The following is a 72,089-nucleotide window of genomic DNA, read 5'->3' as shown; positions in this document are numbered from 1 at the left end:
CTTAAATCTGTAATTTATAAATACTCAGAATCATAAAAATGTACTCGATGCGGGACGGTCTGTCATGGAGCGGTTCTAGAACATAACTAATTCCCACCATTACGTTCTGCGCAGTACCGATAAGTGGTCTGTGGCGCAGGTTCTTTTCTACTTTGTATACCTATACCAAGTTAAGTTTAAACACAGCTCTTCTCGTTACGTCAAAAATAGAGACTCAAGAATCAAATGTAGGAATCATTACCGTTATTTACTCCATGATATATTCGCGTTAGAATCATAAGGCTTTGATCTTATAGAAAAATAACACATTGAAGTGTTCTCCTTTGTTATCTGTCCTGATAATAAGGATGACTGTGAATAAAATTAAAAATAGTGAAATCACTGTAGATAAAGTGAAGTATTACGAGAAAATCTATCAAATAGTGTCTTTAACCCATGTTTTCCGTGTAGAAACAATTGGACTCTTGTTGCAATGGCAATTAACTTAAAATGACAATAATTGGAAGGCGAAAATCTATAAAGTCCACATATTTCATGCCTTTCCAAGAGGTCACGGAATAGATGGAATGTCTACTACATTATGTAGCTTTCAAGCATGTTCACAGTCTTCTCTCACTCCACTGAATGGACTTATGTCATTTTGAAGGGAAACCCTAAAAAAGAGTACTATTTAACATAACTTGAAACAGGGAGGAATTCTGATACTTTATATGCCTATTTTCCATTATACAGTACTTTCGCAAAGTTGATTCGAAATCCTAGAATGACATGAATTAAACATTCTTCGTTATTTTGCTACGACTTGTAGTAAAACGTCCAAAGTGTTAACTTACACTAGCACACATCAATGTGAAACCTTGAAAGTTAAGATAATTTGAAGTATTTGCCATTTCGCGAGGAGTATATGCGCACGCATCAGATATACATCTCTGATATGTACGGGTTTCCAGGTAATCAGCGAGTGATTGGCAAACAATGATCTCCATATCAAGAAATTCAGAGGTGTTATGTGCAGATTAAAAGTGTGAATCTTCTCTGGCGATTCAGTTTCATGAATTAGCTTATTCATGTACATTAGTAGTCAACTGGTCCAATCCCTTGGCCCCGTTGTCTGTACGTAGCAATGAACATCTTAGTTTAAGTTTTAAGTTTAAGTTCATTACCAGGAAAATAAAAAAAATTGTAAATATATAAAATTGCAGCACTTCTCTGAAAGAGAGAATCCCATGCTAGGGAGAGGATTCGATACATAATAAAATTACTTAGCCTACTTACTTACAAATGGCTTTTAAGGAACCCGAAGGTTCATTACCGCCCTCACAGACACCCGCCATCGGTCCCTATCCTGTGCAAGATTAATCCATTCCCTACCATCGTATCCCACCTCCCTCAAATCCATTTTAATATTATCTTCCCATCTACGTCTCCGCCTCCCAAAAGGTCTATTTCCCTCCGGTCTCCCAACTAACACTCTATATGCATTTCTGGATTCGCCCATACGTGCTACATGCCCTGCCCATCTCAAACGTCTGGATTTAATGTTCCTAATTATGTCAGGTGAAGACTACAATGCGTGCAGATCTGCGTTGTGTAACTTTCTCCATTCTCCTGTAACTTCATCCCTCTTACTTACTTACTTACTTACTGGCTTTTAAGGAACCCGGAGGTTCATTGCCGCCCTCACATAAGCCTGCCATTGGTCCCTATCCTGAGCAAAATTAATCCATTCTCTATCATCACATCCCACCTCCCTTAAATCCATTTTAATATTATCTTCCCATCTACGTCTCGGCCTCCCTAAAGGTCTTTTTCCCTCCGGGCTCCCAACTAATACTCTATATACATATCTGGATTCGCCCATACGTGCTACATGCCCTGCCCATCTCAAACGTCTGGATTTAATGTTCCTAATTATGTCGGGTGAAGAATATAATGCGTGCAGTTCTGTGTTGTGTAATTTTCTCCATTCTCCTGTAACTTCATCCCTCTTAGCCCCAAATATTTTCCTAAGCACCTTATTCTCAAACATCCTTAACCTATGTTCCTCTCTCAAAGTGAGAGTCCGAGTTTCACAACCATACAGAACAACCGGTAATATAACTGTTTTATAAATTCTAACTTTCAGATTTTTCGACAGCAGACTGGATGATAAAAGTTTCTCAACCGAGTAATAACAGGCATTTCCCATATTTATTCATCCCTCTTAGCCCCAAATATTTTCCTAAGAACCTTATTCTCAAACACCCTTAATCTCTCTTCTTCTCTCAAAGTGAGAGTCCAATTTTCACAATCATAAAAAACAACAGGTAATAATTGTTTTATAAATTTTAACTTTCAGATATTTTGACAGCAGACTGGATGACAAAAGCTTCTCAACGAATAATAACAGGCTTTTCCCATATTTATTCTGCATTTAATTTCCTCCAGAGTGTCATTTATATTTGTTACTGTTGCTCCAAGATATTTGAATTTTTTCACCTCTTCGAAGGATAAATCTCCAAAATTTATATTTATATTTCTTACAATAATCTTCATTCATTCATTCATTTATTTTATTCCATAGATCTTACATGAGCAATGAAGCTTTAAGATGTGGAACATGTCAACATTTTACAATATTACAATTACAATTTTTACAAATTTTTATAGTTTTACAATTTAGTAATTTTCTACAATTTTTACAATTTTGTACAATTTTTTTACATTTTTTTACATTTTGGCGAGATGTAGTGAGATGAGATGAGGTCCGAGGATTCGCCAAAATATTACCCGGCATTTGCATTTTCGGTGGGGGAAACCTCGGAAAAACCCAACCAGGTAATCAAATCAAAGGGGGTAATCAAATCAAAGGGGTTGATGCCAAGGACTCGCCATAGACCATCCGGCTTCAGTCCCGCCATAGACCATCCGGTTTCAGTCCCACGGCTGGGGAAAACCTCCGAAGAAACCAAAGTCCAAAGGGGGATCCAACCCAAGCCCGAACGCAGCTCCGGATCAGCAGCCCAGCGAGTCTGTCGACTGAGCTACATCGATGGCTCTACTAAAAGTATACAATACATAGCCAATCAGATTATTAAATTTACAAACGCAAACGATCATTCATAAGTTGAGCTATATTATAATACAAAACAATTTAATTAAATTTAAGGCATAAACAATTCAACCAGTTGTGATATACAGAAATTGATAATACATATCATGCAGACTACTTCAAATTACAAACACAAACAATTTATCAGTAGAGCTATATAGATTACTATTCAATTTAAAGCATATACAATTCATCGGCCAAAACTATACAAATATATACAATACAAAGTAGCATACTTGCATTAAGCTATACAAATTTGTGCAATTAATATCAAGTAGATTAATTCAATTTATAATCATAAACAATTCATCAGTTGAGCTATACATATTACCATTCAATTTACAGTAGGTCTATAAACAATTCATCAGTAGAGCTACACAGACTAGTAATCATTTTAAGAACATATACAATTCATCAGCCAAACTATACAAACATATACAATCAAATTAGTTCAATTTACAAACTTATTTTCGTTAAGCTATACAATTCATATGAAGTAGATTAATTCAATTTATAAGCTTAAACAATTCATCAGTTGACCTATACAGTATACTATTCAATTTACAGTACATACAATTCATCAGTTATGCTAAACAAAAAATACAATACATAGTAAACAGATTAAGTCAATATAAAAACATATTTTAGTTGAGCTATATAAAATTGTACATGTCATTTAAGTAGAATAATTCAATTCACAAGCATAAACAATTCATCAATTGTGTAGAAGGTATGAGTATGTAGAAATTTGGTTAATTCTTTTCTGAAACTTTTCTCGTTGTTCTTCAAATCTTTAAGATAATTAGGCAGTGCATTGAAGACTGTTATACATGAATAGCGAACTCCTTTTTTAAAACAGCTTAGACTAACAGAGGGTAGATGAAGATCTGATTTATGTCTTGTATTAAAATGATGAATGTCTTGATTAGTACTGAATTTATCTTGGTTCTTAATATACAGCATCATTAGGGAAAGAATGTATTCACAAGGTAAAGTCGAGATTTCTAAGTTTCGGAAAATATTTTTACATGAGGTCCTTTTATGCACACCAGATATAATCATATACTTGGTATTTTCTGGATTTACTTCCAAACCTATCTCTTTACTTGCTTCAAGCAAAATTTGCGTGTTTTCCCTAATCGTTTCTGGATTTTCTCCTAACATATTCACGTCATCCGTATAGAAAAGAAGCTGATGTAACCCATTCAATACCAAACTCTGTCTGTTATCCTGAACTTTCCTAATGGCATATTCTAGAGCGAAGTTAAAATGTAAAGGTGATAGTGCATCTCTTTGTTTTAGCCCACAGTGAATTGGAAAAGCATCAGATAGAGACTGACCTATACGGACTCTGCTGTAGGCTACGTTTCACTGAGACACATTTTGATTAATCGAACTAATTTCTTGGGAATGCCAAATTCAATAAGAATATAATATAATACTTTTCTCTTAACCGAGTCATATGCCTTTTTGAAATCTATGAATAACTGATGTACTGTATCCTTATACTCCCATTTTTTCTCCAATATCTGTCGAATACAAAACATTTGATCAATAGTCGATATATTAAGCCTAAAACCGCACTAAAGATTCCCAATAATTTCATCTAAGTACGTAGTTAATCTTCTCAAAATAATATTGGACAAAATTTTGTACGACGTCAACAAAAGTGATATTCCTCGAAAGTTACTACAGTTAATCTTGTCCCCCTTTTTGAAAATAGATACAATTATGGACTCTTTCCATTGTTATGGTACAATTTCCTTTTCCCAGATAGCAAGTACAAGTTTATAATAATAAATTTACATGCATACATTACAATAAAATTACATCTAAAAATTAATATTTACTCATAACAAATTACGTATACACATTTTTAAATTTGAAACTGTTGATGAGGGTATTTCTTTATTAATTTGTTGTAAATTCTTGGGCCGATATTACTACTATGATTCAAAGCAGTATTCGGTAAACACTTGGATTCAAACAAACGTATTGCGTCCATTACTTTGGTTTAGTAAATCGATGTATTTGTTTACATATGATAATATCTTGCAATTGAGTATAAGTAGTAGTAATATTTTATTTAACAACGCTTTCAGCTGTAGAGGTTATTCAGCGTCCATGGGCAACGCCGAGTATAGTAACCACTAGACAATCTAATTCGTGTAAGTTTATTCATTAATTTATTTGTCGTAAGGAATCTTTTGAAATATTTGTAATTTTTATTACTGGAATTGAAGTTAAGACTATACATCTTAATTACACAACTTTTAACACTGTATCACTCCGGAATATGTATGATACTCTACTCTACACTACGAACGCACCCACACAGGAGACATGAGGCGCCAACACCAACAACAACCAATTCTGAGGATGACCCAAAATAGGTCGAAACATTTTAACAAGGTACGTTAAAATTTAACACAAGAAAGACTTATCATACATATTCTGAAGTTAAGAATAGATAAGATGCTAATATAATTGTGATTGTGTTTTTGGTTGATTATATAATTTTATAAACACTTTCACGTTTGAGTGTTTCTGAAAAAGGCTCAAATATTAAGGATATTGCTGGAGAGTTTAAGGTAATATTTATTTATTCATTCAGTCGTTTATTATTTACTTATTTATTTCCTTACTTATTTATTTAGTATATTTATTTATTCATTTATTTGTTTACTTATTTATTTATTTACATATATATATTTATTATTGTACTTTATAGATATATAATATATTCTAGATAATAAAATTAATTTGTATTAACGTTGTATTAATTCCCTTTTTATAATGAATTAACAACTCTTAAATATCCATTCCCGTATGAACGATTTTTTACTGTCCATAATATTCCTTGAATTTCATGGTATACCTAATCATGACGCTTGCCGATTGCAGAGGACTTGCTCCGAGTGTTATATCTAAGTAGGTACACAATGACTTTCTTCTATATCTACGGAGAAGTGTACTACTACTACTACTATTACTGTTATCGCTACGACCACTACTGCTACTATTGCTTCTACTACTGCTAAAGGTCTCGCAAGTACGGATTACCGACGGAAGGAATGAGAATCAAACACTGCGATAAGGAAGAGCGGGCGAGAGGAAAGGTCACGAGATAACTTGAATGATATTCGAGAGTACAGTTGGAAGAGAAATGACATCAATAGAATCCGTCTTGCGTTGTGATAGTTACATTACGACTTTAGTTTGTTCCATTGCATGTGAATGCGTGTCTTGTATCGCACGGTATTATTATTTCATTCGTAAACATATGTTGCGCGTTTAATTAGCTTCGAATGTTTCTCTTGCTACGTTCTTTATTTCCACAGTGATGTCCTCATATGTTCATCTGCTTGGAAGAGACAGTACTTCCATCGGCTCGCATCTCTCCTCCCTTGGCGTGCCTACACACATACACGTCAAAACAGACAGCAACGCCACCATTGTTTTTCGGTAATCGTTTCTTGCGCGAGCTATACTACTTACTACTACTAATAATAATACTTTCTCCATGCGACAAGGATGTCGCATAAAAGTGTACTAAAATTATTTAAAATTTGATATTCTCGCTGCAAGCCATAAGAGAAGGCCACTTAAACTCATATTAGAAATAAACCATTTTAAATATCCCCGAGGAACTTTATGGATAGGCCTACACTTTATATATTGTTGATCACTTATAGCCCTTTCGAAAAAAATAAGAAAGCAGCGGAGTTTCTGGTCACGTGGTGAACATGGTATACAGTTTCTGCTTACGCAGTGTTGAATTCAGACCTTATCCCCGGGGAGGATTTGTACTATCCCGGGGGTGAAACCAACAGCAAAAGGAACAATAATTCTGATCTTACGTTATGGTACACGTTATGATTTTATACTATTTCTTTTAAAACTTTAACTTCTTTTGGTGATTATCTGGTGATTGTATATTTATTTTTTATTTTATTTTTACATTTATTCATATTGTAGTAACCATGTATTATATATTTCTACTCTGACGTCTATGGCTGTAAATCGCTGAATGACATTACATTCATCTATCTATCTATCTATCTATCTATCTATCTATCTATCTATCTATCTATCTATCTATCTATCTATCTATCTATCTATCTATCTATCTATCTATCTATCTATCTATCTATCTATCTATCTATCTATCTATCTATCTATCTATCTATCTACCTATCTACCTATCTACCTATCTATCTATCTATCTATCTATCTATCTATCTATCTATCTATCTATCTATCTATCTATCTATCTATCTATCTATCTATCTATCTATCTATCTATCTATCTATCTATCTATCTATCTATCTATCTATCTATCTATCTATCTATCTATCTATCTATCTATCTATCTATCTATCTATCTATCTATCTATCTATCTATCTATCTCTCTGTCTGTCTGTCTGTCTGTCTGTCTGTCTGTCTGTCTGTCTGTCTATCTATCTATCTAGAGGGAGTATATTATAGAACTAAAGCTTTCATTCCTTTGTACTTGTTTTTAAACACTATTAAATTTTAATACAGGCCTTAACTTAAAAATGTTATTACTGTTACATAAAACGTGGTGTCTATGAATAGGTAACTAAACTGCTGTGTATAATTATCACTTAAAGCCGGTGTTAGGTGTACTTTTGTGTAAATTAGCCTATATTAATAAAGAAAATTCAAATCACCAGGGGAGACATCCTGAATTCTTGGGGAGAGAGATTCCTCCCCCCCCCCGGCCCACCCCCCGGATTCAACACTGCGACAAAGGAACAAAGACACAGTCGTTATGGATTAGACAGGAATCTCCACTTCCCTGACTGAGATCGGACGTGGCCACGCTGGATTTGTAGCATGATCTGGTACAACTTGAGTCACAGCGGAAAACGCCATGTAAGACCACCATATGTTTAAAACAAACTCCTGCATAACTAGTAGGTAATGATGAACTGCCATGCCGCGAAGATATTTCAGTCAGTCAGTTCCACGAGTTTACTGTAAACAGACTAATCACGAGAAGGCAACGAACTGAAAGGCGATAAGAGTGCTTTCGCGTAATTATTGTGAAGTTATCGGTCGTACTAGTTTGCTTATCACAGGCAATGCGCAGCAAGTGTGAATTATGAATTGATATATTACTGTGAATCGGTCTGTCCGAAAGGAAGACATCTGCTTGTTCAGTGAGTAGACGTGACCAATAACTCTGATGTCTCAGTAGAAAAGCACGTAGACTAGAGCATCGGAGCCCATTCTTTTTCACATTCTGGTCGTCCTCGGTGCTCGAGTGAGCATTCTTGGAGCCATGAGCCATCGGCGTAGCTCAGACGGTAGACTTATTTGCCTGCTCATCCGGAGCTGCGCTCGGCTGTGAGTTTGATTCCCGTTTGGACTGATTACCTGGTTGGGTTTTTATCGAGGTTTTCCTAACTGTAAGGCGAATGTCAAGTAATTCATGTAGAATTCTCGGCTTCAACTCGTCATATACCATCTCGCTCTCGCCAATTCCATCAATGCTAAATAATCTAGTAGTTGATACAGCGTTGTTAAACAACCGACTGAAAAACATGCTTGATATTATATTCGAGGTTCGAAGATTAGAGTCCGCCGAATGCCAAGAAATGTTTTAAATATAGATATAACCAAGAAACCAAAGTAGCTCAAATTTTAGGTTGCAGGGCTCCAAGCAAAATTTACTAGGAAATAGTCTTTTAGGTCAAAACTATTTTTGCTACTCACCATCCATACCATTCACTCTGTTATTGAAGATAATGATTCCTGCCTCACAGACATTCTTACATCAGAAATGATATTCTTCACATTGTCACATTAGTGGAGTCCAGAAAGATTTTCGTGAATCCTATTGTGAGGTTTTAGCAACCATCTCTTAGCAGTCTGTTTGCTTTTATATCCTTGATTTAACGGTACGCTGTAATTTCAGACTTGGGCTAGGCTAGGGATGTCAAAGCGCCTGCACTGCGTGCTCATACTACAGGGACATCATTTTATTTTACTAATATTTTTAATATTAACCTGGCTATACCTTTGAATTAACGGATCGAGAACCGGAAACAACGTTTGCTACCCCCTTCCACGACTGGAGTTCGATGATACTGGCGTAAAATATAGGCACTTTACTAGGTACAGGAGGGAAGAAATGTAGTTCATCGATTTACGTAAACTAGGAAATATCGCAATTTTGAGTTTTACAATTTTCATGTAGTTCATCGATTTACGTAAACTAGGAAATATCGCAATTTTGAGTTTTACAATTTTCATTAGGTTTTTGTTTAATCAAAATACAGTACTATATTAACAATAAGTGTTTTTGCTCGCGAACTGAACTATCCATGCGAATGTATTCATTATGCAGTGTATATTATACTGTCTACAGCACATTAGCTACAATATAGAGAATGAAGTTAAATTGAAAAATAATCACAATATGGATATTTAAACACATTTTTGAAACTAGTGGCCGTTCATTTCGATACAGGCTTCAGTTCTTTTGTGCATATTATCGCACGATAGACTATTGTATCTAATTCCAATTATTACCTGTTTCGTTCTCCGTACTAGTAACTCATGTTGAAATAATTCTGTACCTACTCTATAAAAGAGTACCTTACGTACTGTAAATTCAATCTTCACTTCTGCCCGACCCGGAAAGATAAAATTATTTAGACATGCTATCTACTGTCCTTCCAGTGGTTATGTCGCAGGGTCATAGAAAGGGGGAAAATCACGTGCCAGTTAATTACTTAACAAGACCCTTTTATTTAAGTTATTTTAAACAGTTGTATAATATTAAGTAGATGTCCAATTCGTAACAGAAATTATTGTTTTCAGGAAAGATGTAAGACAGCCCAGCCACTAGTCATTTACAGAGAGGCGAGCAGAAGCAAGTGGGGGAAACCGGGATGCGACGTAGGCAAACGGACGACAGTACCTGTGCGAAAATATGGTTCAATATTGAAATCTCTTTCGTCACTGGAAAACGCGAACATATTTCAGAAACATACTATAGACTACTCAATAACTCACTGCGGTCTTGGTTCTGTGTGCAGGACAGTTGGAAAGTCATTAGTAGAAGGGGTGGGAGTGAAGTACATTAAAAAACTCAGGTACAATAAAAATTGAAGTAAAAATAAAATGATGTCCCTGTACAAGCAATACAAATCCAACAAGGTTCACGTTTTTAGCAAGATAATATACAATCATCGCTTTTTTAAGGAAATTTGGGCTGGTGCAGGCGCTTTGATATTCCTGGGCTAGGCTATTATACAGAGAGTTTCTATGCAGACCGGTTCCAGTACTTATAGTAATGTTCCGTCGGCTTAATGATAATGCGGAGCACCTGTCCTGAGGAAGCTAAGCGGTAAGGAATGAAGTGGAAATTGTCTGCGTGTTAAATAGGGCAGACACAGCAGCATGTAGCCCAAATACTGAACGTCTCACAAAGTGTTATCGAGTAGACTATAGAGACGTTATAGATAACTAGAACTGTTGAAAGACGACCTGGCCAAGATGGTCCTAGATTGATAGCACCACGAGATGATCGTTATCTTGGTTCTTTGGTTCGCCAGAACCGACATCTCCAAGCATCTCTACTTCAACAAAGTTTGTTTTGGCCTAAGGAAGGTGTGTATCGTCGCAACGATATGGAATCGTATACATGATATCGTGATTCGTGCCCGACGACCGAGGAGACACGTTCCTCTTACAGCAGCAGCTCGGAGAGAATGGCCCGGAGAACATCGAAATTGGGGCCATAACAAAGGCGTTCAGTTCTATTCACAGATGAGTCACGCTACTATTTACATCCCGATAATCAACGTATCCGCATATGGAGAGAACGAGGAACCAGAAATAACCTAGATTTTGCCATAAATATGTATGCTTAAGTAGGAGGAGGACTAAAGGTTTGGGGAGGAAATAGCATTGGAGATCGCACAGACCTCTGTTGTCCGTGACAGATCCCTGACAACTGTGAGGTATAGGGAAGCAATCCTCACACCCATAGTTGTTCCTTATGCTGGAGCAGTTGGAGAATCCTCCATTCTCGTGGATGGAGCACACAGAGGACACGTGGTGGACAATATGCTTCATGAACAAGGTATCCAGCAAATGGAATGGCCAGCTCGATCCCCGGACCCCAACTTCATTGAACATGTTTGGGATGTTCTATGTAGAAGGATTGTAAGTCGTCAGGATCCTCCACTGACCGTACAGTATACTTAGAATACTACCTCCAAGAAGAGTGGCGACAAATTCCTCAAGAAATCCACGACAGCCTCATACTGTCGATGCCCCATAGATGTGAAATCAGACTTCTTATTAATGGTTTGTTTGTGAAGATTAATTTTGTTCCTTTTAAGAGCGAAAATGTTAAGTGCTCTGATCAATGGTTTGTTTTGTTTAGTCCACCAAATAAATTGAAATATAATGTGTTTATTTATTATTTTAATTGATTAAGTGAACCACACACACTTACGAATAAGAGCCTGTAAGATACACAAATATTCCTTAATTTTTTTAGCAGTGTAATTTCTTTCAGAGGAAACAGGGAGGGAGTACACCACGTCTTACTCTCCGAAGCAAAATCTAAGTGATATCTGTGCATGTCAGTTTGCAGACCAGCAATTGAGTTTTCAAGTGTCATTAAATTTTACAACTATTTCTATTAAATTATACCAAAGTCTTATGTAATAACAAGACTACTTTATTTTACATGTATTGGAGACAAGTTTAAGGGGCGAGTCTTGAGCCACTGTGTGGTAACATCCTTGCCTCTAGGCGACAACATGTTGATTTCAATCCACTTGTTTCAAAGACTGAAAATAAATACCCATTATTTATCAACAATAGTAGGTACTCATACAGTAGACCACGTAGACAAAGCATGTCAGGCTTAAAGTAAGATAACAGACTATGTATGTATGTATGTATGTATGTATGTATGTATGTATGTATGTATGTATGTGCTTGCGTGTGTATGTATGTATGTATGTGTGTGCATGCATGCATATGTATGGATATATATATATATATATATATATATATATATATATATATATATATATATGTATATGTATTAGGGATACCATAATGAAGAAACACAAAACCTCTGTACTCGTAGAAAGTGACACAAATTATTAAACAATATGGACATCAGATAATAGTAAACTTTCGCCAGTAGTTACTTGTGGTGTTCGGTGATAAAGAGAAAGTAAACTCGTGTGCTGTTTTTTTTTTAACTTTAACTACGACTTTAATTTTAACAAATTACCACTTTACTGAAGTGATTCATTATGGCGCTCTCTGATTGATATTTCAAGGCTTGAAGATAAGAAAGCAATTTTGCAATCTTAGGATATGGTGTTTTTAGACGAAAATTTACCGTTAGGTTATCAATTTTGTACTGGCAATATGTGAAAATAGGTAAAGAAAAGGTGACAAATAGACATCGAATGAAATATGAAATATGCATTTGAAAATGAGTGTAAAAAGATATCACATGCTTTCTTCGCTATACATTTTACCCGTTTCGCAACAACTTTGTTCGTTTATCATGTGCGGGTGATATTACTCTTTACGGTTTATTTTCTTAATTATTATTCAAAAGAAATACATATGAAATAATTTTACATGAACCCAAATACAAAGATCTACATGTGTTAACTATAAATAATAACAAATTTGGGGTAGGCTAATATATCGAAGATACAGACGCAAGTTTTATGCTTGCATATGTCGCCGGTATAAGCTAATTGCTGTAAAGCTAAACGTCAGCAGTGACAACCAACATCCTTTCTTTCCGAAGTTCCGCCGATTGGTCCCAAACACTTTCGCCCCATATATTTATTACGATTAAACTTTAACCCCATTTCATTTGGTTCCAGACTCTAATTAATTCCATTCCATGTTGTCCCAGATTGTAATTGGTACCTGTCCCTGAATTTCACTTCTTCCAGCTAATTGAATAAAGTCGTTTATACCATGAATTATTAATGTAAATTCACCACGTATATTGCTGTGACACATAATTCCCGGAACAGACCGAAAGGTTCCATCACAAATGCAATGGGCTATACATAACGGTGAAGTCTATGGAGATGTGAATCGGCGTCGAATTTTAGAAGCCTCTGACTTCCGTTCCCATCTAATGTAGCCTGTATCTATCTGATATAATCTGTAGAACTTCAGATTTCATGGAAAATTCTGTGTCATGTGCTGGATAATATTTTTCACGCTCTGTCTTTTGGGAAACTTAACATGTTTCACTTGAAATTGTACTGACATGCTTATTAGGCTAACGATGGAAGCAGAGGGTTCATTGGATGTTTGTGCTATTTCCTTTATTCGTGCCGTTATATCTGCGGCATTACATTTACCCCAATCAGGACCGTGGGCACGGGTGATGAATTTGAGCACCTGCTGCGTGTTAATGGCGAGATGGACCCGCGCCGAACATTCATTTCTTCGTACATCATTCTGTTTTTCTTTCTCCAAAACGATCTTTAGTGTACAGAAAATCTATTTCTTTTTTGGGTGGCCTCTTTCAGAGGTTCGGGCGACCGTCCATGTTCGATGTTACTATATACAGGCAAAGGGCATTTAGTGTAGCTAATGATTTAACTGGTAAACTGTCAAAAGACATAATTTAATTCTGGTATGTGTTGTTGCGAGACAGATTTAGTTGTGGACGAGTTGACATGGTACGAATTACCTAGGACAAATTGCTTATAAGCTGCTCCCATTTGCGCTGCATATGCCTCGTCATTGTGAATTTTCTCGCTCCACTCAACTTCACTCGCGAAGTTTTCCAATTTAACTTGTAAATTGCTGATTGTTGCTCAATTGAGATTGTAGCCTGGTTCGTTACGAATCATTTGACACCACTGCGAACGTTCTGTCGCATCGAATTTTCGAGTTACATTGACTCGGCTGCAGTGCAACCCGCCAATTCGTGCCTCAAATTCTCCCTCCCGTGTATCGCTAAATGACTTTGCCTGTTACAATTCTAGATCACTATGGTTACATTGAGCCTTCTTCTGTTGATATCCATAACATCATTGAACTAAATCGTACAGTTTAGAAATTATAGGTGCGACAATACTTGCCTGAATATGTGTCGATCGACTTTCTGGGAAGGCACCCTGGTACTAGACCAAACCTATAGACGTACTCACGTCAAAATTAAGTTTGTCTTGTATAAACTATACTGTTTAAATAGATACAGATGCCATAAGCCTAATGATTGTTATTCGTCTTCTCTATTGTTATTTGAAGAAAAGAAAATTTTATTTTAGAAAAAAATCTGATTCTTCGTCCTTTCTTTCTTCTAGCGCATGTACAGACGTGTACAAAATTATTAGACTCAAACGAATATATATATATATATATATATATATATATATATATATATATATATATATGATTCAGATAACATTTATTCTACAAAGCTCATTTACTACACACACTGTTTGTAACAATTAATATTTAGTATGAAACCCTTTGTTCTTTATTATCAATTTTATGTGGTTTGGCATGCTGTTCATGAGATTTTCACATTGTTTTTTGATGTTTTCATCCCTATGCCATATTTTGATAAGTGTTTCCTATGAGGTCCACCTTGGTGGTAATTGCCGTTTTTTTAGTTTTCTCTTTATGATGGACCAAAGATTTTCAATTGGATTTGCGTCTGGGCTGTTACCTGGCCAGGGAAGGACGTCTGCATTATTTTCAGGTAGAAAATTAATTACTGATCTGACTTTGTGATAGGGTGCTCTATCCTGCATGAAGACACATTCACCATCAGGGAACCAGTCCCTCATTTGTGGAAAAATTCGGGTTTCTAGAACTTTTTTGTACTGATTCAGTCGCATAGAATCCTAATGAATTGTTTTGTGGCCAGTAATTCATGACAATTATGAAAATGTAAAAAATGTGGACTGAGTCTCATAATTTGCACACGTCTGTAATATTGCTATGTTGGCTAAATGTCCTCGATCGATTCTATATATTTCTTTACATCTTATTTCATTGGCCCAACTATAGTTCAGGCCTATGACTTCGTTCGCATATTCCATTAGTCTAAACATTATGGCTAGTCCGACCTGTGCTGTTCCAGATTGTGGAACTCCTCTGTAAATCTTGGTGCATTTTGCTAAATAATGGCTTCCATTAATTTTTTTGTGATAAATGCAACTTCAATGTTTCTTTCTTCTAGTAATAATAATAATAATAATAATAATAATAATAACAATAATAATAATAATAATAATAATAATAATGATTATTTATTTAACCTGGCAGAGTTAAGGCCATACATTCTGAAGTTCGATTTATTTAGTGGAAATCCCATATAAAGTAGCTACATTCCAAGCAACGTTGTTGAGATGTTCCGAAATACCTAATCGTTTGTCCTTTGTTTCCGGTCGACATAGAATCTGTCCAGTTATATGTAAACTCTTAGTAATGATTCTTTTACCATTTGAAATTACGAACCTTATGCTGGCTAAGCCTAGGAATTACCACCTTTAGGCCTATATGATTTTAGTTTAGTGTAATCTTCAGTAGGTGAACTGTCTTCTATATGGCTTAAAGCTTCACTTATCTTTTGTCTTCATTCTTAACGTTCGGAAGTTGAGTGCCCATTCTCACAACAACTAGCGAACGAAGAGAAAAGTCACCAAATTATTTTCAGTTATCATTAAAGGTAGGAATTTATACCACAACATGAGGATATTAGGTTAGTCGTGCTTAGACTGTCGTTACGTCATGAATGACGTGAAGCCTGAGGTACGGCCAGATTACAACTGAAATGTGTTGTGTATCGCAAAAATTGAATGGGGTTACATTTCTCGTGCGTAGGGTTCAGCGTTGTGCTCCGGAAATTGGTTTGTTTACATTGCACTGCGGTTCGTTGATTGATTAACCACATAAAACTACAACCTAACCCTGCTTATATCACAGCAGAATTCCCTAACAGATACCCATGCACCTGCATTGCTAGCTACGCTCGCTCTCTCTTTCAACAACGAACACTCTGTGCATACCTAACCTTGTAATCTCTGTGGGTAAATTCCTATCTTTAGTTATCATAAAATAACTAATGACTTTTCTCTTATCAAGACCTATTTTGACTGCCTACATGGTCTTGTGGTCAACATGAGGGCTTCTAGGTTTGGAGGTCCCGGGCTCGGCACTTGGGAAATTTTCTTTGATGAAGAAAAGTTCCTTGTATGTGTTTGGAGGCTGAAAATTTGTACGAACGTGAATGTGATTGCAAATGTACCAGGTAATTACTTAACCAATCTTCAAAGCATTTTTTAAATACAATGTATCAGGTTTGTCGCTGGGCAGACACCTGAACAAAAGTTTCAACGTCATATTATTGACATGTAACATCATCAGTTAGCATAACCAGAAGGTACTCAGAAGCTAGAAAGTTAACAACGAATTAAAGAAAAAGGACTTACTTAAAAAGGAAAGTACAGAATTATAAACCATAAGTGTGAAAAAAAGAAAATGAAGGCAATACATAGTAAAGGACATAGGTAACAAGCGAGTGAGACTCGTGCTCCCGACAATATGTTTGAATCTCACTTGTGCTAATTACATAGTTGGAATATTTTCTGAGGTTTTTTCTACTGCAAGGCTAATATGTATTAGGTAGTCCCAATACGGATCTTCGAACTCGTTTCGCTATCCTCAATTTCATGGACGTCAGATAACCACATAATTGATACAGTGTCGTTAAGTAACCGAAGTAAAAGAGAGAATTCATTTGAATGGTCTCATAAAAAATTACATTAGCAAAGAGATGAAAGAAAATTCCAGAAAGAATAAAATAAAATTCAGGAACAAAATGTTCATACAGTAGAACTGAAAATATCTAGCGGGAACAAGTGACACAGCCGAAGATATTAAACCAGGGAGGCGTCGACTATCGGCGTCTCCATGTCACTAAGGAATTTGTTTTAAACAGACAAGAAGTGTTAAATCTTATACAAAATGTTTCAGGAATTCCATAAAGAAATATAATATACCATTTTAAATGAGCTCCACAGACATATTAGGTTCAAATTCCAGATGTAGTATATCGTAGAATGATCTGATGATCATAGTTTTCCTGAAAAGACGTGGCTTTAATTTGTTTTATATGCATGGTGTGAGTTCATACGTCTTCCGCCGCACATTTATTTTCTCTACTTTTGCATTAATATGCTCAAGCTTTAATACATTTCATATTTATTTATATCTTCGAAGGACATTAATTTTAAATGATCTGAAAGCCTTAAAGTTTTTAATAATAATAATTGGCATTAATTAGTTCAGTTGCTTTCGCTAGTTAAAGAAATTCGTTGTCATTTAGACTGATATTCACTCAGCCTACTGCAGAAATGAGTACCCAATCTTTACAGCAGAGCCGCAGATGAACACATTACTTCCTTCTAGTAGCGAACTCAAAAAAGCATGGGAACACTACCCCTCCTTGCCTTACTTGCGCCTCTATTGTGCAGGTGAACACCTTCATCTTTACAGTATCACGCATTATGATTGGTTTCTCAGTTTTATAACTTACCCTACGTCAATTTCTCCCTTGTATGACAAAAGAAAGTCCAAGAATTAAAAAAAAAAATTGTAAATTATGTTTTATTTAATGACGCTCGCAACTGCCGAGGTTATATTAGCGTCGCCGGTGTGCCGGAATTTTCTCCCACAGGAGTTCTTGTCCAGTAAATCTACTGACATGAGCCTATCGCATTTATGCACATTTAAATGCCATCGACCTGATCCAGAATCGAATCCGCAACCTCGGGCACAGAAGGCCAGCACTCTACCGACTGCGCCACCTAGGGCTTCTAGGGTTTCTAAAAGATTTGACTTGTTCCAGCTTCACTTGTTAAAGCATTGGTAGCGTTGGCTTACGATGACTGCAGATCCGACTTCGAATCTCGATGATGGCAGAGTCATATTTTTGTGAATAAAGCCATGATTGTGATGAATATTTTTGACTTCTTCCGTTTTTCCCTCTTCATTTCACTACCACTCGCCACAAGGAGAGATTAGGGTTTTTTTGTTTCTGTTACGGAGGAGGGGCTAGAAGGCTTGCACAGCAGCCTGAAGCTTATTGTGCTTACGACTTTTCGTAGGGATGATTGTTTAAGTCCATTCCTCTTTCCTAAGTATCATGATTTACTGTTTGGCGCCATCTATCGGTTCAGCTATATCCAGGTCTAACGGGGTCCACGATTAAAGCCCTTCCATTCCCCTAGGATTTCTGCAGTCTTCTCAGAACGATGCCATCTGTATGCAAGGCAACGGTACTACATCCCGCTTCATCCTGTATTGAATGAAGATGAAGTTGAAATTAATGATGATGGAATGAGTCCAAGGTCCAAAGAACGCCGAAAGTTATCTACTGGTTGACAGAGAACATGCTAACCATTACTCCACAGCGGTGGACCAAGGAAGGAGTCATCAGGCCTGTACCGTGGCAATGTTATGATGGGGAAGTAATCTGCAGTTTTGATTAATTACTTCTAAAGTCTCGTCTTTGGGCTAATGATGAGCAATTAAAATATTTCTCGTTTGGAGGAAAGGAGGAAAAAATTTAGATAAACAAAATCACTTGTGTTTTTGGAATCAGCTTCAATTTCTGCTGAATTTTATAAGCACGTAATGTAAAAGCCATGTTATATTATTACATTTTCGATTTCTGTCGTAACTTTTCGTATATTTTAGCAAATCTTGGAAATGCAAATTTTCATTTCGATTGTTTGTTTGGCTTATGCGTTGCAATTAGTTGACAGAATCATTTCATCATCTGCATATAGAGTTGAGTAGATAATATTAATTTCCCATAACAACTGAATACGATTACATTCTTCCTTTCCATTCTTTTATTTTTTCTATCTATAAATTATTGTAATAAATTTATTTACTTCTAAAAATCTATTTGACCATTAAAAACAAAGTATTGTGTTGACAATTTACAGCCTCATCATACACTCCTGTTGATGTTGGTTGTTTTAGAAATTAGGCCATCATTATATTTAATTTTGATCTTTCAAATCTTTGTTGTTCATGTACTGTAAGCTTTACTCGTATTTCGTCGATTAACGAAGGGAAATTTCGAAACTCTCAATGCTATTGTTCAACACGAGAAAAGAAAGGGCACAGAAGGAAACTCTTCGTTGTGAACTTGCGAAAGGAAACATATGATGACCAATTTGAATGAAAAAGAAAAAACTTCTAAGCAAACATAAGCCTCTTATATTAATATGCAACGAATCTAGTGCAAAATACAATACTAACATGTAATATCCAATTCATTGCGTAATTATTCTATACCGAGATGCATTGTAAGAGTTATGCATGCGCTATAAGCACATCAATGAATAGAGTGAAAGAGTTTTTCTCACTGCTGTCAATAATAATATTCTGGATTGATCGGGATACAATTCTTTTGAGTTGTCATAATTTCGCTGTGTTGAAGGTTAGAATTTCATTTGAATAGGGTTTTTACTTGTGGGTAGTGTCAGTACCTTCATTATTAATTTGTTGTGATACAGATCTTCTTTATTTTCTCTTTTAAGTTATTTAACGTCATTTTGTTGCTCATCTTCCTTTGCTCGAGAATAAGTCATAGTAAGTGGAACATCAATATCTTATACAGGAAGGGACAAGTCGATTCTTATTGTTTTCTCGCATAGTTCAATAAGAGCTTTAAACACACATGATAAATAAAAAGTTCGTGTGTATGTGTGTATGTGTCCACTGAACCAAATCCATGAATCTCCCTCAAAGATGGGCGATTGTTGAGTCAAGGTCATGAACACATTGCAATTTTTTAGTAGGTTATTTTACGACGCTTTATCAACATCTTTGGTTATTTAGCGTCTGAATGAGATGAAGGTGATAATGCCGGTGAAATGAGTCCGGGGTCCAGCACCGAAAATTACCCAGAATTTGCTCATATTGGGTTGAGGGAAAACACCGGAAAAACCTCAACCAGGTAACTTGCCCCGACCGGGAATCGAACCCGGGCCACCTGGTTTCGCGGCCAGACGCGCTGACCGTTACTCCACACGTGTGGACCATTGCAATGTCAAAAAGCTTTTCATGTCTCTTACATTTCATAAATCGTATGAGAAACTTGGACTCTTACTTTGAGACAGAAACAGCGGTTAAGGGTGTTTGAAAATAAGGTGCTTAGAAAAATATTTGGGGCTAAGAGGGATGAAGTTACAGGAGAATGGAGAAAGTTGCACAACGCAGAACTGCACGCATTGTATTCTTCACCTGATATAATTAGGAACATTAAATCCAGATGTTTGAGATGGGCAGGGCATGTAGCACGTATGGGCAAATCCAGAAATGCATATAGAGTGTTAGTTGGGAGAACGGAGGGAAAAAGATCTTTGGGGAGGCCGAGACGTAGATGGTAGGAGAATTTGAGGGAGGTGGGATATGATTGTAGAGACTGGATTGATCTTGCTCATGCTATAAATCAATGGCGGGCTTATGTGAGAGCGGCAATGAACCTCCGGGTTCCTTAAAAGCCATGTAAGTAAGTAAATGAGTCGTTCATTGCTTTATTTCCTGTCTAAAAGCATCTCGACATATAAACCACAGGCAGACAGGCAGTGTTAACTTAGCAACAGCTGAATTATTGATTATAATGAGAGTATTTTGTTTATGCTGTCCGTATCTTCGGAATTCGATTGCGTTACATAGTAATTCGCTTTCCTTCCGCACAGTCGAATAATCGTCTACTTATAGTGATTGGAGAAATGGTAAAATAATGGGGGACGGAAAGGATGTACCTCATTGAAAGAAGTCCCCCACACCGTCTTTGCTACTTATAAATTTATCTTTGACTCTCCGGGACTCTAGGCTCGGTTTCCCGGTGTGAAAAACAAACCAACGCTCTAGATTTTTGGCTATTAGTGCTCCATGCGTACAATATGTAAGTGATCTGATTCAAGCAGTTCAAGGTGATTTTGGAAGATTGAAGCTAATAGCGTTTTAAAATGGAAATATGTAATTGGCGGAAACATCATTATGAACCAGAATGTTCCACAGCAGTAGTTACAAAAGCTTGAATCCTGCCGTCCGTAGTCATTCACGGTACGAATCTCTGATGCTCGTGACAGCAAAAGTGAAAATGACAAAACAATTGAATATACAGATGAGTCATAAGCAAAATAATGTAAATATTATATGGATGTAAGAATAAGACTAAACAGCTTATAACACTTTCTCTGAAATTGCTCGAGTTCTGAATCATGTAATGGAATGGATAGATCATGGAGGACCAGTGGTGTGATCAGCCAGATCACCGGGCATAAACCCGCTGGACTTCTGCCTGTGGTGTCGTCTGAAGTCACTAACGTACGACATTGACATTCCGGACAGAACAGAAGTGCAGCGACGAATTGAACGTAATTGTGAAAGTCTTCGGAGTTAGCTGAACGTGTGATGGTACAAAATGAGTAAGGCGATCAGTAAGTCTCTGTCTACCGAGCTCATAGAAACCACTTCGAACACTTATTACGTATTTTGTAATTTTTTGTAAACTTCTTGGAACAAATTGCAATTGCTTTAAGTTTTTGTTGAGTTTTTTTTAACATTTGTTTGCGACGTAACTCTAATATAGAACACTTTCAGACAAGTGTTATAGGGCATTTTAATCTTGTTTTTATTACTACATTACACCCATCTATTACTTAAACTTATTTTTTAATCACCCGGTGAAATATTCCAGCAAAAGTACGCTTTCTCGACATACGATGATCATATCGTCGGATGTTGCACTCGTATCTGACGTACATATTCTGAACTCGCTGTAACTTGACTGACAGTTCAGAACTTAGGTTACTTAGCGGAATTTCACAATAATCGAAGCGGCATTACTAGGGTTTGTACTAGGGTAAGTTTTAGTTGCCGGTGCAAGAAGTTTCTTAAGCGATTCAAACAGTAAATGGAGGAACAGATTTTTTTTTATTGCTTCTTTAACTTGAAAATTTCAATTTAGATTATTATCGAAAAATAAACCAAGATATTTTACGACAGATGAATAAGGGATTAGTGTATTAAGTGTAATAACTGGAAGATTACTGTTATTAGGAGAGTTAACTGAACGTTTATGTCCAATAATTATAGCTTGAGTCTTACTTGGATTAAGTGCTAGTCAGAAATTGGCGCCCAAGTGGAAACAGTGATCAAGTCACAATTCAACTTATCAATTGATTCATTGATCGTATTGGGTGTGGAATGTATGCAAAGTTGTAGGTCGTCGGCATAGAGATGATATCGGCAATACTGTAAGTTATTTGATGCGTCATTAATGCAGATAGAGAAGAGTAGCAGTCCTAATACGGAGCCCTGCGCCACTCCCGCCTTTGTGCATCGCCATGGGGAGAACTGATAAGATATATTGCGCTAACTTTCAAGCTAGGCGCAATCCCAAACCCAAACCGGCTGACTACACTAAAGTTCGCTGCATATCCAGGTTTCAAGCAGGAAAACTCCCCTCATCCCTACGCCAGTTTCCTCTGTGCGTCGCCAGCCGACGCGACGTTCGGGGAATGCTATGTAATACTGCTAACGAAATGATATAGACACGCAATAAGGGGAAACGGGAAATCCCCATTAAAACTCCAACTGCGACTTTGTCCGCCACAAATGTCACTATGAATTTTTCAGGCCTAACAGGGACTCAAACCCGGACAGGCTGAAGGTCTGATCACTCAGCCAACACAGGGGTAAATTTGTCATAGTGTGTAAGTATAAACTGCGCTCTTCTCTTCCTATCGATGGTTGCAGTTAAAAATAATTTGGCTTGTGGTTTTCCTTTAGACTGTACTTCTCTATCTAATGTGTTTCGCTCGATTGAGTTACTAGTTTTCCTTAACATTTCATTATTTATTTTGTTAATAATCCGTTATTGCTGACGTCTTTACTGACACACCTGATTATGACGTTATCTGTGGAGATAGAGATTTAGCAATGTCATCACAAGACCCCCCCCCAATACATCTACATCGATATCGGGAAGACCAGGTTTCCTCACTATTCCGTCTGTACACTGGAAGTCCCTGATTACACATAACAACTCTGACGAAGGTGAACGAGTCTTCGAGATGTTTGAATATATTGCAGAAACAGAGTGACAAAAGGCGTGTTTAGAAAATCGGAAGTTATTTATTTTAATATTGCTATTATTTTAATGTAATCTCCTTTTCTTAATTGCATACCGTTGGGATGATAAAATTGATGTCATGATTTCGAAACTAGGTATAACACTAAGATACTAATCGAATGTTTTTTCCCATAAAAATTATGTTTAAACCTCTAGAAATTTTATCCGCCGAGTTAGCTCTGTGATAGCATATCTGCCTCCAGACTAGCCAGCCCGGATTCGATTCCCAGCGGGGTCAGAAATTTTCATGTAAATGTTCTATCTGGGAACTAGGAGAGATGGCGGTGCAGTACTTCTAATCACTAAATTATGGATCAATATGCCCAGGTTAAATCCCAAATCTCTCCGCAGTGCATATGAAGAGAAGGCATATGTCACTGTTGATAGTGATTCGTCCGTCGGATGGGAACATTCAGACTGGCTGCCCCCTTGGTGCTATTCGACAATAGTAGGCTACGTGCCGGCACCGGGTTTCCCCTTCTCCCTACTTCAACTTCATCATCATCCTCACCCATTCCCTACACTACACTTACACATAAACTCATGATATAACTCTTCATAGATACAAATTATGCACAACGTGGCCCGCCGAAGTGGTGTGCAACTTGAAAATGGGTCACAGTTCTGCCATCTATCCGCAGTATGCGTAACCCGAATCACGCAAAGTGAAGTGGATAGGCATTGGACAGACACACACACACACATTTAGAAATTATTGAGTTGCATATAATAGGGGCTGCGTCGATAGTCTAGCGGTTACCGTGCTGGTTCAAGTCTCGACTGACAATGATGACTTTTTAAGCAGCGAAAATAATCCCAAGTTCTGTGTCTATTGGATGACGAAGAGAAACCTCGTGTTTTATTGCAAACGAAATCCCTTTATTCATCTACTTATAAGGAAGAATAAAGGCAAAACGTTATGTTCAAATCTGACATTACTCTGTTCGTAACTTGTAACGAGTGTGTGGGCTTCTATTGGAAAATTCGAACCAAAATCTGTAAGTTAAAGTAGATTATGTATAACAATTTCAGCTGAATTAAGGAGATGCAAGAATTGGAAATACACATCAGTGTACACCCAGAACAGTCTGGAAGAATCAATAACTTAGTTGTCAACTTCGACATTGGAAACTAATCACCAGAAATAAAATTCTGATTATGTTATATAAGTCTTTTTGCGAATATTAAAATTTAAATCTTTTATGTTGTTTGTAACTTCAGTTTGAAATGTATTTATGATCAGAAATTTGTTGTTTGTTAAAATAGATACCTGTTAAAAAGTTTTTCAGAATTAATTTTTTGAAATTAGATACTCCGTGTCCAGGAACGTTTTATAGGTAAGAGAGCTCTGCTAAGGATAAACACGTCTTTCATAACAAAATGGCACGTGTACATACTATTGCGTAGGAAATAAAAGTAAGTTTCACGAACCCGGGAGGTCCCATTTTCATTATTCTTTGTTTTTCTCTGTACGTGATATGTTCATTAAACATACACGTGTGGCTGATAATGATAAACTAACTTCGTGATTTAACTACAAATATGTATGTTAATTCGATGATATAGTACTGCGATGAATTTAAAATATTTCGTATAACCTGAGCTGTCTAAAAGTGCCTAAATAGCAATTCATAAGACGACAAAGTTGGCTCACTATCGTAGACTAGTGTTTATGCGTTTGACCGTTACATAAAATACCATAGGTTCGAAACCACGAAAATAATTTATAATCTCTTTTTTTGGTCTGTGTTGCTTCGTAGATATTTCCAGCGACCATTCTTACGCGATTAGTGAAATATCGTTGTAATTATTGCATTTATCCATCATTATCATTATCATTACCCTACCCTTACCATCATTATCACTATTACCATCCACGTTCAAAATTTCAGAACTTCCGAAAATAAACTGCAAGTTTAAAAAATAATAGGCCTACATAGACCATTAAAAACGAAACAAATACACTTTTCTAGGTTCTCGTAACAAAAGAAAAGACAGCTGCAACAAGAAATTACTTCACGAAGGAAGAATCTCTATTAGAAATTGCTGTCATGAAAAAGACACAAACTTTACTATTCTGTGTGTCATGTGCTTCGCACCAGTCCACTTTATTTAACGTTTATTGCGAATGATTTGCATTTTTACGGGTAAGATCTTGAACAGCCATCCAAAATACATAACTGTACATGCTTGAAATGAATTACTATATAAAAAGTAAATTCATGGCACTACAGGCCTTAAGGGCCAAGTCCGACCAGCCGGCTGCTGGCCTCACGTTCACATGCCAAAGCAGAGGTGGACGATCATCCAACCAAAATGGAGGTATCGTGTGGTTAGCACGATGTTTCCCCAACCGTTACAGCTGGTTTGCTGAACCGGATTTTCGCTACCTATCGTAGCTCCCAAAGTGAATCACGATACTGGGTGGGCACCGGTCCCATACACTAGCCGAAATTTCATGAGAAAATTTCTTTCCTCATGAGGACTCGAACCACTGTACCCAAATAACAAGATAAACTTTCATTTCCTGGATTTCTCCCAAAATACATTTGAATGGGTGAGAATGATACAATCCTAAGCCACAAAGACAAAATTTTACAGGAGAGCGTGTTAAAGGTTTAGAGTCCAATGCTATTAGGTAGACGCCTTATAAGAATTTCTTTAGCGTTCTATTACGTTACTTGTTGAGTAGATTTTATAATGTTTTATTACTAGCTTCACTATATGTGTGTGGGCGGCCGGGTAGCTCAGTTGGTAGAGCAGCTGGCTACGGACTGGAAGGTCCGGGGTTCGATCCCAGGTGGTGCCAAACTTTCAGAACGGCCCCAAGGTTCACTCAGCCTTCTATAAAATTGAGTACCGGGTCTTTCCAGGGGGTAAAAGGCGGTCAGAGCGTGGTGCCGACCACACCACCTCATTCTAGTGCCGAGGTCATGGAAAGCATGGGGCTCTACCTCCATGCCCCCCAAGTGCCTTCATGGCATGTTACGGGGATTCCTTTACCTTTACCTTTTCACTATATGTGTAAGAAATGAACTCTCACAAAACATTATTTTTGTTAAAAGTGTGGTTTTGGACTATCTCATTTTAACCTTTTTATTTAAATTTATTGTTATTTAACAACGCTGTATCAATTGTGTGTTCATCTAGCTTTGGTAGATTTTGTGATATCGGAATTGTGTTTTGCAAGATGGGAATATCAATTCATTGACATTCGCCTTACAGCTGGGAAGAATCTTTGGAAAACTCAACTAGGTAGTAAGTGCAAAGGGGATTCGAACCCACTAGCAGGCGCAGCCTTGGATCACAAGTCTTAACTCGTTAACAGGATGTTGTTAAAATCCAAAGAAATGAGATATCAGATGTCATTATGAAGTTTACAAGTAACTAAATATATGCAAGAAATTTCGTATAAATCCACATAAGTCAGGTTAGGTTAGATCACGGTGGCTATGGGTGGGTTAGAACGACTCTTTGCACGTCGGTCATACTGAAACCTATTGTGCAACCCGAATTTATGGGATGAAAGAGGATGAGGGTGTACCAGCACCGCACCGGCCGCATGTGGCTCCTCATCCGCTCCTATCTCCCCGCACTAAGTTCATACCGCCAAGGTGACCAAGCTGTAGAGATGGGATAAACTGTTCGACTGTAACTGTTTCATGATCGAAACTGTTCCAAAATAACAGTTTCAAAGAAACAGTTTCATATGAATATGTTTACAACATCAGTTCCAACTGTTCCAAGTGTTCCAACTGTTTCAACGTCTCATCTGCTTCGGGAGCATGTTTCAAGGCCCTTGAATCGTCTTTAAATCACCTGTTCAGTGTATTATGACAACGAAAGATAGTTTTCGTAGGTTACTATTAAGGGTACAGTAAATAACTACAATTCAAAATGAATCGATTTTAGTAAAAATAACGCATATAACCCTAGGAGAGTTTATAACGATAACATTAGCCGATGATATTTTTCGCGGTATATTAATAATTAACACTATGTCAGGGCACCATGAAGATATTCTCCACCAATGGACAGCTAATAATTAGGAGATTTATTAGGGAATTTGATTCGTACAATTAAATTGCGCGATTCTACATAGGCTACTGTTGCACGAAGGCCGTGTGGAACATGGATATTATATCTACTTTCGATTGGAGGTCAATGATAGCGCTACACATGGCCTTTCCAGACAACAAAGATGAGGAAAACTGTTTAGAAACTGAACTGTTTATCTGTTGGAACTATGTGGAACGTTGAAGTTATCACTGGAGCAGTGTATTTGGAACAGTTGGATCAGGTTATATCACGAAACTGTTTCGATACGAAACAGTTTCAATTGTGAAACAGTTTCAAATAAACTGTTCCAGCTTTTTTTTACCCATCTCTACCAAGCAGCACAGGATCAATTCCAAGGTGTCGAAGTGCCCTTGGAAGTGCTCTTAAGGAATGAATCCTGGCAGAGATATTGCGGAAGGCTGGGAACCCAGGAACGGTTGAGGAGAGGAAGCCCCTTATGTAAGTGGATGAAGACCTGAATATCGTTCTAAGAAAGTTGCAGGTGAAGTCTCAGGGGGACGGGGTGACTGAGTGTTGTGTAACTGAATAGATAGATGGCACCAAACAGTGGATCACGATACTTACAATACGGCTTGATTCAGGGATTTCGGCCTTTTCAAAAAGTAAATAGACTGAGAGCGAGTTACTCATCACTACTGGCGGGCTGGATCACACAGGTCAGATCCCGCAGTCATACCACCTAAACTAAAGCGTCCTTCTTATCATGTCGCGCTATACTCCGTGTTAAAACACAATACTCTTCCACACGCCTGTTGACTAAACAATGTCATAATGAAAGATTTTCTTGACATGAGTGTCCCTCAGCTACCAGCATAGATATTATTTTCATTCTTTCTCTTCCCTCGTCCCCTCCTTGCACTTTTGTGATTAAATTTCTGTCTTGTGACGCAACATACAGCTCGCTCACTAGCCAAACAACCAAGGACAGGGGCCATTAACGTTGAATCGAGCACATGAGTGCGGACCTACGGACTTAAACAATCATTGTTACTGAAGTAGTGGTAAGCACAATAAATAAACCTCGGGCAGTTGTGCAAGCCTTCAAACTCCCCTTCCGCAAAGAGTGAAAAAAATTGTAAATGACTGATCTTAATTTTCCTTAGAACTTTAATCCTGCTTCCTAACACACAGTTAATGAAGTTATCGCTTACTGATTACTGGCAGACTCTGGTCTTCGGCTGGAAGGAAAAGTTCAAGATCATTTCTACACACAACCACGTTGCGGTTGATAACCTGCTGGCCCAAGCAGTTCTCTGATTGGTTGTTTGTGGCTTAGTAAAATCCAGAAATTTGGTACGACATGCTTATTATATTTTTCTATAGAGGAAAGATATGTTGAAAATGATAAGTGCTTTATGGTGGTTTTGAGGAAGTCAGTAGTTTCACAAGTATAAAGTTTAGCAATTCATGTAGTTCACGTTTTCTTCTGCGGCCCAAGTGATAGATAGTCCAATTATGTGTACAGGAAAACAATCCTTAATCATATTAATACCCAGAAGCAGTAATAAAACTGTGATGAAACCTCGTACTATTGCGATCCTGTTGTAACGATTGGCAAAACAGCACATTGCAAAATCCAATAACAGTTGTAAGTAAGATCCAGAATCTAAAAACTCAGATTATGTATTTAGAAGTGTGTTTTAAGGATTTATAGGATTAGTGCTTTTAGCAAAAATTAAACTTACTTACCTCACTCTTATCATCACATAGCATTTACAAAACATTAAACAACATACGATGAAAGAGTAATGGAACGGAGAAAAATTCTCTCCGGCGCCGGGATTTGAACCCAGGTTTTCAGCTCTACGTGCTGATGCTTTATCCACTAAGCCACACCGGATACAACCCCGGCGTCGGATAGAATCGTCTCAGATTAAGCTCCAACTCTTGGGTTCCCTCTAGTGGCCGCCCTCTGCACTACGTCATAGATGTCTATGAACGTAGGACCGAAGTCCACACATGTGCTGAGGTGCACTCGTTATGAGTGACTAGTTGGCCGGGATCCGACGGAATAAGCGCCGTCTTAAATCACGAAGTGATTTACGCATATCATATATGTTATTTTAATGTACCGAAGTACATATGATATTTCCATGCAGATATTCTGCGTCATCATACGATGAAAGAGTAATGGAACGGAGAAAGATTCTCTCCGGCGCCGGGATTTGAATCCGGGTTTTCAGCTCATAGACATCTATGACGTAGTGCAGAGGGCGGCCACTAGAGGGAACCCAAAAGTTGGAGCTTAATCTGAGACGATTCTATCCGACGCCGGGGTTGTATCCGGTGTGGCTTAGTGGATAAAGCATCAGCACGTAGAGCTGAAAACCCGGGTTCAAATCCCGGCGCCGGAGAGAATTTTTCTCCGTGCCATTACTCTTTCATCGTATGATGACGCAGAATATCTGCATGGAAATATCATATGTACTTCGGTACATTAAAATAATATATAAAATAATATATATTAAACAACATGTACTGATACAGCTAATACAGAGACCGACTAGCAAAATAAGAAGGATCTGTAACCATAATCCCGATTGTGTTAGCAGTTTATATGAACATTTTATACAGGAATTTGAAGAAGATTGATCTTCCTCCAAACATCTACATCTAACTGCAAAATTTCGCCATTCTATTAGCGTTTTCAATAGTTCGTTTTAAGGCTGGTTCATAATAAACCGGGAACGGAAACAACAACGAGAACGAGAAAGGAAATATAGTTAAAATAAGTGTATTTAAATGTGTGCATTCAGAATTAACTATTGTGAGCGCTCACATTTAAATACACTTATTTTAAAATTATTTCCGTTCTCGTTCTCGTCGTTTCAGCTCCCGGTTTATTGTGAACCAGCCTTTACTCTCAACATAAGTGAACATAGAAAAATATAAAATTTATTAATTTAATCATTTCTGTCTGCAGTTATCCATCGCAATTATGAGAATTATATTAAATAGTATAACAATAACGAAAATCATAATTATAATCGGCTTAGGATCCGCGACACTTTAGCAACCAATGTACGCACAACTTGACTGTAGAGTTCCTTGAACATAGTAGACAGACATACTGTGAATGTAAACAACGACGTCAATGTGCTTCATTATATTCTACTCTTAATATTACAACCTAGTGACGGTGAAAAAAGAAATAGGATACGTACCTCACAAGCTTTCATGTCGCTCGGCGACGTCGAAGGCGTTAGCGTTACAATGAACAACCAAGTACATATTGCAACTAGTTCGAAATAACTGTTCACTAAGAATTGAAAAAGCACTGTGATGGCCTGAATTCGTTTCGTAGGGAGAGACGGAAGAATACTGTACCTCTGATCACGAACCCGATTGTACAGTAACGCACAGGTAAACAAAATTCAATGCGCAGCCTCACTCCAGCTATACTCAGTTGCGCTGTAACTTCACTTCATTCTTAAGTTGTCTCGGATCCTAAGCCTGATTATAATTATTATCTTGAGATTATATATGTGAAATTGAGTAATGATTTACAGCTGTAAGATCACTAGCTTAGTCTCGGGATAACCCAGGTTTCCCTAAGTGTAAGGCGAATGTCAGTTAATCCCACGACGAATATGTGAAATTGAGTAATGATTCACAGCTGTAAGATCACTAGCTTAGTCTCGGGATAACCCAGGTTTCCCTAAGTGTAAGGCGAATGTCAGTTAATCCCACGACGAATCCTTGGACGCACCTCGCAGATTACCATTTTGCTATCACCAATTCCGTCGATGCCGTATAACAACATAGGTATTTGATGTAGCGTCTTTAGATATCTCATTAAGGGAAGAGGATGGTATAGGAGAGAGTGGGATAATTGCACGCACCTGACTTCCTAATGTTATAAATTCCAGGATAATTTTAATGTAACACTGAAATTTTCGGAGATAATAAAACAATTTGATTCTAATAATATTTACAAGTTACAAAATGTATTTCTAAACGGCATTCTTTTCTGTTGATGATATATGAAATAATTGTAATGCGTGCCGTTACCCTACCAAGTGGGAAATAGGACGCAGGCAGTTGGGGTACTAGTACGCAGGTACAAATGCATTTGGAACATGTTTTAATACGGGAGGGGGGCACTACGGCTCAGCACTGCGACCTGTTAAGGTCTATTGCGCTAACCCTCAAGTTAGGCTCATTCCCAAATCCACACCGGCCAGCCCCCTCCGTGCCGGCGAACGGGGAATGCTATGGAATGATGACGAAATGGAGAAATGGTCACGGAATGATGTAAATGCCTAATATGGGGAAAACGGGAGAACCCCGAGAAAAATCCCAACTGCGACCTTGTCTGCAACAAGTGTCACTTTGGATTTTTCAAATGAAAAATCGTAAACCTGACCGGAACACGATCCCGGGCCGCCTGCGTGACAGGTCAGAGGTCTGACCATTCAGCCAACGCAGCGGTATGTATTAATAAGTATAGAATCAACATTTAGCAACAATATGCAAAAATGAGAAAAAACTAATACTTAATTTTATTTCTTGTGTTTTAACGAGAGTCACAAATTAAATTTTGAGGAGTTTTAGCAGTACTGCAATCTGAGTGAACCCATCCTGGACACAGAACACAACGATACCAGAGTTCATTGTCTTTACTGAATTAGCGTTAAAACAGACATTTACTGTTAGAATCATTTTTTTTTCTAATTGAATGTTGGAACGCAGGTGGAGTATAGGGAAACACAACCGCGTGCGAATACCCCAAGAGTCGCCATTACAATAGTTTAGCTCTGAATGGTCATTGAAGCAAAGTAACAGAAAATCTTTTCGGAAAACGTATTATGTGTCTTTCACGTGTTAAATGTGTTAACATGTTTCAATCTGCTATTGGCCATCTTCAGAACTGGCTGTTGCTGATCTTGGCGCCTTCTGTTTTGTTTCCTCTGGGGGTGTGTTTTGTAGTGTAATGTGGAGTCAAAGAGTATGTGTGTTCTGAAATTGAGTTGTGTATTGAGAATTTCATTTGGATGTGTTTTTGTGTGTCTATATATTTCGTATTGTTGTAGTGTGTTTAGTTTCTGGCTTCTTGGTTGGATGTGTGGAATTCCCATGTCTGTGTTGATGTCTCTGTAGGTGTGGTTAGCATTTGTGATATGTTCTGCATATGTGGAAGTGTTTTGTAATTTTGTTATGGCTATGATGTGTTCTTTGTAACGTGTTTGAAATGATCTGCCTGTCTGTCTTATGTAAAAGTTATTGCATGTGTTACATTTATATTTGTTTGTTTGTGTTGCTTGTGTGTTGAGAAGTTTTTTAAGAGTATTATTTGTTCTGTATGCGATGTTGTAATTTAATTTCTTGAATGAGGTTGCAGTCTTGTGTGTGTTTTTGTTTTCGTATGTTAGTGTGATGCATTTTTTGTGTTCTTGTGTTTGTGTTGTATTCTTATGATTTTTGTGATTATGCTTTGTCTTTCGTATTATGCCGTCTATTATGTTGGGGTTGTATCCATTTTCCTGTGCTGTGTATTTGATTGTGTTTAGCTCTTCTTTGTAATCCTGTTGGTTCATTGGTATGTTGAGTAGTTTGTGTATCATTGTTCGGAATGCAGCTTGTTTGTGTTGTATTGGGTGATTGGAAGTGTTGTGTATGTGTGTTGTTATTGTTGTGGGTTTTCTGTAGACTTTGAATGTGTGTTTGTTGTCAACTTTTGTTATTGTGATGTCTAGAAAATGTATGGATATATTGTTTTCAATTTCTAATGTGTAGTGTAGCTTTGGGTGTATTTTGTTTATGTGTTGATGCAGGTTTTGGATCTGTCTTTTGTTCCCTTTATATAGTATTGGTATGTCATCTACGTATCTGTGCCAATATGTGAAGTTGTCTGCGTGTTTGTTGTTGTCTTTGTTTGGTATGTATGTCTCTTCTATGTGGTGTATGAATATTTCTGCTAGTATGCAGGAAATGGGTGATCCCATGGGTAGGCCTTCGGTTTGAGTGTAATATTTGTTATTGTATCTGAAGTAGTTTTGTTTTGTGATGATGTCTGTGATGTGGATGATTTCTTTAATGTATTCTTTTGGTGTTTTGTTGTTTTTGAGCATTTGTTCTAGTATCTGTAGTGTATCTTTTATGGGTATGTTCAGTGGCGGCTCGTGGGTATTGAATTAAGGGGGGCTGCATACAAAAATAAACCAAACAACTTACTTTATTTAAAGATTACTTCCATGCGCCTTGTCTTGTAGCTTGCAAACTTTTGAATCATCATCTTATTAAAATCCGATATGTCGTTTAACATAATCTTTACAATGGAAAACATAGCTGATGCGGTCAGTCTCTCGTCTCTCATCGTATTTCTAAGATAGGACTTTACTCTCTTCAAACACAAAAAGCAACGTTCTGGTTCGGAAATTGTCATTGGTATGATGATAGCTATGCGTAGTAGTTTCACAACTTCTGAAAATGAGACCTGCAAGTTCTCAGATAGAAGAAACTGCAAGAGCTTGACTGCGTCACTGATATTTTTGAATTCTTGTTTCTGATACAACACAGTGAGTTCCGTTCTTAGTTTGTCTTTATCGAGCATTGGGAAAAGCTTCACACATACATTAGGTCATTTTCAGGAAATGAGCTTTTGTAGGATTCAAATTTTTCCTGACAAAAAAGAGAAGATAATATCAGATGATGTATGAACTGGAATCGGGTGTTAGCTTTTGTGATAATGAGGTTACACACTTCCTTGGCTGCCGCAACCCTTGTCTGAATCCCTTCGACCTTACGACGCTTTTTAGGGTTTTCATTTTCACAGATCTCGCTGCTCAACTGTGCACTGTTCCGTACTGTCTGTATGGCATTAACAAAGCTTGATATGCAGAGTCGGCCTCGGTAGCATAATCGGTTGTGGGTTCGATCCCGGCCCAGGTCGATGGCATTTAAGTGTGTTTAAATAAGACAGGCTCATGTCAGTACATTTACTGGCATTTAAAAGAATCCTGCTGGACAAAATTCCGCCACACCGGCAACGCTGATATAACCTCTGCAGTTGCGAGTGTCGTTAAATAAACCATAATTTAATTTTTTCTATGTATATTTGAACCTTAGAAATATCTAACTGGTGATGTTGTAGTTGGTTGTATAATATATCTACATGATACATCAATAAATGAAAAAAACTGAGCCAGAAATTGAATTCAGGATCTTCAAGAGTACGCACCAGGGCGCTTGCCTCATTAATTGTGTTGTTAGGTGTTTCAGATTCCATTATGGTTTGAAAACATTTTAGCAATTGCTCCTTCTTCTCATGAACGACATTCACTGTTTTATTTAAAACTACATCTTGTTGCCCCAGCTGATGGAACTGTCTTTCAAACACATTAATTTAATATAGACTGTGTGGAGATCGAGAGAAGAAAGCAGGGATACTGGATACATTAGCAAAAAATATGCGAGCTTTGTAGGCTACTTTGTTTAGCGACTCTTTCCATTATGAGATTCAACTGATGGGCACTTAATTTCACATTTCTCCTGAACTGTTAAGGTACTGAACTGAATAGACTGTAAATAATGTACAGAATTAAACATTGTCGCACTTGTTATACTCACAACGTTAAAGAAAATGTATTTAAAACTGCGCGCTACTTACAAACTGCTGCAAATTTTGCAGCGCCTGGAAACTCTGGATTCATGGCAAGGGGCTAGCAGGGGAGGGGTAAAACTAACACGCAAAGCTTCCGAGACGAGACTGGCAGCTCCAGGAGAGGAAGTGGCTTCACCCTATAGTCCTTGTCTCTGGCAGCACCAGGGGAGGAAGTGACTTCACTAACGATTACGTGCATGTCAATGAGAGCGAAATTTTAAAAAAATTCGAGCCGCTAAATAGAGACTGTATAATAAATGTATTTCACAACATAAAACGAGACAAGAAGCACAAATATCTGGGGGTGCTGCAGCTCCGCAGCCCCCCTTCGAAAGCCGCCCCTGGGTATGTTTGTGTATAGGTTAGTTATGTCGAAAGTTGCTGATGTTGTACTGTGTGGGATATGTTTGTCTTTTATTTTATTCACTAGGTCTATGTTGTTCTTTATTCTTATCTGTTTTTTCGAATTTTATGTTGTTCCTTATGATTTTGTCCACGTAGGCCTATATGGCTAGTTTGTGTGTTAGTGCATTTCGATGATTGACTAATGGTCTGATGGGTATGTTTTCTTTATGTATTTTCGGTAGTGCGTTTAGTTTAGGTGCTTCTGGTTTGACTGGTTCTAGTTGTTGTTTCATGTTGCTTGGAATTGTGTGTTTTGTTATTGTGTTTTTTACTATATTGTGGTAGTGTGTAGTGGGGTCGTTTTGAGTTCTGTGATTTTGTTCTCCTTGAAATAAGTTTCTATTTTATTGTGTATGTCTTGTTTGTGTAGGATTACCGTGCAATTTCTTTTGTCTGTTTTGATGAAAGTTAGGTTAAGAAACATGTTGTGGGTTTGTTCATTTTGTTTATGTTTCTTAACCTATCTTTCATCAAAACAGACAAAAGAAATTGCACGGTAATCCTACACAAACAAGACATACACAATAAAATAGAAACTTATTTCAAGGAGAACAAAATCACAGAACTCAAAAAGACCCCACTACACACTACCACAACAGAGTAAAAAACACAATAAACAAAGAAACATATAATTCCCAGTAACATGAAACAACAACTAAAACCAATCAAATCAGAAGCACCTAAACTAAACGCACTACCGAAAATACATAAAGAAAACATACCCATCAGACCATTAGTCAATCATCGAAATGCACTAACACACAAACTAGCCATTACTAAGCAACTGATGTCAGCATAGTGTGGCGTAACCCATCGCCGTTGTTAAACAACTAATGTCAGAATAGTGTAACGCAACTCATTGCCGTTGCTCAGCAACTGATGTCAGAACAGTTGATGTAACCATTGCCATTATTAAGCAAATGATGACAGGTGTTAAAATTTTTCGTTGGCACTGGAAGGTAAATCTTAATATAATAACAACAACGTAGTTAAAATTCACATGCTGACATAATTAATATTTTTTATTATCTATAGTAATACTTTATCTGATCGCCATGCATTCAATGATTTTTATGCAGCTTTGTCGACATTAAGATAAAGACTAGGCCTATGGATCATATGAGGAAACAAAGAGGAAGCAGAAAATAGGAAAGATTGGAGAAAGCTGGGTTTGCAGTGAAAGATCGGCCCTTGGGCAGAACACTAAATGAATGAATGACTCTACTTGGTAATCATGATCGTGAATATGATTACCGCCTGTTTGCCCTTCGTCAGTATAACGCACTATGTTCCAAAGATTGGTTTATAAGTAAACCTGAGAGAAGTATGAGAAGCCTTGAGAGAGTTACATCAGCTTATAAATATCTTGCATTTTAAGATGAATATAGTCGCCGACGCAAAGTGCCGTTAGTAGAGTCAATTTTCTACCGCAGACGTGGTTTCTATTCTCGGGAGTCCGAAGTGGGACTGTAATGCTTTGGGAGGCTTTAGTATTAATGAAGACTGGACATATAAAAGGCTGTAAGTGCTAAAGAGAAAAACCCTAGAAAACTGGGCTCTCTTGCGCAACTAATAATGTACCGTAATATCATACATTTTGCACAACTATGGAAGAAGCTAGGTTTTAAGTAAAATTTCAATGGGAATTATCCTCTTTTCTAAGTTGATTGAGCCATGGACATGAGACTCTTTTTCGGAAAAACTAATTTTCAAAGACATTGGCACTTACAGCCTTTTTCATGCACAGTTTTCTAACGTTTTCTTTGGCATAGCCCCAACAATACTCACTAAGCTAACTAGTAAAATAAATTATGTTCTGTTGGATGTGGAAGGAATATCATAAATTGATTTCCTACTTTAACTGCATACAAGTCTGACAAAAATCAAGAATATAAGGAGACTGCTAGCTAAGTTTTGCAAGTCAAGAATGTGAATCTAGTTGCATTACATGCAGTAGTCCTCGAAGTTTGTGTTCATGGGCTAGACAGAGAATTTAGGGTAGAAAATGTTAAAATCTTCAGTTAAAGATTACAAATGCATAACAAATTGGGAAGATCATATTGAACTAATGACATCTAAGCACATTGAAATAAGTTCAGAAGGAAATGAAGACTGGGACTACCCTAACAGAAGTGGCGAGAACAATAAAATTCTGAGAATTCGAAACGAACAATAATTATTTCCAAACCGTAGAATATGGACGGCGAAGTAAATATGGTAGCGATTGAAGGACGAATTCGGATTCATTGGTTTTAATTTGTAATATTTTATTATTCATTGTCATAATAGCTATCACCATGATAAGATAATCATTATCACAATTGTGCCTTAAGTTTAAAAAATATGCAGATACGGGTAGATAAATAAAGTTGAATTAACATTTTTATGGGAAATGACTGTATGTACAACGTGATGCAAAAACACGTTATTCAGTTAAGAATTACAAAGTTCTCATTTGTACAGAAAAATGAAAATATTCCCTCTGCAAACTATTTATAAGTCAAAATTGAAAATGAAATCTAAAATCAAGTGTCTCTGAATTTCAAAGCAGACAGGTGTAAGTCATGGTACTTTGTTCTACGACGATTTCAACTGTACAGGTTATTGACGGCCAGCAATTTTGTCTGCAGCCTCCTTCAGGGATGGGATTCTTCTATGTGTCGTAAACATACGAAACATGAGCCACAACTTTACTTCTTCTCGGGCGAATTCATGATAAGGATTTTATTGTTCTTTAAAAGCTATCGTTGTTAGCGGGTCTGAACCTGCGAACATTTGATCAACAGCCAACATATGAGCCGCAACAACAGCGAAGACGACAAGAGGTACAAGTCCAACACGCTTTCTCCGATAAGAGGCTCTGCACGTGGAATATGTCACGTGATCAACTGGAACAACAATAAAGTTTGTTTTATTATTATAAGAGCTCATATAAATTGTGTTATTATTATTATTATTATTATTATTATTATTATTATTTTATTATTACTATTCTTTGTCAATATCAGTGAAAGTAATTCTACCCAAATCATCTGAACGTCACCAGAGTTCTTACCTAAATTATTCTCATGGTGATTACTTGAATCTTTATAATAGATAATTTGTTTAATTGAATCGTTTGTTTCAGAAACAACACTTCTCCACTATTTGACGGTATATGAGTTGTTATCACAATCGCAATTACCGACTGAAATGCTACAGTTTTGTGCAGAAACAACACTTCCATCACATAACTGCTGCTTGCAAACTTAGTCGAAAGTTTCCGTTTTGTGCAGTAACAACACTTATCCTGGAGAGGTGCTGTTTCTGTTCTCCACAAGGAGTGTTGCTAGTTTCCTCCAATAGTACTATTCCAACATGGCGTCTAGTAGTGATGAGGGAGCTGTTTTGTCCGTAGTGAAAAAACGAAAGAGAGGATTTTAAAAAGTGTTGAATACAAACGAGAACATGTGAAAAGAGGAAGAGTGAAGGGGATAGAAGATATCAACTATGCTTCTAAGGTGGTCGCAAAGAAGAAAATTGGAAATGATTGCAAGTGAGTATGCCACAGTATTAATGTTTACCTGTTCAATAGCGTTGCTGTTATGAAAATCATACTTTGCAATGTAACATGATTGATAATATGTTAAATCCATATTTACTCTTGTTATACTTTTCGTCACATAACATAATCTCTCTTTTCTTGAGGTGTAAATTGAAGTGCTTTGGAAGATTATTGGAGGGGGATCGAGAAGAAATATTTACAAACTTTTATGCCAAAGAAACTAAAGACGAACGGGATTCGTATTTACAAGCATTAGTGGAAGTAGTGCAAGTTAAAAGGAGACGTCCGCAGGGAGATGAACCAAAGAAGCCACGTTCGCGTAATTTCAAGTATTATGTGACATGTAGTTCTGGACGACAACAAGTGTGTGCCAAAGCATTTCTAAACTTGCATGGTGTGACAAAGGGTCGCATTCCTCGTCTAACATCTTTGTTACTGCTTGAAGATCTCCAAAGGATTTGAGGGGTAAAAACACTTCTGGAAATGCAACTTCTGGGGAAGTATGTATATTAGTGGAAGATCACATACACTGATATCCAACAAAAAAATCTCACTACTCATCAAGAGAAATAGAATATTTGAGCGAGAGGTTAAATATCACATTAATGCGGGCCCCCTTATTGAGAAGTATCCTGACCAACAGGTATCCTACTGGTTATACCGCAAAATTTTTAAGGAGCGATTCAGTCTATCATTTGGGAGGCCACAAATTGATACCTGCTGTACATGCGAACAACTATCGGTAAGGATGAAAAGTCCATCGCTGAATGATAACGCCAAACATGTAGCAGGAGCAGAGTTTATTGTCCATAAAAGAAGAGCCAAAAAGTTCACAAAAAATGGAATATTGTTCTAATCTCTGCAAAGAAGACAATGAAACTGCTTCAATATGTATAGATTAAATGCAGAATTTGCATCTGCCAGAGATACCTGTGCAGGAAGCATTCTATCTCAGGCAACTTAATGTTAATGTATTTAATATATATAACTTGAGGGATAACACAGCAAAATTGTACATATATCACGAGGGACTGGCTAAAAAAAGTCCAGATGAAGTCTGTTCATTTATCTTAGATTACATAAGCAACGGGTTACCAAACACAACAAAGTACCTACACATCTTCTCTGATAGCTGCCCAGGTCAGAATAGGAATAACACAGCTGTTCGATTTCTCCAAACTCTTGTTATTACTGGCAGATTAAAAAAAATATACCATTATTTTCCGATTCGTGGGCATTCCCTCATGCCCTGTGATCGAGATTTTTGGTGTTATAAAGAGGAAGATTCGCACATCAGACAGAATCTATTCAATAAAAGAATACATAGAGTTAATAGTTGCATCAAATAAGAACAATAGATTCTCTGTTCAAATGGTATAAACTGCAGACATTTTGGACTTTAACCATTGGTGGAAGACCTATTTCAAGAAGTCTGTTCTGTCCATTGAGTCCATGGGAAGAGGAGTGAAAAGAGATAAGAAATTAACGTTTCATGTGAATGACTGAATGAATGGCGTTCCAATATGAAGTGGATCATATCTCAGGAAGGAACTTTATTGATGGACTGACTGTTCATACTTTCAAGTTGTTCCTTTCTAGAAGTGTGCTTCCTATGCTGCCCAGTGTTCCTGCTTATCCACATGGCTATGTGGCTTTAAATGAAAAGAAATTATCAGACATTAAGAAATTGAAACCATACATTCCAATAGAATATCATGATTTTTATAATGAACTATATACTTGGCCAACGACTTCAACTGATGACTAATCATGGTGATGCAAGAAAACATACTAAGGAAGAGTAATGTTGTGTGTATGCTTTGATGCCATCATGAATTTATTATTGACATAATTAAAAATGTCCTGTTTGACAGAAACTTAGTGAACTTCTTTTTCTTTGCAAGTAATATTTTCTGCATTTTAAGTTGTGATTATTAGGCAGGTTATGCTGTGAAGTTTGAATGATTGGGTTTAAAACATGTTCTCTGACTTATATTAGCATTTCTATATTAATTTAAGATTATTAACATAGAGAATCTACTTGTTGTTCTTGTTATTCCTACTGTTTGTTTCAGAAACAGCACATCTCCTCCAAATTAAACAAATTCTGTAGATGTGGGTATTGAACTCATTCAAATAAGCAAGATGTCAGGATGTTTGTATTTAGTAAATGATCAAATGAAAAAAATACCACAAGTGTGAACAATAAAATATGCCTTACAGAATGTTTTTTCAATTTCCTGAAAAATGTTACTGGAGGGAGAAGTGCTGTTTCTGAAACAAATGATTCAATTATGATTGGTCGTGGATTTACGAAGGTAAAGTGCTTCACAATGTAGTGAATTCACTTACATTTGTCGCTAATAACTGTATATCTTAGCGAATTACAGTCACAAAAAAGGATATAAATTTTTTCTCATTGGTTTTATAAAAGTTTACGTAATTAAACTTATCAGAAAGAGAAAAACTTGACACAGAAACATTTACAAGAATTCAATTTTGAATATAATTATCAAACACTTCCCTGTTATAAAAAATTATTATAAAAGATCAGATTTGGTAACAATGCATGGCTAAAAATGTACTACATGAGAATTTGAAAACAGAACCAGAAACAATTTGGACATAAAATAGATAATAGTTCAATATAACTTTGCTTACACAAACATTATTTCGACTATATATATATTTTTTTCTTAAGTTTTATAATTATTAAAGAATGTTCTGAAAATTTTATTTCTCTTTTAAATCACACACTTAAACTCTAGGCTGAAATACTGTAAAATTTGTACACTATGGAAACGTAAAAGTGGCAAAATACATGATGTTAGAAGCTATAACTAATTTATACTCTAAATACTTAAAAAAAACAATTCTGAAATATTATCTATAAAACATTTCCTTTAATCTATGCCCAACATAACATGGATTCATTCAACTTATATGTCCACAATAATATTAATCTAGGCCTTTATCGTATATTGCGTTTGACGTGATTATTTTATCAAATGAAGTCGCTATATATATATATCATTATATATATATATATCATATCATATCATATCATATCATATCATATCATATCATATCATATCATATCATATCATATCATATCATATCATACCATATTGTCATAATAATGATAATAAAAGTATGCATAACAATAGTAACAATAATAGTCATAGTAGTAGCAGTATTAATAGCAGTAGTAGTAGTAGTAGTAGTAGTAGTAGTAGTAGTAGTAGTAGTAGTAGTAGTAGTAGTAGTAGTAGGCCTAGTAAAGTGACATCAAAAGGTACCTATGCAGTGTAAAATATTACCATAGCAACTAAAACTTACAATAAAGCAAAGCCGGTATAGTAAAAAAAAAAAAAAAAAAAAAAACAAGGTACAATAAAGATGTAAGGAAAAAGTTTTTGATGTCACTGTTGTTGTAGTAGTAAGTTTAATGTGGTCGAAAAATGGTAGATAAATTTTGCCTGGATCCCTCTATTAGGAACAGAATTTCTTATTTCTTTGAATCTACACGAGACCCACAGCTTTAATTTATTTGGGGAGAAAACCATTTCTTCGTCATACGAAATTCATCTTCATTTAAGACCCATCACTCTTAGGACGCTTCATAATCATTGATGATGACGAAAAAAGGAATTCAATATGTTTGAAGTGCAATATTGAAGAAGAAGAGGAAGAGGAAGAAGAAGAAGAAGAAGAAGAAGAAGAAAAAGAAGAAGAAAGGAACAATAGGCATGTATTAAAGTATATATTGAGTCTAGAAATGCCAAATTTCTTCAGAATTTAGGTAAATAATGTTTTTGCCCATCTGGAAGCTCATTTCTCCTAGTTTTCATAATTATTTGGGCATTTATAATATAATCACACTATACTTTCTGTACCTTACGCCATCTTCAGTGTCTGTTTTCTCCTATTTCAGATTTTTCGATATTTTTGTTATCCTTCTGACGGACAAAAGTAGACTTTCAATAGGGAAAAAGACTTCATTGAGGTACCAAATTAAAGTTTAAACATGTGGCTATGTTGTAAACTAAAATATCATTGTTTTCAATAGATTACATTGTTTCCCAAAAATGTACACGTATACATTTTTTTCTAAAGTGCTTATATAATGTGGCATATCTTTCGAATGGTTCAAGATAAATAAATACTTTTAGCATGTAACATTCTCCATATGTAGGGGATCATTTTGGCGAAAGAAGTTTTGCCCTAGATCAATTTCTAATGGAGTTAGGTCAGTTCAAAATTGTATTAATTTTCTTAAAAGAAATTCTTTGGGTCCCAACGTTCGATTTGAAAGTCTGAATTATATAAATTGATTAGTTTACTCCCAAGAATCATGTCCCCAAAGTTTGAAAGGCATTAAGAAAAAAATGTGGATTTTTATCCTAAGAGTCGATGTATAGCTTACCTTAAACCGCTCCAGCTGCTCAAATACTAATCTTGGAAACAAAACATCAGTTATCAGGAGATTTATAGCAACCAATCTCATTTTTATGTTTCCATTATAAATCACGGATAAGCAACACACATACAGCTTTCAAAATTACTCTCCATAGAATTATCTCTTAAGCGAATAGTATCGATTCCAATATGTTACGCTCTTCCGTCACTGTAGTTTCAGAAATGAAGCTAGAACTTTTAACATAAGAAAAATCACTTTGAGAGCCTGAAATATCATATTAATCGCTATGCTACACAATTAAACTAGCAGAGCGATCAGAGGGAATTTGGTATGACATCTGAAGGAATTAACGCTGCACTCATATCTGAAATATGTGGACCAATGCAAGTTATCGAAACGTTAGAAGAAAATTCGTATAAAATTATGTATTTTTAACTTATAATGTATAATTATTTACGCAGTTCTCCGGGCGGTTAGACAATTAATTTTTTTCATTCTGGGTTTGAATGCCGACGGTATCAACTCACTTTATGAAGTTTGTGGTAAACAAAATGATTTATGACATGTATGGTATTTTGAATCGTAAATATTGTTTAACAGAGGTGCATCTATGTAAGTAAAGTACAACTTAACGGACTACACAACTGTTTCATTTAACATCTCACTCACCGTTTTTTTTTTTTTTTGGCATTCATTAAATAGTGACAGCTCTTTATGTAATGAATGAAGGACTGTGGCAGGAATCGTTTCCTCAGACTTTATGTGGCTTCACACTCCGATAAAACATGATGTGAGGACATATTCTCGTCCTATTCACTATAATGCTTTTCACGCAACTTAGCTCATACATCTCATCTTCTTCACGGCTACAATATTTTATCTGGACATATGTAATATTTAACTTACCATAACTAACATCGACTGAGTATTACTACGTTACTACAACGCAAATGGCTCGTGTTTTTTAGTAGGTTGTTTTACGACGCTGTATCAACATCTCAGGTTATTTAGCGTCTGAATAAGATGAAGGTGATAATGCCGGTGAAATGAGTCCGATGTCCAGCACCGATAGTTATCCAGCATTTGCTAATATTAAGTTGAGAGAAAACCCCGGAAAAAAACCTCAACCAGGTAACTAGCCCCAACCGAGATTCGAACCGAACCACCTGGTTTCGCGGCCAAACGTGCTAATCGTGGACGTGTTGTTCTGGGCAGCTAAGAAACTGCTATTAGCACTTCTGACTTAGTAGACCTACTACTATTATTATTATTATTATTATTATTATTATTATTATTATTATTACTACTACTACTGTTATTGTCATTAATAGTAATACAAGTACAACTAATAGTGCCATCAGCGCTGGAATTACTAGTATCAGTATTACTATTAGAAGTGCTACTCATTAGGCCTACTATTCTGCTAAAACACTAATTCTCTACAACTTTTAGTAGCAAATAAATCTATCATCTCAATTCAAGGTTTGAATAAATAAGAAAGTAGAATTAGTTCAAAAAATGTTTACAAAGAAGAATGAAACTGATGGGATGTTAATTTTTGCAGGTTTCCTTACGTTTTCTAGTTTCGTACATCATAACTATTTTTGTATGCTTCCATGTGAGCGAAATACGTAAATCTTAACATAGCATTAAATATTTGGGTCAGAAAGACTGATATTTTCCTGGGCATTGCTTTTATGAATGGTTGAACAATATATTAAGGTATGCCTCGGGCCTTTTTCTGAAAGCGCTCTCATTACATTTCTCGGCTCTGATGTAAAATAATAAATAAATTGTGAAAGTTGAAGAGGTTATGTTATTTTTAATTACTTTTTCAATAAAGTGTGCATTATTGTTCGGACTAACAGGAAATTACCTTTTACAATTTCACTAAAAATATTATTTTGCCTTGTCATTTTTTGAAGTATACCTAGTATTATTTATTTCCAATGATGGAATTTTGTCATTTGTTTTCATTAAATATTATTTCGTCTCGTTTCAAAGGGTACTTACTGTGTGTTGTAACAAGATTGTGTAGTTGATTACGAGTTGCTTCATTGTTCAATTGTTTTAGTGCAGTTTTAAGATCAACAGTTCTTTGTAAACCGTTTTATGAGTAGGATATCTCATGTTTTCCCTGAGTCTGCGACATTTCTTCTTTTTTTGGTGTAGCTGTTCAATATGGAGCGAAAATGAAGCTATTGGATAGTGATTTGACTGTTAGCTCTTGTTTACTTGATTGATGTGCTGCATACTGTATCTTTCCGATCAGCAAGCACACCCCTATATCAGTATTACGGGGAGTTTTTAATGGGATTTTTACTCTAGTGTTGTCAACCAGACTTGACTGTAATGTTGCCAATCAAAAGGATATCTAATTAAAGTTGTGTGATTGAAGCTGTATATAGTGTTTGAATTAAAAATCACTACTACTGGATAGTGATCAAACTAAGTTCGTATATTTCAGAGGGAAGTGGATTTCCTTTGCAAATTAATATTTAACATTTTATTCCTCTGACTTAAGCAGAAATGGAGCAGCGCTTTACTTGTCGTGGATGTAGTGATATGGGTTTCTTTCACACAAAAATTTAACATTTTATTCTTCTAATTTAAGTAGATATAAAGAAACACTTCTTAGTCGGTATAACACTGGCGTTGTATGCTCGAGATGTGTTTAAATGCGACACGCTCATGTCAGTAGATTTACTGGCATGTAAAAGAATTCCTGCGGGAAAAAATTCTGGCACACCGGCGACGCTGATATAACCTCTGCAATTGTGAGCGTCGTTAAATACACCATAATTAAAAAAAATAAAGAAGCACTTGAAGTGTCTTGGAGATCATTTGAGACAATGCCCACAACGAAAATGTCCATTAAGCGTCCAACATTTGAGTCGCCTAGAATCAAACTGCACATTATCCAAATTATGAAATATGGGATTAATGTGTTTTAGTGCAGAATTTTGCAGTGAATGTAATAAACTGCTGGTTTGGAGTCAAACTGGAATTTATCTCTGTCTTAACTTCAGTAGTAAAATCACCATTTGGAGTCTAACTGTACTAGTTCTTCATCTTTTCTGACAAATAAGATTTTTGGAGAAAGTGCAATTTAATTCTAGACAAATCATTTGATAATGTCCACATGTAAAAAAGTCTTCTCTTATAATTTAGTTCGGTTTCTTTTGTATAGAATTTTGACATTGTATTCCGTTGATTTAAGCAGAAGTTGTGAAAGACTTGACGTGTCATGGAAACAGTCTTCTTGTCTTATTATTTTATTCGAATTTCTTTTGCAAGAAAATGTAATATTGTACTATTCTGATTTAACCAGAAGTAGAGAAGCGCTTGACGTGTCATGCAAGTAGTGTTCTTTTATTGTTTTATTTGGTGTTTTCCAAAAATTTAGCTTTTTTTTCCTCTGATATACGCCAAGTTGAGAAGCTCTTGACGTGTCTTTGAAATAGTCTCGTTTTCTTATTATTATTTGTGTTTCTTTTGTAATATATATATATATTTCTGTGATTTAAGCAGAAGTTTAGATGTACTATATGTGTCGTGGAAATAGTATACTTCTTTTACCGTTTATTGCTTTTTTTTCCTTGTTTGTAATAAATAAAATTCCAGCCATCGCTTGAGAATTTTTTTATTTATCCCTTCTATTGTTCCTTGCGAATTTTACAATTTCCTTGCCTCCTATCCTGTTGATATTTTCATTTCTTTCGTTCTTTCAACTGGTTATCCAATTCCCAATTAGATGAATTTGACACTTCTCTAATATCGTAATTTCTTATGCGATTAAATATTTTCTCTTACTATTTTCCTCAGGATATAACATTTCAGTTGCCTCAATCATCTGTCTTCTTCTTCCTATATTTGTTTTTGTTGCATGGTGGTTATTTAGGCCACAGCAAACTTTTTTGAAAATTCGAATACAATTGTGTGCCAGTTTCGGATCACAGTTTCTTACTTTGAAAGAGAATACCCTATACCAGTAATCATATAACTTATAGTGAATTTGAGTTTTTTACTACAATGAAGTGATTTTGCTATGTTTAAATAATTAACGTAGGATTTTGAAATATTTTCGGAACGAAAGATATCTGTAAGATATTGTGATTACACATAATTTATTTGACACAAAGTCGAGAAAAATAGCAGTTTCATTAGTACTGTAGTTGGTTGTTTGAAATATTCAGAAACTATGTTATGACCAGGCAGTGCATTTGTGTTCCCAAACGTACAGCGGATCGAGTAGTTTCATCTGTACATTTATTACGTCACGTGGATTCATAAGCAGGGTAGAATTGCAAAAAGTTATGCATAGAGTATGAATCATAGTAGGCCTACAATACAGACGCTCCATCGTCAATTATGTTTTTGTAAAACACCAAGTTACGACTACATTGTGATCTGATTCTAATACTGCGTAAGTTCAATTTTCATTCATACTTTTGTGTTAATATTATTTTAATTTATTAATCTTTGTTATATTGTGTTTAATTTTGATCTATATTTTTTAAATAATTTTCTAAGTGGGCTTGTTTCTGAACACAAGTTTGTCCTATTGCAATGTCGCTAGAGCCTAAATTAATTTAACTTAATTTGTAAAATATACAATATTTATTTCTTCTTCATTTTCTTTCTTTCAAAAGAATGCCTCCAGCAAGATCTACCTCACAGTTGGTTATATACGAATTTCGGAAGGACTATTTCGACATAAGAAATGGAAACATACTGTGATTTATGTGAAATGATGATCTGTGTTGTGATGTAATGTATTATACATATGCCCCTGTAATGTCATGTGACGTAGAAAGAACATTCTCTCAGTTTAAACAAATTTTATATGAAGTTCGTAAAGGATTTGCATTTCATAACCTCAGAATGTACGTTTTCGTTCACTGCAACGCGTATAGGTTATAATAAGTGAATTATTTGTATATATTGTGTAAAATATAAATATTGTTAATTTGTATATTGAATTTTGTTATTATAATCGTGTCCCTGTAACGTCATGTAATGTAGGAAGAATATTTTCTTAGCTTAAATAAATTTTTTACTGACATTTATGGCCAAAGATATGAATTTCATAATCTCACAATATATATGTTCTGTTCACCGTAACAGAATTGATCTTGGTACATGAATTAATTGCGTATATTGTATATAGAGTATATGCAATTAATGTGTATCATGTTTACTATCATGTTGTTTAATATATATTCTATATGCTAGTTCAGTATTATTATCTAATTATATTTTCTGTCATATGTAGCACTAATGGCGGCCAGGTAGCTCAGTTGGTAGAACAATTTTCTACAGACTGGAAGGTCCGGGGTTCGATTCCAGATGGTGATAGGATTTTTTCTCGTTGCCAAACTTCAAGAACGGCCCCGAGGTTCACTCAGCCTCCTATAAAATTGTGTACCGGGTCTTTCCCGGGGGTAAAAGGCGGTCAGAGCGTGGTCCCGACCACACCACCTCATTCTAGTGCCGAGGTCATGGAAAGCATGGGGCTCTACCTCCATGCCCCCCCAAGTTCCTTCATGGTATGTTACGGGGATACCTTTACCTTACCTTTTATATAACACTAATATTTTGTAGAGCGCTAGTTTCGAAGATTTAGTGCATTTATGTGGTTAAAAAGTATCTGCACACACCATTTCAATTTAGTAGTAATCCCACTTACAGTTGTCACGATCCATTATTATTAGGTACTGAACTATACTTTTCGTAGCGTCCTGACGTAAATATATATATTATTATAATGTACCGAAGTACAGAATTTTTCTCCGTTCCATTACTCTTTCATCGTCATGACGTAAGCATTTAGCGTCACAGATTGAACTCTGAAAGGCCAGGATGCATTAATCGATAACTTCTTTAACTTGTTTGGGAACGAAAATGCGCTCCCTGGTTATGACATTTACATGGAACAGATTTTTCAGATTGCTATCATTCATTGTATGTTTTTCTTCACCTGACATAATTAAGAACATTAAATCCAGACGTTTGAGATGGGCAAGGCATGTAGCACGTATGGGTGAATTCAGAAATGCATATAGAATGTTAGTTGGGAAGCCAGAGGGAAAAAGACCTCTGGGGAGGCCGAAACGTATATGGGAGAATAATATTAAAATGGATTTGAGGGAGCTGGGATATGGTTGTAGAGACTGGATTAATCTTGCTCAGGATATGTGCCTATGGCGGATTTACATGAGGACGGCAATGAACCTCAGGGTTCTTTAAAAGCCATAAGTAAGTAAATAATAATAATAATACACTCAGGGACAAAAAAACGGACACTTCTATATTTGCTAGTATTTTGTTGCCAATTATTTCAAAATGAAACAAAACCCATTTAAACAAAATAATGTTTCATTTAGCACCTTATACGCCAACATTTGAAAAAAAAATCTCTGATGAGAAAATTGACAAAAAATTACAAAGGGCGTATAACTATGGCATCGTTTGGTCAAACTGTTTTTTTCATTTTATGGTGTCTTAAACATTAAAAACTCTTTTTAGTAACGGGTATTACCCCCTCTGGCTTGAATAACTGCATCCATACGTCTTGGCATGCTCTCAATTTGGTTAGCAATGTCTTCTTGAGGAATAAGTTCCCATTCTTCGCCAAGTGCTCGCCTCAACTCTTGTAACGATTCTGGTCTCGGTCGTCTATTCTTAACACGCCGTCCCAGCATGTCCCACACGTGTTCAATTGGGTTCATGTCTGAACTCCTTGCTGGCCATGGAAGAACATGGATTCCCACTTCTTGGAGATAATCTCCGACCGCATGGGCAATATGCGGCCGTGCATTATCATGCATTAAAACAAAATTATCGCCTGCAAATTGGCCAAAATGGCACAACATGATCAGCCAAACATTCATTTATATACCTATCAGCTGTTAGTCTTCCATTTTCAACAAAACCCAACTCTGTACGAGCATCCGTACACACTCCTGCCCAAACCATCACTCCACCACCTCCATACGTCACATTTTCGGAAATGCAACACTGTGAAAATCGTTCTCCCCTCCTTCTCCAAACTCTTTCACGTCCATCAGGTGAGCACAGATTGAAACGGGACTCATCGGTGAACAGAACACAGCTCACTGTCCATTTCTCCAATCCTTGTGATCATTTGCAAAACGCAGTCGTTCAACTCGATGCATCCTGAGAAGTCTGGGACCAGTTGCAGGTCTACTTGATATCAGTCCACTTGCTTTCAACCTTCTTCTAACTGTTTTGGCCGAAATTGGGCGTCCATGCATGTTAACAAATTGCTGGGCTACACTAGTAGCTGGCAGGTTGCGCTCCCTAAGAGCTCTCAACACCATATACCTGTCTTTTGGATTTGTAGCTCTTGGACGACCCGAACCTGGTCTTCTGGTATATTCTAGGGTCTCTCTATACCGTTTTATGGCATCATGGGTTGTGCTTCTAGCCATATTCATAACATTTGCAATGTAACGTACACTGCGTCCATCATTGTAAAGGGCTACAGCTCGAGCCACATCTTCAGGTCGCATCTTGTTTTAAGACAAATGTTACAACCCCACTTAAACTCAGAAAATGTAAAAATAAAGAAATAACGAATGATAACGATAATGAAGCACAAAATGGTTGAGACAAAATTGTTATAGCTGAGACTCCGAAAGCAAAATTGGAATATTTGGTTGTAATGGCTTGCTTATAAAACAAAAAACAATCAACAATGTATACAAGTCTCCATAACAACAGATGGCTACCGTAATATTGTATGAGAAGATAATGTTTTGCAAAATACCAGCAAATATTAAAGTGTCCGGGTTTTTTTGTCCCTGAGTGTAATAATAATAATAATAATAATAATAATAATAATAATAATAATAATAATAATCTTCCTAACAGATAATACATAGGTGACCAAATTATTAGTCTAAAACGTTTCTTTTTTAAACAAAGACCTAACACAATAATAATTCGTCATATCATCTATCAGTATAATTCCAGAGTCTATGTTGTTGTAAATTGATTGTTTACATTTTGTGGTATATTTTTCCAACGGTTGGATATAATTTATTTGGTTGTGAATACAATGCGTGCAGTTCTGCGTTGTGTAACTTTCTCCAGTGTCCTCTAACCTCATCCCTCTTAGCCCCAAATATTTTTCTAAGCACCTTATTCTCAAACACCCTTAACCTTTGTTTCTCTCTCTCAAAGTGAGAGTCCAAGTTTTATAACTATGAAGAACAGTCGATAATAAAACTGCTTTATAAATTCAAACTTTCAACTTTTTTGAGCGCAGGCTGGATGATAAAAAGTTTCTCAACCGAATAATAATAGGAATTTCCCATATTTATTCTGCGTTTAATTTCCTCCCGGGTGTCATTTATATTTGTTGCTGTTGCTCCAAAATATTTGAATTTTTCCACTTCTTCAAAGATAAATTTCTTATTTTTATATTTCCATTTCGTACAATATTCTAGACAAGAGACATAATCATATACTTTTTCTCTTCGGGATTTACTTCCAAACCTATCTCTTTACTTGCTTCAAGTAAAATTCCCGTGTTTTCCCTAATCGTTTGTGAATTTTCTCCTAACATATTCACGTTATCTGCACAGAGAAGCAGCTGATATAACCCGTTCAATTCCAAACCTCTCTGTTATCCTGGACTTTCCTAATGGCATACCCTAGACTCTAGAGTAAAGTTAAAAAGGAAAGGTGATAGAGCATCTCCTTGCTTTAGCCCGCAGTGAATTGTAAAAACATCCGACAGAAACTGACCTATACGGACTCTGCTGTACGTTTCATTGAAACACTTTTTCTTATTATTATTATTATTATTATTATTATTATTATTATTATCGCTCTACCTCCATGTCCCCTAAGTGCCTTCATGGCATGTTACGGGGATACCTTTACCTTTTATTATTATTATTATTATTATTATTATTATTATTATTATATTGCTACGTATTTGTATTCCTATATTCAACATAGACAGCAAATCAAAAGGGCTTTTAATTTCAAAATCACTTTTAGCAGAGCCAATAGTTTTAATTATTCGTCATAACTAGACCACCACTTGCTCTTTCTGAAAGATCTTTCAGCGTTAACTTATTCTTCCATAGACCTATGACAATTCTAACTGACTACTCTTGAGGGAATTTCTGGAATTCGTTACAACAAGTAGAATATCTACGTAAGGCAAATGAAAAAGGAAATACAAATAAAAAATTAATTTCCTTAATTCTTTTTCGCTTGGAGTGTAGGCTACTATAAGCAGTAACATGAGCAGCAGCCAGAAAGTCAAAAGAAGACTAGCAATGGCCAAAGAAGCTTTTAATAGAAAAAGGAGCATCATCTGCGGACCTATGGAAAAATAACTAAGGAAGAGATTAGTGAAGTGCTTTGTATCGAGTGTGGCACTGTATGGGGCAGAAACATAGACATTACGACGAAATGAAAAGAAACGAATAGAAGCATTTGAAATGTGTAAATGGAGAAGAATGGAACGTGTGAAGTGGACAGACAGAATAAGAAATGAAGTTGTTTGGAAAGAGTGAGTGAAGAAAGAATGATGCTGAAACTGATCAGAAAGAGGAAAAAACATTGGTTGGGTCACTGGCTGAGAAGAAACTGCCAACTGAAGGATGCACTTGAAGGAATGGTGAACGAGATAAGAGTTCGGGGCAGAAGGTGATATCAGATGATAGACATTAAGTTTTATGGATCATATGAAGAGACAGAGAGGAAGACAGAAAATAGGGGAAAGATTGGGGAAAGCTGGGTTTGTAATGAAAGACCTGCCCTTGGGCAGAGCACTAAATAAATGAATGGTTGAATGTCTTTGTCAACGATTGTTTTATGTTTTTCTAATTGATGTAGCTACTATAATACATGACTGACCATTAATGCGAAGATGTCTACTAGGAGCAAAGTTTCAGCGGTCGGGTTTGAACGAAGACTTCAAAGGTTGCCTGTTAATTAATTCCCTCCCTTCATTCTTTATGATGTATCTGTTTTGTATCCTTGAAAAAGTTGCATGAAGTCATGAGGTATTTTATTTATAAGACAGCGTGTTTTCCTGTTGCATACTGTTTTCATAATACGAAGTCACTCTGTTGCGTTAAAGCCGTCTCGTTGAGGCTTATATTCAATGTGTCATAAAGACCATATTTACGTCTGAAAAGCACTCATTACGAACAATTTGTCCGTCTGTTTCAGCTTCAGTCATATCGCGAATGACAGACTGCCGTAACATCCGGGCTGAGTAGAATAGACTTCGGGAGATGTCATAGGGGTCTACTAGTGGTGCTAATCACAGTAACAAGAGAAAAGTTGGGAGGGGGTAAATCTGAAAATTCGTGCAATAGCACGTCTTAAATAGAGTTTCGGTATTGATGAAATATTTATGCGAGCTTCAAACATGTTGGCTAAAACTTTGAGAAGGAAAAAAGAAAGTCCAGGAAGAATGCAACAGACTAGTGCAGGCAAGGGAGAACAATGTATTTCTAAAATCAGTCTAGAAGGTACAGTGCGTTCGTGTTACACTTGATCCGAAGAACGCGGGCGGGAGCAAGTCTGTAGAGCGTCAGGTAAAACGCAGCATTTTATATCCGTAATCTCCGGCGTATTGCACTCATTTAACTTTCATTAAGTGGACGGTGATTAGCAATAGTGATCCAAGGTCCAAAATCGCGAACTGAGATAAGTGATCAATTGTAAATCTTAACATAATAAAATCTGTGTAATTGCTATTTTTTTCAGAACTTGTGGAAAATTAAGTAGTAATGTACAGATGCCTCAAACTAGCAAGCTGTCCCGTTCGCCCAGGCGCACAGAGCACATCTCCCCTACCACTGTCCGCCTACTGCAGTGCCATGGATGAATATATAATGCTGCCACCTGCTGGGCGGAGGGGCGTTATTACATCTAGCAGCGCACCAAGTAGCGAAAAGAGTAACTAATTACTCCATGCATTTAGCAGCACACCTGGTGACGAAAATGTTAAACTGTGCAGAAAGTATTTCCTCCCTACCTTCATCGATATTCAAAGCTAACCCAATTTAAAATGAAACATTTACATTTTTATTCGTCACAGATCTTCGACTGAAAATTCTTACCGGAGCCAACAGGAAGATAAAAGAGACGATCCATTTTACACTACCCAATTAAAATACTGTATAACCAGACAAGCACAAAAAATAAAGCAAAATGTTAGATAATTGGGATTGTATTCTTTGGGTATTTATTGTACAGTGCAATGGAAAAGTCTGCAAGAACTACTTAGATAGTTCAATTTATTATATTACTATTACTTTACAATACATTCAACAACACTATTTTTACAACGTCCATAAACATCACTGTTTAACGTACACTGCTTATACACACACGTAGTATCACTTTATGTTCACTTATTATAGCAAGTTTCTGTCTGCTATCTTGTCTCCTCGAGCAATATCTCGAACGGATAAATAGAGAACTCTGGGTAATGTACCCAACACGTAGTTCTAATGTTCACTTCCTACGATGTTGGGCGCTGATCATCTTATTTGAGCCCCCTGCCGCCAGATGGTGCTGACCGCAGTTTCGCATCCTATTATACTGTTTATTTATCCATGGCAGTGCACTGTGGACTAGAACGGTACAGCTCAGTTCTAATAAGAGTTGCGAAGGCTGTATTCTATGTAAAGACGTGTCTATGTGTGGCTGTCTTTTGCGACAGAAGTATTTATTCTATTATGATGAGTAGTACATTATCGGGCAAAGTTCTCCAGAGTCAAACTCACAAGGTAATTCATAATGTGATGGAATTCATGCAAAAAAAAAAAAAAAAGCGAGGCAGGAATATTTCTCATGGATGTTAAGAAGATGCAGGAAAGAGTAGAGGCATCAATAGGAGTTTCTAAAATGACATTAACTAGGATTGTTGCAAACAATACTGCATTCAAAATGGATGACATCATAGCACTAACAAGGAATAAAATTAATGAAATCACGGAAGAGTCTTGGAAGAAGTGTGAAAAATTCATGAGATATGAAGAGAAGTATGCGAAGCAGATTTCTCTAATAGAAGAACGTGAACAGTTATAGTAGTCTAGTCAAGAAGAAGAAGAAGAAGAAGAAGAAAAAGAAGTCAGCAGCGATTCAGATAGAGATTTATCGGGAGTAAAGGAGATCCCTTTGGAATGACTAAATAGAAACTCAATTGTGTCTTCCTTTTATTGTTTTGTTCATATCGTACAGATAAATAAGTGATATGGTTTTTATTAGCCACCAGAGTGGCTCAGTCGGTTAAGGCGCTTGCCTGCCGGTCTGAAGTTGCGCTCGGACGCGGGTTCGGTCTCTGCTTGGGCTGATTACCTGGTTGTGTTTTTTCCGAGGTTTTCCAACTGTAAGTTGAATGCCAGGTAATCTATGGCGAATCCTCGGCCTGATCTCGCCAAGTATCATCTCGATATCACCAATCTCATCGACGCTAAATAACCTAGTAGTTGATACAGCGTCGTTAAATAACCAACTAAAAAGAAAAATTTTCTTTATTTATAGTGCAAAATTGAAGTTTAATGACAACGCTATAATCTACAATTTGGGCACATATAACTAGAATAATGATGGAGCATTTAGGACAATCAAATACTCGTATTATACTAATGAATATGCTTTTGCAATTAGAAAATAAATCATTAAAACCATAACATTAAACAAATAATGTGTATTAAAATACTGCTCAATATATTATAGCGAGGATCCATCTTGAATACGAATACATTGTCAAGAGGTCAACTTTTGAGATAACATGACTATACATGAGTATCGGAGCGTAGGTGGGCTCCTTCGTTAGCTGTACTACCTCCCCTCTCCAGGCAGCTTCCTAGTATGAGTTATCTGTACACTTTACTAGGCACATGTCAGTTCTCACAAATATGTTTGTGTCTAAAACTTACCCATTTCACTTTACGTGATTCTGGTTCCGCATACTGCGGATAAATGGCAGGACTGTACTCAAATTGCACACCACTTGCGCGTGCCTCGTTATGTATGATATGTATCTTTGAAGGGTTATGTCGTGTACTAGGGTGAGTGTATGTCAAGTGTTCGTGTAAGCGGAGTATAGGGAATGAGTGAGGATGATTATGAAGATGAGGAAGGGAGAAGGAAAAACCCAGTGCCAGCATGTAGTCTACTCCTGTCGAACAGCACCAAGGGAGCCATCAGTCTTAATGTCCCCAACCGACGGACGAATCACTATCAACAGTGACGTATGCCTCCCCTTCATATGCACTGCGGAGAGATTTGGGATTTAACACAGGCATATTGTTCCACAATTTAATGATCAGAAGTTGTGCATCGCCATCTCTCCTAGTCCCAGGGTAGAATTTTTACAAGGAATCGAACCCGGGCCGGCTAGTCTGCAGGCAGACAAGCTACCACAGAGCTAACTCGGCGGACGTTCTCACAAATATTCAAGCTTTATGCTATGGTTTGTTAAAACTCGCTCTTGGATTATTACCACTTAATTATAAAACTATTATTCTGAGCTTAGCAACAATAAATCATCCACTATATTTTGAACATTTTTATACAGATAGTACGATTATAACAAACACGTATGTAACATGATCAATTTTTTTTAAACTGGTTAGTTTTTTGGTCACATATGTCTTCTTCGCTTTTACTTTTTAGGGGTTTCAAAACAACGAATTTAGTCAAATGATCTTGATAAACCATTATAAATCTAAAGACAATCCAGCTATATGATTGCATATCAGTCAGATTGACCTGCGCGAATGCAGAATAGATTTGGTTACTATCCTTTTTTTTTTTTTTTTCTTCAAATTACATGATTTCTTCTGGCAGTGCACACGAAAACGTAAGTAAACCATGATGCTTTCCTTGGTGATGTTGCATTACTATTTCTTCAGTTCTGACACCATTTTGTTTCCTCCTTCATGGACTATTGACGACTGTGTTTATGAAAAATATCAAACAATTCATTTATTAAATAACAAAGTACATTGTCAGTGGTGATTTCCACAGGTCTTATAAATCTCTCTCTTCCATTGATTATTGTAACTTCAAATTTCAGTACCCTTCTATAATCCTTTATTGTTTTGTTTGCTCCAGAAGTTTCCAAAGTTCCCTTATATTGATTTACAAGCTTCATTTGTTCATTATAGTCATCCTGAGTCAGATAGGCTTTGTTATCTGTCCGTTTACTTTGTAGTATGGTGAACAGAGCTTAGTCATATTTCCTACGCATATCACTTTCTCTATTACTCATTATTTCTATTACTGTCACTCTGTAGACACAGTACAATATAACCACCTTGTACACACAGCACAATATAATCAGCACGTAGAGAGTACAATATAATCACCTTGTAGACACAGTACAATATAATTACCTTGTAGACACAGTACAATATAATTACCTTGTAGACACAGCACAATACAATCACCTTGTAGACACAGTACAATATAATCACCTTGTAGACACAGTCTAATATAATCACCTTATAGACACAGTACAATATAATCACTTTGTAGACACAGTACAATATAATCACCTTGTAGACACAGCACAATATAATCACCTTGTAGACACAGTCTAATATAATCACCTTGTACACACACTACAATATAATCACTTTGTAGACACAGTATAATATAATCACCTTGTAGATACAATACAATATAATCACCTTGTGGACATAGTATAATATAATTACCTAGTAGTTACAGTACAATATAATCACCTTGTAGACACAGTAATTACAATATAATCACTTTGTAGGCACAGCACAATATGATCACCCTGTAGACACAACACAATATGATCACCTTGTAGACACAGTACAATTTAATTACCTTGTAGACACAGCACAATATGATCACCTTGTAGACACAAACCTATATGATCACCTTCTAGACACAGCACAATATGATCACAGTACAATATAGCCTAATCACCTTGTAGGCATAGCACAATATGATCACCTTGTAGACACAGTACAATATGATCACCTTGTAGACACAGCACAATATGATCACCTTGTAGACAGATAACAATATGACCACCTTTCAGACACAGTACAATATGATCACCTTGTAGACACAGTACAATATAATCACCTTGTAGGCATAGCACAATATGATTACCTTGTAGACACAGTACAATATAATCACCTTGTAGACGCAATATAATATAATAGACACAGCAAAATATGATCACCTTGTAGACACAGCACAATATGATCACCTTGTAGATAGAGCACAATATGACCACCTTGTAGACACAGTAAAATATAATTACCTTGTAGAAGTACAATATAATCACCTTGTATGCACAGTACAATATAATCACTGTAGCCCGGATTTCTAGGCACAATCGAACAGTAAAATAAGCAAGCAAATAAGCACGAAACATAGTGAAAATAAGCACCAAAATAAGCAAAAAAGGATACATCGAAGGAGTAAAATAAGCACAAATATGGTGAAAATAAGCACCAAAATAAGCAAAATCGAATACATGGAAACCGAACTCTTTCTGGCCACAAGAAAAGTAACGAGTTGTTGAAAAATTTTGCAACAGTGGAATGATTTACTCGGTCAAGTATTTCTATATTAAGAGGAAATGATCTGTTTCCTGCTTTCATGGCACCAACTACAGCACTACATACGCACTGTCGCGATGCATCTGTGGTTTCAGCAATAGAAATACATATGTTTTTTTCCTTCAGTTTAACCCGAATATTACAAATTATTTCTTGAAAACACTGTGGCATATAGTTTTTGCGCAATGTGGATTCGTCCGGCACCCTTTTGTTTGTGTATTTTTCTAAAAATACCCGAAGCTGCATATTATTCAATTTTCATAACGGAATGTCGGAACCAGCTAATCCTAAACACAAGTCTTTGAAAAATATATTATTAGAACTCGATTTTTCACCCACATTGCTTTTAATCAGTTCTGGTTTAACTTAAATTTAATCTTAAACCTCTCCTTGTGCCGTGTTTTATTAATATGCTGCACAATTTCATATTTTTTCTTCTCAGAAACTCTCTTTTCACACATCAAACAAAATAAAGCACTGCTGTCCTCACTGAAAATATTACTTCTAAACTCATTTACTCATTTGCGTAAGAATGCTGATCGAGAGTTTTTGTGGGTAGCATTCCTTAACTACAACAGCGAGCAATCGCACACACCTTATTGAACCAACGCGTGTTGCACAACTTGCACGCTGCAGCTTGAAATTCGGGGATTCGCCATCCATGCACATGACATTATAACGCGATAAGTGCGATAACCAATTGACCTGCCTAGTTGCAGAAGCTGGGGGGGAAATCCCAAAGTTCTGTCCTACTTAGAACTACGCAGTATTATTTCATAACATCCTGGGTCATATCCTAGCATTGTTTTCTTACGCATTCGACTGTTTAAATTTTTATTAGCCAAATAAAAAACCGGGAATCAGTGATAAATGAGTGAAATATGCACTTTTAAAATTACAGTTTTGGGTAAAATATGCTGTTTTGATTAAGAATCCTAAAATAAGTAAGAAAAAACGTTTTCCTACGAGATAAGCATTTATAAGCACCAACAAACAAAGTTAAAACTGCTTATCTAGGTGTGTCTTACGAAGTATAACCTTCCTGCTGACCTTTAAAAGCGTGGAAAAGAATATGCATTTTGCTTAGAAATCCGGGCTTTAATAATCACCTTGTGGACACAATACAGTATAATTACCTTATAGACACTGTACAATATAATCACCTTGTAGACACAGTACAGTATAATCATCTTGTAGACACAGTACAATATAATCACCTTGTAGACACAGTACTATATAATCACCTTGTAGACACAGTACGATATAATCACCTTGTAGACAAAATACAATATAATCACCTTGTAGACACAGTACAATATAATCACCTTGTAGACACAGCACAATATAATCAACTTGTTGACACAGCAGAATATAATTACCTTGTAGAAACAGCACAATATAATCACCTTGCAGACACAGCACAATATAACTACTTTGAGGACAGAGTACAATATAATTACCTTGTAGACATGGTACAATATAATTACTTTGTAGACACAGCACAATACAATCACCTTGTAGACACAGTACAATATAATCACCTTGTAGACACAGTACAAAATAATTACCTTGTAGACACAATAATTAGTTCTAATTCTGGATCAGTTTTTATAACATTTTTATTTGATTCAATGTCCTTAATATTTATAGGTTTTGTTTTTTCACCTTGTAGACACAGTACAATATAATCACCTTGTAGACACAGTACAATATAATCACCTTAACAAATGAACTAAGAGCTCTATAGACAAAAATATTTGGAACACGTGCTTGTAGGTTTATACAGAAAATATTACCAATGAATGTTACAATATCTGCATTGTCGCTGCTTTCTTCGATATTATTAGTGAATGTTACTTTTGTATTGTCGTCGCTTTGCTTACTTGCTGCCAACCGCTGCACTATTATTGAGTTCAACTAATGAAAGAAAAAGTATTCGTTACAATATTGGCCAAGGAGGTTTGGGAAATGACGAATTTTCCCGGATAATGTCCTGATGGTCACCTATACTGTTAGATCCGCATAATCCAAACAGTCGAATTGTTTGGTTTAGTTTAGACAATCACAACGGGCCCAACAGATCACGCCTTGGGCAGTATTACATAGATGATTGAACAAATAAGTAATTCAGAAACCTTGGAGATTGTCTCAGTACGCGGTTGAAAACGGAAAATTCTTTTTTTTTTAATCAGTTACTCAATGGCGTTGATCGTTTGCAAGTTTATCTAACAGGCATGGAATTTATGAAAAAGAGATAAGTCCGAATACTCACCATGAAATTACCTGATATTTGCTTTATAGTTGAGGAAAACCTCGAAAATATCAAGCAAGTATAAGCCAAAGCGGCATTGGAACTCAAGTCCAAGCGCGACAGCCAAACGCGCTAACACTTCAGCTAAGCTGGTTGCCCCAAATTCGTCTTCTTTCATCTTAAGCTTTGGAAACGCAGTATTAACTGAAGTTGAAGATATATTTTTGTTCTGAACTAAATTCTCTTTTAAAATTATTAGCCTACATAACCTAAGTGTGTTAAGATGTTATGTTTTATTTAACGACGCTCGCAACTGCAGAGGTTATATCAGCGTCTCCGGATGTGCCGGAATTTTGTCCCGCAGGAGTTCTTTTACATGCCAGTAAATCTACTGACATGAGCCTGTCGCATTTAAGCACACTTAAATGCCATCGACCTGGCCCGGGATCGAACCCGCAACCTTGGGCACAGAAGGCCAGCGCTATACTAACTAGCCAACCAGGTCGACAAGTGTGTTAAAATAGTGAGAGATTAACTAACAGTTTGAGGTGTTTTGAACACAAACACTGCATTAATTGTGTAGAATTAGTGATTAAGAAAACAATGGACTGAAATTCTGCTCTTAGTCTAGCAAACTTCTTTGCAATTCCAGAGTGGAACCTTGATGAGCTGTCACGTTGTTATTTATCTCTCATGCTTGCTATACTTATTTTATCTCATACATATTTGAAAAAAGTACGAACGAATATTTTACAATTCAGTTATCATATAATACGTGATCATATTTAATAATATAAATGTGCGTGATACGTAGGCCCAAATTATTTACGTCGTAAAATTCATTCATCATGTAGACTTGTAGAGCTTCTTGCCTCGAAGTAACCCTGACGAGCGGAAGCGTTCATGTTTATGGATAAAAGCGATTCAACAGTGGAAGAGCAAAGGTTCGATTCTTTCCAGACATGCGCACTATGGAGTAATACCTTATTGTGATTTTTCTTTTTTTTCTCTCAATTGATTATGATAATGGTAATGGAGAAATGATTTAGAGATTACTGGAATTGAAAGTAAAATGAGAAAGCATACTCAAAATTTTCTTTTATCATAAATACAAAAGGTTGGATAAAAAGTAATGGCAACACTTCGATAATTCTGACATGGCTTTATTCACAGGGGTACAACATTTACGTACCCTCAGTATAGTCGCCCCCCTTATTTATCACCTTTTGCCAAATGTTTGGAAGGCATCGTAAACCATCAGCTCTTCTATGTTTGTTGATTTTCCGTATTGACTACTCTATAGCACAGATAAGTTCATCTCTAGTATTGCACCGGGTCCCTCATAGTTGTTCTTTCACTTTGGCGAAGAGATCGCAATCGCATGGACTCATATCGGGTGAGTACGGTGGATGTTACAGAATCGCCTATTGCCAGCGGCGCAAGAGATCCTTGACAGCAGCAGTGGTGTGACTCCTTGCATTGTCATGAAGAATGATGGGGTTCTGTACCTCCAAGTGTCGTCCTTTTCTCCTGAGCGCTGGACGAAGGTGGTGGTCATCTGCTGTGCTTTTGGATTTGATCAGTTGGCTGTACGATAGGTACGTGAAACAGCGGTGTGACGACCGAAATATGATGCACCAGCTGAGTTTTCAGAGCGCGCAAGGACGTGCAGAAAAATATTATCGTGCTTGCTTATAATTAGCGACTTCCTCATACAGTTGTCCCCTGAGGCGTCTGAGTTGTCAAATCTTCAGCCTGTAACGCAGGTGGTCCGGGTTCGAGTCCCGGTCAGACCCGGGATTTTTAATTGAAAAATCCAAAGTGACACTTTTAGCGGACAAGGTCGAGTTGGAGTTTTCTCGTGGCTTCTCTTTCCCCTTATTACAACATTTCGGCATCATTTCATACTATTTCCCGAACGTCCGGCAGGCGACGCACAGAGAAGGCTGGAATAGGGAGGAATTGAGTGCCTTACTCGAAACCTGGATACGCAGCGAACCTTAGTGTAGTAGTCGGTGTGGGTTTGGGAATGCGTGTAGCTTGATAGTTAGATTAGATTAGATTAGATTTATTTATTTAACCTGGTAGAGATAAGGCCGTCAGGCCTTCTCTGCCCCTCTACCAGGGGATTACAACTATAACATGAACAATAAGATTACAATTAATATTAAATTTACAATTACAATTACAATTACAATAAAAATTAAAGTACGACAAGAATACCTGATTAATGAAAGCTAGACATTTTATCATAGAAGTTAAGAACAAAGAATATTTTTGTATTTACAAAATTACAAATTAAACCTACAATAACAAAATTCTATAGTGATGAAATTACCGGATATTGAGATATTTTGTGGTAGATTAAAAGAACTATTTACAAGAAACCATGTCTGAACGAGTCTCAATTACTGACCAAGTGCCTAGTAAGTTTGCGTTTGAATTGAATTTTATTTCGACAGTCCCTGATGCTAGCAGCGCTAGCGCAATGGATCATAAAAAGTCTCAATGCTGGGTCATAGTGCCACCTCTCGAAAATTCCATTCCATTCCATTCCTCATATAGTTAACATGGAGTGAATCTCCAAAACATTCGACTGAATACCTATCAATGACATATAAAGATGTAAATCTGAATATAAAAGTTGCAAAGAGGATAAAACTTATGAATTACTCAATATTAATTTTTTGCATAATTCGGAAAAAAATTATCAAAGATGGTTTATATATTAGTTCATGTTTTGCTTTGTAGCATATATGAAGCATAACGAAATACGTTGTCATCCTTGAATTGCGTTGAGAGGTACATTATTTGTTGCTCCAAAATTTGTTTGAAAACTGCGATTTCATATCTAAAATAATAGGTTAAAATATTTTGTCATTCCGACATTACCTACATTTTGTAACACAAAAATCGAATTAAACACAAAAAACACTGCTAGCAGATGAAAGATCCTTTTAAAATCCTATTGTCTAATAGTTTTTGTACTCAATAAAGTAATTACTCTTTAATTATCGAAACAAAATGTTATAATGCGAAAATTCTTATTATTTTTATCTAAGTAACATAAAGGGCTTAAATATGAGTAATTTACACATAATACCTAAGAGCCATCTTCACAATATAGTAAAAAGAAAACTTTATTTTAGTTATAGGTTCTGTATAATATGCTATGTAAATAATATATTTACAGTCTCAGGAAATATCTAGAGGCTATTTCTTAATATAATCAATTTTGTTTGTACAGAGTCTGCCAAAATACATGATCGGACATTTTATAATATGTGAGGCGGAAAGCGAAAAGGGACTTCTTGTCGAAAATTTAAGATATAGAGTTTATGTTATTTTCAAAGTCAGCATTAAATTCTGAAAATTTTGATACCAAATTTAGATTTCTGATTAATAAATTGAATGAGTTGTGGCAGTTTGAATATTTGTTACGGAAATGAGGTGTTTTGAGAAAACAAGTCTTAAAAGTTTACATTGTCACCATGAATATCATTATATATATTTAAAAACTTTTAAATCGATATGAGCTTGAACAGGACAAACTAAGCTATAAAAATCGACAAAATACCGAATTCGATATTTTCGACCCTAACCATCCATTTTGCTTGTACTGAAAATTTTACTTCTCCGACAAGCGGTCCCTTTTCACTTTCCGTCTCACATATTAGTTCATTAAATAATAAAGTACCATTCAATATTAATGAATGAAAATATGAAATAATAACTTGCATAGGCCAGTTGTCGAAATCTTGGTATGTTGACCATCACTTCCGCGTGCAGTTGGATGCACCGCTATGTGTGTCTGCTTGTCTGCCTCGGAAGTGATCGTGCTGAAGATACGGCGAATCTCTCTTTTTAATTCTTCAACAGAGTCCATCCGAATCCTCCCAAAGTTTTCCTTTAAGTAGGACAACAGCTAGTTGTCGCACGTCTCTAAGTCGGGACTTCTTGGAGGCCAATTGAGAAATCCACCTCGTTCGATGCATATGGGAAAGTTACTGTTCCACTATTCTCGAACTGGAGTCCAGTAATGCCCTGTACCTCCATCCTGTTGAATAACGACGGTACTAAGATCAACTTTGTCAAGTTCCGGAATCAGCCAGTGAGACAATATTTGGAGGTACGATTAGCCAGTCACAGATGTATCGAAGAAAAATTACCCGATGATAATTTCACTGGTAACTCTGGCACACATCATAACATTGGGGGGGAGGTTGTTGTTGAAGTTCTTCAAAGTAACGAGGGTTATGTCTGGCTCATGTATAAACATTACGAGAACGGGAGCTGAGAAACACCTCGCATTCATCTGTTATCATGGCGTTTACGACGAACCGCTGATATGGGAAAAGCAGCAAGTAAATTTTCACTGCGTCAAGTCGCACATCCGATATACATGGTAACGATGGTAACCTGCCTTTTTCATCCAACGGCGTATCGAAGTTCTTGGAATATGCATTTCCGCCGATCGCTTCCTTGTTTATTTCATCGGTGAACGAAGCAATGATTCATTCAGACGGCCCCTGTCGTCATACTCAATATATTATTTTTGAGGTCTTCCACTGCATTTTTTATCTAATATATAACCGGTTAAAAAAGACTTTCTCTCCAGTTTTTGTAGATTAACTTCACTTGGAGCTTGTTAATTAAAGCCATAAAAGAATTTCTCTTACTTCTTCGTATGTTTCGCCAATTCGTTATTTTTCATAAACCCATAGCCTACGTTAGCAATGAGACGTTCCCCAATCGTGTCTCTGCTTATGTCCGCCATTGCTTACGAAACAAAGACAATACGACTTATCACATCAATAAAAATCAGAAAATAAACATGCGCCGGAAAAAATCTGGCTCGTAATTACAACATCAAAATTGACTGAACTCTATCAGAAAAGACACAAACTATTACCACACAAAGTATTAAAGAGATAAAATATTCCTCTCAGCCTAGGAATAGCTTTTAGTTAGTTTTCGTTTACGACAAATATGCTATTACAAAATACTCTACGGTTGTGATATTTGGACCACTCTGTATATTTTGTTTTGGAAGGAAATTTTTTCCAAATAAATATAAATAAACAACATTGTTGTGCTGAAGAAATAAGTCGCAGCTATTTCGAAAATGCAAGTTTTTGTACTCAAAATATCGGAAAGAAGAAAGTATCTATCTACCTCCCTCCATATTCAAGTGTAAAAATGTCTCCTTTGAATATTTTTTCAGTGCAGTTGATTCTCGTGCATCGATATACACAAAAATAATCCTGTTAATAAAAGTTATAACATGTTGCTGAAAATACATTAGGTCTAAATAAAATCGTTTTGATTCCATTATTTATACGAGACAGAGTCCTAAATGGAACAACATAGAGCTCTGCCTCTAAAACCTTTATACCAGAAAAATTAATTATCTACATAATTGAATCCTGAATTTCAGAAAACCCGAAATTTTTCAGGAGGTACAAAAAACTGATCATCGTATCTTCAAACACCTTTGGTATTTTAAAGTGACTATTTTATATTAAATCGTAGTAATAAGTTCTAGTGTTTGACATAAAGGAATTTCATCATCATCATATTCCAGGCACGAAATTAGGCCATTGTTGGCCTGTTTCGGTTCCAGCTATACAGGATCCAATAGACGTTTCTGTGGACGTCCACGTCGTCGTACAGGAATTTTAATCATTTAAATATTTTCAGAAAAAAAAAGTCTGAATTAAATGAACATGTGGGGTGTCCGTAATTCATGACTGATAGCAATCAGTTTATTTCTTTAAAATACTTTTAGATAAAGAAGACGGAGGACATTTTTTATCTTATAACGAACTTTAAATGGATATTTAAGCAAGTAAATTGAAAAAAGTACACAAACATATGAAAATGCAAAATTATTTGAATATCATATTTCATTTTTCTAATTCCTTTAATTCTATATTAAAAAAACAAAGAGCAAACTGAATTCTTTTTTAGTTTCTAAAACATTCCACATGCTCTGAATTTGTGATCTCTCTGCAATTTCCTACAATTCACTGTAATTTATTGCACCTGTGAAATGTACACTGGGCACTGGACGTGTGGGATTTCTACATCAGTTGAATATTACAACGACATTAAAAACTGATTTGAGAAAATTTTTAACTTGTGGAGTTTCTAAAATTCACGAATCAATTAAGTTTCTAATCGAAAACTTTTCAGACAAAAGTTTAGAACTCAACATGATGTAGAAGAATTATTTTAATAAATTAGCTTAAACGTAAACAGGGATTGGCGTAAGACCTCATACCAAATATTCAACCATATAATTATTGTCATTTCTTGTAATATTGTTGTCGATTCACAGATGATCGGTGGAGCGACATTTCGTTGACTTTTATTTCTCCCGTTTGGATTTTTCGTCTGCTTAACTTTTATCAATGTCCATACCGGTAACAATTTTTTCACTTCATTTCGTTCACCGAAAAATTCGTCTAGTCATAATTTTCTGCATTTTTACTTCGGTCTATATTCATGTTCGACTCCTGTTTAATTTTTCGTCCATTACCATTTTTCAGTTTTGATGCGATGCGATGTATAATTATTTGATGTCAACATTTACAACCATGTAATCTGGACCTCGCAATTTTGTATCCGGTCCTACAATGACATTCATTACAGATATACCTTTTTGTAGACGCTCTTATAACTTAGATTCATACCTCTTACTTACATTCCCTTATTATTGCATCCTACTCTTTTTCTTACACTCATTCACTATTTGCTATAATCTCTTATATCTGTCCCCATCTAAATTGATCTGTATTCCCACCTTTAAAACCCAATGACTTAATTTAGTTTATTCAAAATTTACAATTGTACAACTCCTTTCTTGATTTCCAGTTCACTTATATCGAACACTGATTTTCTAATAATACTTGTTGCTACTCCTTACTACATCATTATCCAATCGGATCGTTATGTCTGTTTCTTACTTACATTACGTTGACTTTATTCACTTATTTTCTCCATGTTATGGTTCGCTATCCTGGCTAGATTCCTCCACCATACTCCTCATCTAAATAAATAAATAGTTAAATAAATAATTTCTTTTTTATTATACATATTCTCGTACATAATAATGACGCCCGAAGCAGAAAATGCTCGTGCTCAGGTGTAGTTCAGTTACAATAATCAGAACCAAATAAAATAACGAGACTTAATCTTTTACCATACTCTGCTAATTTATTATGTACTGTACTTACAGAATCATCCACATCTTTAACCTTCACTGGACCAGAATCGTCAACTTCACCCGTAACTGTTATAAACTCGCCTTCTTTTTTCTTCTCTTTATCTCTTCACATTTCATCCCTTGCACTCACAAAAACACTTTTACACCCCATCTCTGCACTGAGCTTCATTCCACCTAAGCTATTTAATTCACTTCTCGAATAACTTGAATTTTTACTCGTGTCACTAGACTTCATTGCACTTGTGGTAATTAAGTGGCTCTTATCTGTTTTTCTTTACACAATAAAATTATGTTTTCTTCTTATATATTGTTGGTCTTAGCACTTCCTTCGCCTCGTTATTCTTCTTCATTTCCTGGTTCTGTCTCGCTTCCACCGGCACGATGTGCTTGTTCTGCAAATTCAGCAAATTTAGCGCCTTAACTCCGTCGATTTTTTAATACATTTTTTTTCTGTGAATTGTTTTAACTCTAGTTTAGTGAGTATTACAATCTAAAAGTTCGCAGAATGTTCGTCCATTACATTTTCATTCGCATTTTTGTCCTTGATTTATTTTCGTCCAATTGTACGTTTGTCCTACATACTTTTTGTTCACAAATTTTTTGTCCAATTCGTTTTTTGGCCTATATGAAATTCCGTCCTACATGTATTTTGTTCCGGTCTCGTGGGGTCCAGAGAGTTAATACCTTGGAGTTATGCACAATCAAGAAGGGAAAACATTGAAATTTATTACCTTATGATTTATACAACATTTAATAGGCCTAGCCTATATATTCGTTATGGATATTTTGTTTTACAGTACATAATCATTCCTGTTGTCCTCATCTTCAGCGTTCTGTGGGTTGCTGTGTAATTTTATTTCAAGTGGTATGAATGTGCCCTGAAGTACTGTTTTATTTGCCTATTTTGTTCATCGTAATGTCTCACAATATGTTCTACACTTTCTTGTTTCGTTACATAAGTTTCGGCAGTAGGTGGTCTTTAACGTAAGTGCCTTCTGTGATCTATGCAATTCATTTCCTGTTTCTGCCTGCATATTTTTTATGTTTTCTAAGAAAAGCCAAATATTGAAAATATGTCTCGCAATTACTTTTCCCAGTTTTGAATGAAAGCCTTCTACATAATTACTTATTCTTTGTTTCCCATCTAGAATTAGATAGTAAACATGCCACAACTCTGGGGAGAAAATAGGCGGAACAGCCATGCGTCGGCCACGTGCTGATCTCTCTCGAATGTAGAATGTTTATATATACAGGGTGAAAGGTAAGGTAGTACATTAATTGACAGGAGCTATAGAACTCATTATTTAGAGTAAGTTTTAGCAAATAAAAAAAATTTAGAACTTACGGATGATGAGATAATTGCAAGTGTTTCGAAAGTGCTGACGGCAATTGCAAGATGTCTCAACCCCGCATAAGTAGTACACCACACTCCATACGGTCAGCGACTTGAAGGGGGTCAGTTAAGTTCAACTACCATTCACCTTGTATCTTGCAGAAGATGAGGAGAGGACGGCAGCAAACAAATGTACTGAGCTTCGGTGCAATACTTCGCGAGCTAATCTGGGGATAAATCTTCGCACAAAAATGACCTACGTAAACTCCGGATAGGGACGTAACTGTTATTTGTTTAGTTTGTGTATTTTAATGTCAGAAAATGTAAATTAATAACCCGAATGAACAAAATAGCTCGTTCGCAGTTCAACAATGAATGCAGAATTATCAACTTACAATGCAATACACTTACAATTCAATGGCGTAATAATTTTAATGTAAGCAAGAAATACGTACAGCAATAACAAATTATAACGTGAAAATCAGAAAATTATGTCCAAATTAGTGAAAACACTAAGGATTGAAGTTTCAGTTACAATCAATGAAAAAAATGAAACTGATGTAACTTTATGAACAAGATGTAATTAACATTACAATTTGTTGTTTTACGAATCACTAATTCTGGGCGTTAATGATGAAATAAAGAGTGATAAACTCTGTAAACCACATTTCACTCACATCTTACAGGTACTGTTCAAAATGTCCACCATCAGCGTGCGTGCAGCTTTCACATCTTCTAGTCCAATTATGATGAACTCTGAGCAGTAGCCCTTCACTGTCCCGAATTTCTTCCGCGGCCTGGATCATGCCTAAGTACTCACTATTTGTGAACTCTGGCATCTCGTAGTTTTGAAATAAACTAAACTGTATCGCTGTATGTCCAACTGCACACTAATTCAATGTAAATATCACAACAGCTGACCAGTTGCGAGTACTAGGCAAACTGTCTCCCGTCCGGACAGCGATGCCTTCTGTACGTGACCCGACAATCAATGTTTCCAATGTTTCTTTAATCGATTAATTCGGAATCTGTGAATTTTCTAATTAAAATATTGCTGCAACGTGAACATAATAAACGTTCTCTATGTTGTTATACAAGAAATTAAACCGTATTTTAAACAGTATTCGTAAAATCCGCGGTCGAAATGTCGGCATAAAAGTATCATTTCTTCAAAAATCTCGCAAAAACGAGCAAAATGGTATTATACCTTTTTGTTTGTTATATTTCTAGTAATCACATCCTACAATTTAATGTACTACCTTACCTTCTACCATATATATATATATATATATATATATACACACACACACATATATACATCCAGATCGTCTAGTAGAAATTTTGTCTTCTATGGGCACGAAAGGCAATCCCACAATTCCATTACATTTTTTGTACACTTGACTCATTTTAGTTTACGTACTGGTCCCTTAAACCTAGATATACGATTTTTCTCGATAAAGACTGGCCGAAATGGAAAAGAAATCCATTTATTTGGACGCTGGGGAAGGAATTCCTAAGAGCATTGACATTAGCCATTTCGAAGTCACAAACAGCATAATGAGGGAGCAACTCAAAACTGTTTTGTACTTTGAAGTTATTCAGTTTCCTGTAGATGGTCTCACACGTGCATAAACCATAGGAAACACATGACCCATATAAATACCATGTATGAAGAAGTATTGCATGAATTGTCTGGGAACGATCTTGTATGTGCCGTCCGATTGAAGAGTGTCAATAGCTGCAAGCAATCACATATTGCCTGCAGTTGAATATATTAATAATCTTTCGAGACAATTTCTCCCACTATCATACAGAAGAATTTGTTGATTTGATTTATTTACAGAAAATGGATGATTAAGGTTAACTTCTAATATTATAAGTGATATTTATTGGAGCTAGATCGTAAAATAGCATACGCAAATATAAATTATAATTCTAGTTGAATATAGACTGGAGTTACGAAGGGAAGAAGTTTAGGGTCTGGGTAAGTGAGCTTGCTTGCTAAAATCAGAAGGGAAGCGAGGGAGGAAAGCTTTTCAATCCACTTTCTTCTTCTCCTGAAGCGCAGATAAGTTTCACGAGATACCGAATGGTAGAGAAGTTTGTTGAGTTTGTTATGGAGACAGTAATTAAAGTCCCTTTGCCCCCTCTGAGTTATGCAACCTCCTCAGAACGATTCCATATGTGTGAAAATCAACGGTACTTCATCTTGCTGCATTCTGTGTCGACCTGACGGTATCGAATGATGATGGATGAAGTTGAAATTAACAAAAGGCGAAATGAGCCCTTGGTTCCAACTC

Source organism: Periplaneta americana, chromosome 9 (assembly GCF_040183065.1).
Source record: "Periplaneta americana isolate PAMFEO1 chromosome 9, P.americana_PAMFEO1_priV1, whole genome shotgun sequence".
NCBI lineage: Eukaryota > Metazoa > Arthropoda > Insecta > Blattodea > Blattidae > Periplaneta > Periplaneta americana.
This window is presented reverse-complemented; position numbering follows the sequence as displayed.